Source organism: Miniopterus schreibersii, assembly GCF_964146895.1.
Source record: "Miniopterus schreibersii genome assembly, chromosome: 2".
In the NCBI taxonomy this organism is placed as follows: domain Eukaryota; kingdom Metazoa; phylum Chordata; class Mammalia; order Chiroptera; family Miniopteridae; genus Miniopterus; species Miniopterus schreibersii.
This window is the reverse complement of record NC_138102.1, coordinates 154,698,373-154,759,320: the sequence shown is the minus strand read 5'-3', so window position 1 is coordinate 154,759,320 and position 60,948 is coordinate 154,698,373. Positions and strand designations below refer to the sequence as shown.

General features: G+C 43.6%; 1 protein-coding gene across 2 annotated transcripts; it reads left to right on the top strand.

Annotated features, from left to right (window-relative positions):
• Window positions 1-789: 789 nt before the first annotated feature.
• KLHL42 (kelch like family member 42) lies at window positions 790-21,778 on the top strand. Of its 2 annotated transcripts, XM_081127644.1 has the most exons (3): window positions 790-1,772; window positions 11,688-11,881; window positions 16,610-21,778. In XM_081127644.1, the coding sequence occupies exons 1-3, from the start codon at window positions 901-903 to the stop codon at window positions 17,059-17,061; spliced, it is 1,518 nt and encodes a 505-aa protein (XP_080983770.1). In that variant the 5' UTR covers window positions 790-900; the 3' UTR covers window positions 17,062-21,778. The 2 variants fall into 2 exon arrangements, with proteins under 2 accessions (XP_080983770.1, XP_080983771.1); XM_081127645.1 differs by lacking the exon at window positions 11,688-11,881 and having other exon boundaries at window positions 1,697-1,772.
• The last annotated feature ends 39,170 nt before the right edge of the window (window positions 21,779-60,948 follow it).

Below are 60,948 nucleotides of genomic sequence, written 5' to 3'. Positions count from 1 at the left end.
AAGAAGGCACTGGATCCAGCTCGGGTTGTACGTCTGCGTTTTAACAGCATAAACGGGGGAGCGGGCCGCCTCCGCCTCCCTCCCGGCCCGTCCGCGGGCGCCCCGCGCTCCGCGCCCGCAGCGCCTGCCGCCAGCGGGCTGCGCTTTCTGCAAGATGGCTCCCGCGTGACGATCCCCAGGACTCCGCTGGCGGTGTCCCCTACGTGCCCACGGTGGGCGAGCCTCGGCCCCGCGGGACGCGACGCGGGACTGGGCCGGACGGGCGACCCCAGAGGCGATGGTCCGGGACGCCCCGCACCGCTGACTTGCCGCAGCCCCCCCCCCCCCCCCGCGCCGGCTGCAGCCTTTCCCCGGCCCGGGTGGAGCAGCGAGGCGGCGGCGGGCGGGCTCCGTCTCGCCTCCGCCCCGCGAGCAGCGCCGCAGACCCGCGGGCGGCAGAGCGGCGGCGGCCCGGGCCCGCGCCCCCAGCCTCCGGGAAAGGCCGGGCGGGCGCGGCCGCGGCGGGCGGCGGGGTCCCGCGGGCGGAAGTGCGGGCGCGGCGTGGGAGGGGGCTGCGGGGGCTGCGTCCCTCCCGCCCGACGCGGCCCGCGCAGCCCGCGCGAGGACGGCCGCCTCCCGACGCGCGCCCGCGGCCCTTTTTTGGCGTTGAGCGCGGCCCGGAGGGCAGGGTCGCCGCTCGGGGCGGGGGGGCGCGGCCGAGCCGGCGCCCGGGCGCGGGGGCGGGGCTGCCTCGGGGCCCCGCCGCGCCCCAGACAGGCCGGGCGAGCGCGGGCGGCCCCTCGCCGCCTCCTCCCGCGGCGCCGTCCCCGGCGCGCCCGACCCGGAACCCGCGCGCGGGGCGGGCGGGGCGGCGAGCGCGCAGAGCTGGCGGGCTCCCCCGCCGCCCCCGGCCGCCCAGCCATGTCGGCCGAGGAGATGGTGCAGATCCGCCTGGAGGACCGCTGCTACCCGGTGAGCAAGAGGAAGCTCATCGAGCAGAGCGACTACTTCCGCGCGCTCTACCGCTCCGGCATGCGCGAGGCCCTGGGCCCGGAGGCCGGCGGCCCCGAGGTGCAGCAGCTGCGCGGCCTCAGCGCCCCGGGCCTGCGCCTGGTGCTGGACTTCATCAACGCCGGCGGCGCCCGCGAGGGCTGGCTGCTGGGCCCGCGCGGCGACAAGGGCGGGGGCGCGGCCGAGGAGGAGGAGACGGACGAGGCGAGCCTGCTGTCCGAGCTGGTGGAGGCGGCCTCCTTCCTGCAGGTCACGTCGCTGCTGCGGCTGCTGCTGTCCCAGGTGCGGCTCACCAACTGCCTGGAGCTGTACCGCCTGGCGCAGGTGTACGGGCTGCCCGACCTGCAGGACGCCTGCCTGCGCTTCATGGTCGTCCACTTCCACGAGGTGCTGTGCCAGCCCCAGTTCCACCTCCTGGGGTCTCCTGCTCCAGCCCCGGGGGATGTCAGCCTGAAGCAGAGGCTGAGGGAGGCCCGGATGACTGGGACCCCCGTCCTCGTGGCCCTGGGGGATTTCCTGGGGGGGCCCTTGGCCCCTCACCCCTACCAGGGGGAGCCTCCGTCCATGCTCAGGTATGAGGAGATGACTGAGCGTTGGTTCCCGCTGGCCAACAACCTTCCTCCCGACCTGGTGAACGTCAGGGGCTACGGGTCGGCCATCCTGGACAACTACCTCTTCATCGTGGGCGGGTACAGGATCACGAGCCAGGAGATCTCCGCTGCGCATTCCTACAACCCCAGCACCAACGAGTGGCTCCAGGTGGCCTCCATGAACCAGAAGAGGTAAGCGCCCCGCAGAGCTCTCCTGCCTTCTCGTTCGTTCACTCGTTCACTGGTTCATCCCCAGTATCCACTGAGCAGTCGCCCAGGCTGTGCTGAGGTGGGACTGGCATCTTCCTGACTGTCGTTGGCCTTGGCGCTGGCAGAGTTCCACCTTAACTAAGAACTTTCAAGGAAGGCGAGGCCCCAGTGCAGCCCACTAGCTGAGTCGTTTCCTTGCAGATACTGTGTCTTTAGGCGAACTGCTTTCTTTGCCTTTATCCCAGTGGGGGAAAAAACAAAACAAAAACATATTGTGGTTTCATGAGATGCTTAAAACTGTTCTTTAATTTCGCTTTTATTTTTACCTTTTTTTTTATTTTTTAGGCTCTGATCCTGATAATGACACGTTGGGCTGTAACCTGTAACACTGACGTTGGGGAATTTGTTGTTGTTGTTGTTAATGACTTTGAAGCCTTCCACACTGGAGCACCCATCTCTGATCAGGAGATAATCTTTAGGGCTGTATTAATATTGAGTGTGTAGGGTTGTCTTTCTTATTTTTTGCCCTCTTGCATCTCACTTCCTCCCAGATAGTCATCATTATTGACCCAGAGCTTGAGCCGGGAAGTGGTCACCTACACTATTGGAATATTTCTACCCACCCCGACCTTCTCCCTTCCCATCCTGCAAAACCCTCCCAATATGAACTTGAGTGACTTGCAGAAAGGAAGAGAAAAGGAGGAGATTGGGGGGCGGGGAGAGAAAGGAGTCAGGAAAGGAACAGGAAAACAAGAGCAAAGCAGATACAGGAACACGGGGTAGGAAATAAAGATGGTAGGGCCCAAGGTGGCCCAGAGCCACTCAGAAGTGGGACAAGAATCAATGTAAGCCAAGAAAGGACAAGAATGCCCTTTCTCCTGGGTCACCTGTATCCATCTTCAGCCCCATCATGCTCCCTGCCCTGAAGTAGGAAGCAAGGAGTCAGGGGACTTGCCACCTGTCAAAGAGTCTTAGCAAGAATGGGGAACAATTACACGTGTTTACTTCACTTGAGGGGCACCCCAGGCCATAGCCATCTACATGTTAGCATATTTTCTTCCATCCCTTTTTTAGTGCATTTATACCATTGAGATGATATCATTTAAAATTTGATGTCAGGAGTGTTATTTTAAAAGAAATTCTAGGAGCCTTACTTGAAGCAACAAAGAAACATTCAGTGGTTATGAGTGGTGCTCAGATTAGGGATGGAAAGCCCAGGAGGATATCTGTTACCTCTACACACATGTCTCCAGCTGTATCAACTGGTGCTTAGCACACCTCCCCTAGCTTCACAACTCGCTTACAATACCTCATAAATTCTTTTCCTTCTTGACAAATCCTTGGTAGTCTTTTTTCCTCCCCTCTCTCTCAAAATACCCTTTCTGTCCTCTTTGGATAAAAAAAAGTATTCGAGTGATGCCTGAATACATGCTTAGAAAAGTTGCAGATGACACAAGAAAACTATTATAGAGTAAAAATGTCTATCTATAGACATATATTTAAATACATATTCATATTTATAAAATATAAATGTATATTCATATAAATATAAATATGTTGATAGTGGTTAATGGAAAACCGAATATATGTATAATGTACATATGGGGGTATATATATAATTTATACATGTATATTTTTTACTCAAGTTATGCTGATTATTATAGTACTTGGTGTTTCCACTTAACATTACTGTGTTTGACAGTTTTTTCAATATCAACAAACATAGATACACCTCACTCTTGTTAATGGCTATGTAGTATTCTAGCCCATGGATGTGCCATAATGTAATTAACTCTTCCCTTATTCATGAGCATTTAGATCGCTTCCTTTTGCCATTATAAACAATGCTATATTGAACATCTAGGCATATGTGAGTTAGTACTATATGGCAAATTCCTGGAAACTCTGGATAGGTGACTGGTGTGAATATCTCCGATTGAGAGATTATTCTTTTCATATGATTTCAGCCACTTGTATACTTTTGTAACTGGCCTTTGCCAATTAAAAAAAAAAAAATTGTTTATCTTTTTCATATTGATTTTATAAGTTATATTCATGTATATAGATACTACTCTCTTGTCTTTTAGGTAATGTTGCATGTTTTCCCCGCCTTTATTTTATCATAAGCTTCAAAAATTCCTTAAGTGACTAGGGACATAAAGTCAGTGCGTAGAGGGTGGGAGTTGCGATGAACCAGAGAGCTACTGCCCCACCACAAGAGGGCTCTGCCCCTCAGCCACAGCTGGTTACTGTATTGCCAAGTAGAAGTGAGAAATGGTGTTGCCAGACATCTAGATATCCTGTTTTTTTAAGTGTTGGCAGCTTACTCCATTTAAAAAACAAATCAACAAAAATGAGAAAAACTTTGCAGACCCAACAAAGTGCAGGCTCCAGTTTTGGACCTCAGGTTTATAGTCTATTATTATTTTGTTTTTGAAAGATTTTTAAAAATTGATTTTTAGAGAGAGAGGAAGGGAGAAGGAGACAGAAACACCAGTGTGAGAGCATAACATCGATCAGCTACCTCCTGCATGCCCCCTACCGGGGATCGAGCCTGCAACCTGGGCATGTGCCCCGACCTGGAATTGAATTGGCAACCCTGTGGTGCACAGACGATGCCCAACCAACTGAGCCATACCAGCCCGGGCTAGTGTGTTCTTATATAAAGATATTTAAAAATTTTTTTGTAGTCAAATTTGTTATGTGTTCTTTGAGCTTTCTGTCTCCCATAGGAAAGGATTCTACAAGCTAAGAATATATAAATACTCATCTACCTCATGACTATTTTATAATTTTACCTTTAGATCTGAATCTGTTTGCGATTTATTTTCATTTTAGGTATAGTGTGGGGTTATAGTGTTTCTAAATGTCCCAGGAGCCTCAGTCCTTCTCGCTGTGATTTGCAAAACCAGTTTTCATGTTCTAATGTCCTTGTTTTCAAATGGGCAGATTGGCTGTTCTTGCACTAATGACACATTTTTAAATTATGGTAGCTTGGTAATCTATGATGTGGGCAAAAGTAGGTTTACAGTTGTGAGTGGCATTCTTTTGAGTTAATAAAGCTGTTGTAATAATCATAACCTGCGTATCTTTTTCCATACGAACAACTGTAAACCTACTTTTGTCCACCCTGTATTTTATTTATTGTCTGGTGGAACAAAGACCCTTTTGTTCTGTTTTGTTTATTTTAATTCTGTTGGCTATTTTTTGCACATCTCCTTCAAGTGGGCTTTAGAATCAGCTTGTCAAGTCTGGTTGGAATTTTGGTTAGGATTACATAGTATTGATAGATTAATTTGGAAGAGGAGTCACAGTTTTATAATACTTTACAGCTTGAAAAGTGGTTTGTTTTTCCAGGTATTTATTTAGGTCTTTTGGTCCTTCAGGAAAGGTTTCTTTCCCTATCTTTGTAGCATCTGTGTATTTTTTGTTAGGATCTGTCTTAGGTATTTTGTAGTTATTTTTCCTACAAAGATACTTTTTAAATTATATTTTCTAATTGGTTATTGATGCCATATTGGAGTTTGTACCATTCTTTTTATAAATATATATGTGTGTGTGTGTGTGTGTGTGTGTATATATATATATATATATATATATATATATATATATATATATTGATTTCAGAGAGAGGAGGGGAAAGGGAGAGAGAGATAGAACCATCAATGATGAGAGAGTCATTGATCAGCTGCCTCCCGCACGCCCCTGACTGGGGATCGAGCCTGCAACCTGGGCATGTGCCCTGACCCGGAGTTGAACCAAGATCTCGTGGATCATAGGTCGATGCTCAACTGCTGAGCCACGCCTGCTGGACTGTACCATTCTTTATCTCCCTTGTCCTTTGATTCAGATCTGACATACTCTCAACCAGGAGTCCCTTCCTAAACCCTTGGTTGGGTTCAAACTCTGTGTTCTAGCACGCTCCCACTGTGAATTGAAATTTTTTGTTTGTTTGTCTCTCTCCCTTCCAATTGAGTCCAATTACTTATTCAGTGCTTATGTATTCCTACTGCTAAGATGGTGTCCAGAAACATCATAAATGCGTGCAATGCATGGTTTGTTGAATTGTGGCATAGGTTTATGTTACTGTAATAGAAGCCAATGTCTAATTTTATATTCTTTTAAAATGTAGCATTATAGTGAACAGTTTAATCTTATAACAATCACTGTAGTTACTTAAAATAGCTGAAAATGTCCTAGTTGTTTTGACTCAGTGGTTAGAGTGTTGGCCCTCAGACTGAAGGGTCCTTGGTTTGATTCTGGCCAAAGGGAGGGACCTTGGTTGCAACCTTGATCTCCATCCCTGGTCAGGGTACGTCCGAGAGGCAACCAATCGATGCCTCTCTCTCCCTTGCATCTTTGTCTCTCTCTCCCTTCTACCCTCTCTGAAAAGCAATGGAAAAAATATCCTCCCGTGAGCAATAAAAAAAAAGAAAGAAAAGTTTGCCTGGCTGGTGTGGCTCAGTGGTTGAGCATCTACCTAGGATCCAGGAGATTGCAGTTTGATTCCCAGCCAGGGCACATGCCCAGGTTGTGGGCTCATCCCCCGTGGGGGGGTGTGCAGGAGGCAACCGATCAATGATGACTCTCTCATCATTGATGTTTCTCTCTCTCTCTCACCCTCTTCCTCTTCTCTCTGAAATCAATAAAGATTACACACACACACACACACACACACACACACACACACACACATATATATATATATAAAGAATAGCTGAAAATAATTGAACATTTAGTCTGTGCTAGTTACTATTCCTATGACTTTACATATATTATCTCACTTATTCTTCACAAGGGCTATCTTAGGCAGGTTCCCATTTTAAAGAGGCAGAAACTGAGGCGCAGAAAGTTAAGTAGATTGCTCAAAGTGTGTACTAAGTATAGTAACAAAAATGTAAATATCTATTGAATATGTATAACTATTTAGATTACTTACAAGTTATGGCTGACAGTGACCAACTTCATGCAGATTTTTTAATTTTCCTTTTGAAAATTACTTTCTTCTATGAAATGGAGCACAGGTATTTTATGGTACTGTGCTGCTTCTCAGAATTTTATCACGTGTGCCTCCGCTTCACAGCCTCATCTCCAGCATTTTTCTTGTCGTCATTGGATGAACAACCAGGAGGACATGGTTCCTGCTGGCAGGAATTTATAATTGAGTTTCCATGATGAGACAAGTACAGATGAAACCTAGGTGTTTTTGGCTAATGTGTCTAACACAGGTTCCCGAAACACTGCCGGGAACTTAGAACCTTGAGTAAAAATAGTGGGTTTTACACAGCATTTCACATCCACTTTGATTCACTTTTTTAGGGATGTATCTGTATTATTTTACTTTGACAAAGGGGTCAAATGCAGAGCAGCCCGCTTTGCCCAGGCACTGAACAGTGCCATGATCCCAGAATCTTAATTAACCAGAGACAGGCAAGGACCCTAGGATTAGGAGATTTTATAAAGCGCTTTGCACCATGGAGAACATGGTGCTATATGACCGGGAGCAGATAAAAAAATAAATGATTAGTGCTGTGCCCATACACTTGAAAATGACAGTGACTACCTGTCACTCTCTGAGAGGATGCTTTGAGTCCAGGTGTGCAGCACTGCCCGGTGGTCTGAATGTGGATTTGATCTCAGGAGTTGTTGGGACATAGCTTTTCACATGTCAAAGCTTGTGTGCCCACAAAATTGCTTGCATTCCCTCCTCACTTTAATTAGCAATAACTTGCAGAAACTGGCCGTTGTGGCCACAATCAGTTCATTAATTTCTCTATTTCTAAAGTTGCCTCTAGTCCCTTCCATTGCCAGGCACTTTTACTCTGACATTGGAGTTGGGCGTGCCTTCCTGTTCTTTGCGTGAAAACAACAAGGTTGGGAGAGAAACTGAACAGTCTCCTGGCAGAGATGGCATGAGAACCGTCAGACTTGGCTGTCCCCTGCCCTCAGAACCAATTTAGTATTTTGAACATTTCTAGAGTCATGGAACCATCAAGAGATTAATTTTGGCCAACAGTTTAAATTGCTTTGTGTATTGGATTTTCTCAGAAGGTAGTAGGTAGAAACCATGACTACTTGTGTTTCCTAACCTCTCTCCTCTCCCCTTCCTGGTCCCTGGGGAGGTTAATACATAGGGAAGTGGCAGAACATAGTCAGCAGAAGGGGAGAGAGGAGACAGAAGGACCGGGATGGTCCACAGACTGTACAGTCCTCTTCTGAGTGGTTGAGAAAGGATCGTGCCATTTCACTCTAATTTTCACTGTGATGATAACAAACTTGTATGGAGCAATTCATAGCAATGGTTTACTTTCCTTGAGCTCTTATTCTGGGCAGTATATTGTGGCCACTACTTTAGATGTCAATTCCTATTTCATGCTCACAGCATCTCTGTGAGGTAGGTATTATTACTGGTCCCATTTCCCCAAAGGGGAAACTGAGGCTCAGTGAGTTTAATTAACTGGCGTGTAGTCACAGTGCCAGTACTCTATGCCACTCAGACCTCTATGCCTCCCTACAGTAGTATACAGCTGTTGTTAATCATTGATTTTTGTGCACTGGTGTTTATCATGATTTATGTTACTTAGCTTTTAAGGATTTAAAGAACTTTTTATTTCTTCTAAGTGAAGTAGAAATTAAATCATCTAATTTTTCCCACTTTCTGTTTACTTTAAGTAAGTCAAGTATAAGTATGTAGCCTCAGCAAACTGTCTGGTTTTAAAAATTATTCTTTTTGCCTCCTGAATGTATTATGTCAGGGATCAATATTAAGAAAAACACTGCAGCCCGGCTGGGCGTGGCTCAGCGGTTGAGCATCGACCTAGGATCCAGGAGATCGCGGTTCGATTCCCAGTCAGGGCACATGCCTGGGTTGCGGGCTTGATTCCCAGTCGGAGGTGTGCAGAGGACAGCCAATTAGTGAACGACTCTCTCATCATTGATGTTTCAACTCTCTCCCTCTCCCTTCCTCTCTCTGAAATCAATAAAGATATATTTAAAAAAAAAAAAAAAACACTATAGAGATCATAATTTTTAAAATAATTGATAGCTTGAATTCGTACCTTTACCATTCAGGAAATGAAGAGTGGAAGAATTATTTTCAGAAAATTGGAAATGAGGCGGTAAATGGAAAGAATTTATGGATGAGAGAGCACTTTGTACAGAACCCCAGAGTGCATCATAGGACCAGTAACGGTTGTAGTTGACAAATGAGAAACTGACCTCCTGAAGTGGAGAAACTCAGGCTTAGAACATGCAGAAAAGCATTCCCTCTAAGTGACCTGTTTCTGCCAGTGTTACCCTTTTCAACTCTTACCACGTGTGATATTGGGTTCTTTTTATCCCTACTTCATAGGTGGGGAAACTGAGGCTCGTTGACTTGTCCAAGGTTACGAAGCTGTGGAGCTGAGATTTCCCTGTACATGCCTGGGCTCACAGTCCTCAGCAGTGTGACTTTTTATTAAGTGGTTTGTGTTTGGGTGGCAATTTCATCTTAACACAAATTCAGTGTTGAAAAATGTTTCGCTTCTCTTCAGGTGAATTCGAGCATGTTGGGGTCTGGAGAGATGGAATTTACTTTTAACTGCCTATTCATTCAGCCTCAAAAAGAAGCCCCTTACATGTTTGCTCAGGACAAATGATGCTGGATGAATACTAAGAACTGTTTTGATCTGACAAAATTTACTATCTGTGTACCTGTGGGGAACAAAAACAAACTGTGGGCTGGTAAAATTTAGTGCTTATTTACAAGCTTTATTTCCTTTGGTTCCCCAAATTTGCACACATAGGGAGGGCATCATGGTCAGATTTTTAAGGACCATTGGCAGCAGGAAAGGTAAGCGACAGAAGCCAGGGACCCCCCAGTAACTGCCACCTCTGTGAGGTCTGTTGGCATGAAAAATTGAATGGCTGGCTGGATTTAATGGACAATATGGGCTTCTTGATGAAGAGTACTCTGTTCACTCTGATTTGAAAAACAAAACCGAATTAAAGCTTACTGAAGTGTAAACATTTCAAGCACTTGTAAAAATCATAGTTTTTTAGTAGGTGGCTATCACTCACACATGTCCTGAATCCTAACGCACCGGTGTTCGTTAAACACCTCTTACATCGGGCATGGCCGGCTGGTGCACTGCTGCTGCTGAGTCTGCCCTCTTACATACCTTGTTCATAGGTAGCTTCTGTCCCCACTCTTTCTTCGGGTATTGTCACTTCTGAAGAAATCATTGTGCTGACGTCAGACTTGGCCTCTAAAATTCACCTGGTCTAGCCTCTTTATTTCATAACTAGAAAGTGGAGAAATTATAGTGCTAGTATCTTATCTCTGCATAGCACTTTCTGATCAACTGTTTGCTCTAATGGTCTCAACCACTCTGTGCTGGGTATTATCCCCATGCTAGAGATGAAGAAGTGAAGGGTTGGGCCCGGATTAGGTAGCTGGTTATCAGCAGAGCTGGGACTCAAACCTGGTGTCCTGATTTGTGCCCCAGGTCTTTCTGTTGCATCACGCTGCTGCTCATACACCTCACAGTAGACTGGCGCAGCACTTCTCAATGTTTCTCCCTCCTGGCCTTCAAGGAGTTCATTAATCCCTGTGTGCTACAGTGAAACTAATTCTGTCTTACCAATGCAAAAGTCGTGAGACTCTTGTCTAGTGTCTGAAGCCTGTGAGCAGCATTTAATTCTGTTACTGAATTTGGGGCTCAAAACCAGTGTATTTCTCTTTTTAAAAGTAATTTAATGCCTGGCAGGCATGGCTCAATGGTTGAGCTTCAGCCTATGAACCAGAAGGTCATGGTTTGATTCCTGTCAGGGCACATGCCCGGGTTGTGGGCTCGATCCCCAGTAGGGGGCCTGCAGGAGGCAGCCGATCAATGGTTCTCTCTCATCATTGATATTTCTCTCTCTCCCTCTCTCTTCCTCTCTCTGAAATCAATAAAAACATACTTAAAAAATAATTTAATGTTATGATAGGTGAGTACAGTGGTACCTCGGTTTTCAAATGTAATCTGTTCCGGAAGACCGTTCGAGTTCTGAAATGTTCGAAAACCGAGGGACCAACAGCCGATGGCTGGGCCTCAGGACCTTGCGCTTAGTGGAAGCCACGTGGCATGTTCGACTTCTGAGGCAGGATCGAAAACCGAAGCATTTCCTTCTGGGTTTACAGCGTGTGTAAATGGAAATGTTCGTCAGTGGAGATGTTTGAAAACCGAGGTACCCCTGTACTTGTTGATACAAGTGTTTGTTGAGTTAACGTGTATAAGTACCCTAAGTGCTGGATCAAAATACACTTGTAATCAGTTCAGTGCTTACCTGCCCACCTTACATGTTTTGAGGCACCATATAAGGTGCCCTCCTATGGGGAGGGAGAACAGTGGTCCCCTTGGGTGCTCTCGTGGCGATAGGGGCTCCGAAGCACACTTTGCAGGTGCCTGTCTGTGTAAGCAGTGCTGGTGTGTACCTAGGATGGAGTCTCCCCATGTGGTAGGGAGAAAGATAAAATATCCTGAGTAGAGAGACAAGGGAGTGGGGTGGGTGCTTTTCTCCCTTAGCGCTTGGTCTTGCTCCTGAAAAGAAGGTATTGCATTTAGTGTAAACAAATTATCTTTGGTTCTGGTGTAAGGCTAAGTGAGATCATTCCTTGTTATATTGACTTGCTTAATCTTCAGTTGCTAAAGTTTGGAGAATGCACCATCCTTGTGGACTTTTGGGGACAAGACTGAAATTTGAGATGCCATTTGTTCGTTCCTCTGTCCCCAGGCAGAATGGTACCCAGCGTAGAGAGCGAATTTTCTTCAGCTGCCCAACAGATTCCACACTCTCTTGGGCAGTTCATGCCATCCTTTCATTTCCTAACGATCGAAAGAACTGACTCTGTGGGCCCTTTGTTCTGTCTTTCAGGTCTAACTTCAAACTCGTGGCTGTTAATTCAAAACTCTATGCCATTGGCGGGCAGGTGGTTTCTAATGTCGAGTGTTACAATCCTGAGCAGGATGCATGGAATTTTGTGGCACCCTTACCAAATCCTCTGGCTGAGTTCTCTGCATGTGAGTGTAAGGGGAAGATTTATGTCATTGGAGGATACACGACCAAAGGTAAGTGAAGGGGCCGAGTAAGTGGTCCTCTTATACGTCGGCTTCGGCAGCGTGGGGGAGGGCAGAGGGTGCCAGAGGGAACACTGCAGTGAACATCAGTGTGATTTTGTGCATTACGTACTGTACATTTACACATCTGGGAGGAAGCAAGTCTTGTATGACGGGTGGTTTGGACAGGAGGGGCCTCTGATGCCTTTGTGGGGGCATGCAGATTGAACGGGGTAGGGGAGACTGAAGAAAATATGTATTTCTGCTCTGGAACGCCAGCCTTATGGTCTTGTCATCTTACGACTTGGCTGGGTAGTTCCCATCCTTTCCCCCAACGCACACAGAATCCTCCGCATCCAGCACTGTGGAATTCAGTGCCAGACATCCTTGCACATTTTTGTTTTCCTTTTCTCCCTTCTTGGGCACAAACATACAAGCTGTGGATTCTGAAACTCAGCTCTAGGCTGATGCTCACATACCACAGGAAGAGCAAGAGCATGATGTGAGAAGATTCTTTTCCCACCGGTCGTGGGAGGTGGCTGTGCTCTTCATGAAACTATACATATGTGGTTTTCACATTTTTGGTGGGCATTTTATAGTTAATAATTTGGAGATGGAAAGTTTCTCCAGCAGGTTTTGTACTGCTCTTCTTAGTAGGAAGCCTGTCACTCGTTACTGGCAGAAAGCGGCTTGGCTGTGGTAGGAAAGGCGACGGTGGACCCCCGGGAAGAGGCGCCCTTCCTTTGATGTCCCCCCTGCTCCCCCCTCCCTGCAACGTAAGGCAGTTGTTTCCAAGTCATCTCCTGGCCAAGGAAATTTATTTCTTCATTTGATCTATCTGATTGTATAATGTCCAGAACTTACAGAAAAGGAATAACTGGACTCTTAGGACTTTTAGCCACATTGAAGTAGCAGATATACCACTATGTGTGACAGCCTGTCACACATAGTGGTATATCTATATGAGATGTAGATAACCTGTCACTCCTCTGTGGTAGGGCAGAGCTCTCCATCCCTGGCTGATAACAGGCTTGGAGAAGTGATGCTGATGTCCCATTAAGCTGTATGCAACCACAGGTAACTGTAAAGGGCAGAAACCCACGTGCTAATATAAGCCTAGGCGACCATGATTTCCTTCACTGTAACCAAATGTGTCTTGCTTTGGGGATTTATGTTAGAGGAAGAAGTTGAGTGTAAGGTGTTTTATGAACATCTAATTTACTTTCTTTTTTTCATGACAGCAAAATATTTTGATTAATTCTTCTTAGAGTGAACCTCTAAACAGTTGCTTTGGTGGGGAGGGTGGTGGGTGCTGTTTTAGTTTCCTGTGGCTGATTTAACCAATGACCACAAACTTGGTAGCCTAAAACAACAGAAATGTGTGTTCTCTCATAGTTCTGGAGACCAGAAGTCCTAAATCAAGGTGTCAGCAGGGTCTTACTCCCTCGGAAGGCTCTAGGGGAAAATCCTTTCTTGCCTCTTCCAGCTCTGGTGTTCCTTGGCTAGTAGTGGCTGCATAATGCTGATCTCTGCCTCTGTCTTCACATGTCTGTCCCTGTCTTTTCTTCTGTCTCTTAAAAGGACATGCTTCTCATTGGATTCAGAGCCCTCCTGGGTAATCCAGGGTGATCTGCAAGGACCCTTTCTCCAAATAAGGCTCCATTCCAAGGTTCTGGGGGCTAGGAGGTGGACATAATCTTTTTTTTTAAATATGTTTTTGTTGATTTCAGAGAGAGAAAGGGAGAGGGAGAGAGCTATAAAAGCATCAATGATGAGAGAGTCATTGATCGGCTGCCTCCTGCACACCTGGTACTGGGAATCGAGCCCATACCCCGAGCATGTGCCCTGACCGGGCATTGAACCATGACCTTCTGGTTCATAGGTCAATGCTCTATCACTGAGCCACACTCGACATATCTTTTTGAGGGCCACCATTCAACTCACTATCAGTGGTATGTTTGTCTACACCTTTAAGGAGAGGCAGTAACAAGGATCAGTGCATGGGAAACTGAGCTTTTTTTCCCCCACCCAGGTTTTCATCACTTGTGGAGCTATTCCCAGTGTCCCTCCCTAGTGGCTTGCCAGTGAATATAAGATAGTTACCAGCTTTTCCCTTACAAATAATTGAAAAAAAAAAAAAAGAGACCTAGCACTCAATTCATTTATCTTCAACACTGGTGTTTAGGTTGCAGTGGTCAACTTTATGTGCTTAAGTAAACTATAGCCTCCAGAGAATTCCCGTATGTGCATATGTACCCCTGTGTGTGTGTGTGTGTCTATGTCTGTCTTTTCTCCTAGGAAAGTAACTATAGCTATTCACTTGTGAGCATTTCTAAGAATTCTGATTCCTCCATGGATTTTGTAACACAGAATGCACCCGGGGGGCTGACATATGCACACAGATCTTTTGGCTTCTCTTCTGAGTAGGAGCTGTGAAGCCCTGGCAGGCAGCACTGTGACCCAGAGTGCTCTGCTAGTAGATGTCCTAGTTTTTCCATGACCCTGGCTGAGTCAATGCTTTTTAGATTTGACCTGGAAAACCCTTGCTTGTGTGTTTTCTAGTTTCGAAAGCCACTACTAACGTACCTTTTTCACTTGGGCCACCCACTGTGATTCCTGTCCCAGGTTCCTCAAGCCAAATACCCGTGAAGAGATGGTTAGGTGATGTGGATGGATGGATGTTTGTGTAAGCGTTGAAAACGAGTTTTCTAAGACGAGAGGGCAGGAGAGTTGCTTGTACTCTGAAGCTGCCCCCCCCTGCTGGTTAGTCTCTTCCCAGTATTTCCTAATAGTTCTTTGTACTTAAAACAAATCATGATTGTTATGAAAAAAAAAATTCAGAACTTAAAATTGGGTTCTTAACCTGCTGACTTCTTAAGTTAGGTGAGACTTTTAAAATCCAGTAAGTTATAGTTCATGACTTTTATGATAGCTGTTTGACTATTATAATTTGGCAGGCACTTTAGAATTTTTAAAAAATTCATTAGAAAGTAATAGTGACCACTAAAGGGAAGAAGGGTAATTTGTTAAACTTCAGAATCAACTCTAAATGCAAAAGCGAAAAGATCATTCCTCCAACTCAAACCACCTCGTCATGGTCTGAGCCCTTGTTGGGTGAGGAGAAGAAACATTGACAGAAGACCTGGAAAGACCTTCAGACCTGGGACTGAGAAGTACACGGAAGCCTCGCTAGAATAAACCCATTATGCATGCGGTGGGAAGCCAGGTCACTGAGGAGCACTTTTTGACAGAGTAGCAACCAAACTCCCTTGAGCTGTCTCCTAGAATGAGCTTTCTCACAATAGCTACAGTAAGAAGAAATACAGGGAGGTATGAGTGTGAGTGGGAAGCAGGAGGACAGTTCCCTAAAGCTGTGACAGTTCCGAAATTCCTGCAGGCCGGCGCATATGCACACTCAGGGCTGGTCTCCTTTCCATTCCCTCTGGGCCCCCTTAGGAGGCACTGGCCTTGGTCCCAGACACAGCGGGTGGAGCTCTAATTGTCGCTGTCTGTGGCGGGTGGTTCTGGCGCAGGAGGAAGTGCGCTCCCACTTCTGCAGCCGTCAGAACGCCGCGCACTTCGGTTGTGCGGACAGTCAGTTCCCGACCTGGGCTGTCTACACTGAAGGACTGTTCTTTAAAAAACAACCAACAGAAAGTTCATTTTTTCTAATAATTCACCGTTCCTGCCCGTGAGGCTAAAATAGTGTACTTATTCTTTCCTAGACAAGGAAAGGAAAGGAAAAGAAATAAAAGAAAAATGAAACTAGATATATATTATTATTTTAATCCTCAGCTGAGAACATGCTTAGAGAGAAGGAGAGAGAGAGAGGGAGGGGGGAGAAAAGAAGGGAGAAAGAGAGAGAAACATCGATGTGAGAAAAAAACATTGGTTGATTGCCTTCCGTAGGCTCCCCAACTGGGGATCAGACCTGCAACCCAGGTATGTGCCCTGACTGGGAATCCAACCAGCAAGTTTTCCATGCAAGGATGGTGCTCAGCCATCTTAGCCACTCCTGCAGGGTGAAGCTAGATATTTAAAATTTCACAAGCAGTTTTTCAAAAAGAGATGAGGCAGTGTTTTCCCTTAAAATAACGTCAGAGCAAGTAGTCTTTACTCTCTGATTTTATCTACACAATGACAGTCCCCTGTGAAACGGGCCAGGGAGAGGGAAGGGCCTTAGTTAGTGTGTGTCTGGTGTTATAATTGGGAAATAGAATTGCAATGATTCTGTGGCTTGAAGGCAGAGGTGAGACTTGCATTTCTCTTACATTTCTTGCATTTCTCCTGACTTTTTGTGTCCTTTCCTTTTGACAGCCCCGGACAATCCTGCTGGGCTCGCTTGTCTGATTTTGTAGAATCTGATGTTAAGAATAGATCCCCTTGGGGCTCAGCCTGGCATCTGTACTAAGTAGTCAGTAGTCTGTAGGTATTGATGAGATTTCTGAGGCTCTGGTTCTTTTATATTGATTGGCCTGGTGGTTGTAAAAGGTGTAAGGGTGCTGATTCTGAGGGCCTCCCAGGGAGGGGATGTTCGTGAATGCGACGTGAGGGAGGACGATTCTAGAAGGATCTCCTCCCAGCCATTTACAAAACTGTGTTCCCATTCTCGGCTTTTCTGAAATGTTTTGCCTCCGTGTACAAGGTTATTCAGGTGGAGGCAGACGGTTGCACACAGCCTAGGTAGTCGGTGGTGTTACTTGTGGCCGTGTCATCACTTGGCTCCTGTTCTCGTTTCAGACCGGAACATGAACATTTTGCAGTACTGCCCCTCGTCCGACATCTGGACCCTCTTTGAAACATGTGACGTTCACATTCGCAAGCAGCAGATGGTGTCGGTCGAGGAGACCATCTATATCGTGGGGGGGTGTCTCCACGAACTGGGGCCCAACCGGAGGAGCAGCCAGAGTGAGGACATGCTCACAGTGCAGTCCTACAACACTGTCACCCGGCAGTGGCTCTACCTCAAGGAGAACACGTCCAAATCGGGCCTTAACTTGACTTGCGCGCTTCATAACGATGGCATCTACATCATGAGCAGAGACGTGACCCTGTCCACCAGCTTGGAGCACCGCGTTTTCCTCAAGTACAACATCTTTGCAGATAGTTGGGAAGCATTTAGGCGTTTTCCAGCCTTTGGACATAACTTGCTCGTTTCCTCTCTTTATCTGCCCAATAAAATAGAAAAATGACTGAATTGACTTCGTATTTCAAAGAAACCTGGTTCAAGACAGAAAAAGTGTAGTGTCCCATTTCCAGGGAGACTGACTTCTACAGGGGAAATGTGGGTTCGAAGTAGGTCACATATACACAGCTGTAAATAAGCTTACTTGAACTAATTACTTGAAAACTTGTGGAGAAAAGAGACCAACTTTATTGTTTTTTCAATTATTGGTTTTTAAATGATGGGAGCAAATCCATGATACTGTTTTCCTCCAGATAGGATACATACCCTTGGGCCAGTGACTAAAACTGATCATTGAAAAGGAGCTTCATCATGTCTGCTTAGTAAAGGGCCAAAGTCAATAATTGGTGTGAATGGTAAAGATGATTTTAAGATCTGTTTTATTCAGGTCACTTGAAATATTGTTAATACCTTAAGTGAAAGGGTTTTTTTTGTCATTAATTTACTTCACAAACATTTATATTAACACGTATTCTCCCCACCTCTCCCCTAATTATACCCACATATACTTCCAGTGTGTGTAAAATAGGGTTCTGTGTTCAGATATTTTGTTTGTACGTTACCTTGCAGGACGTGGACAGTGATGGAACCCTACAGTGAAGCCTCGCAAGCATCCAGTCCTCCCCAAAACCTGCATATGAACATTCTCAGCTGTTTTTCCAGGCTTTTTTTGCAATTATGAATGCTGAGTAAATAGGCAAATATAGACACTTATTTCATTTCTGTGGCAGATTGCAGATACATGTGGACAGATAAGTTGCATTGCTTTTTGTTTACTAGAGGATATATTGTTTAAAAGAATAGATATATATATTTTAAACTGAGTCTTAAATTTAAATTCAGTTGGGATGGAAGGGAAATACCAAATAAGAAAAACAATTGCCTTTAAGAGTTACTTTTATGGAATGCGTTTGACTTAGTTATTATTTTCTTAAGATTGAAAAAATAACCTTATTATATTTAGATCACTCATCTTTCTAATTTAATGTTAGCCTTTTAATTCATTCTTTGCTTGTGTGGGGTAAGGTAAGGGTAGCTGTGAACTGTTTGCCCTGGAGAGAGGGGAGGAAGCTCTGATAGAAGTGGAATGGCCTCTGGTGCTAGTTCTGAAGTTAGGCAAGGAGCTCTTCTTGCCTTGGTGGTTAAATCCAGTTGGAACCCAGCTCAAGCAGGTGTTTGTTTTCAGTAAGTCAGTTAACAGGATAAAAGCTTCTGCCCATCATAGATCAGCATTTCTTTAAAAACATACACACATACTTATGGAAATTTTGTTTTGATTGGAAAACACTCTCTGAAATTCTCTGATCTTTTGTAATGGATTTTGTTCACCTGTGCACTAGATTCCATCCTTTTAACATTCCAGTTACAGTCAGTGTGCCTCACTTTAAGAAAGTCCCCTAGAAAAACACTGTCACAAGTTCATGCGTCAGCAGACGCTTACCGAGTGCCTCCAGTGTGCGTTCACCGTGCAGATGTGGTTTAGAGGAGCTGATGGCTTCAACAGAGTTCCTCGGTCTATCGGGAGTCACTACAGGGTCTCTACAATCATGGCCTCCTAGATATTTAAAATGAGGGTCTGGTTTTAAAAATGTTATTTGCACACTTTTCAGGAACATTACTTGGTAAAATGAGGTAAACCTTTATTGTGGACGTGGAGACAGATCTTTGTATCTTGTCACCAATTAATCCTATCAGTATTCTACTTAGAACACTAGTTTAAGGGTTTCTAAGCCATATCCATTTATTTTCAAATACTTAGCCTTTAAAAACAAACAAACAAAAACAACTCTGAGCTGAAATTTTCCTGGGAATGATACTTTAATAATAGGTTTATATTAATTTATATTCACTATAGAATTGAATTTCTAGTGATAAATAATTTCATTACATGTATTTAAAAATCTTATTTATTTTAGATAGTGTTAACTTTGGTTGCTACAGAGCTAACTTTTAAAGGCTCAACATTATATATTCAGAAGATTCTAGCCATTTGAATTAGTTCTGGACAAGCAGTTGGAGATTGGCTTGTAAATAACCACACCACATAAAATGCAATAGTAGTCCTGCCAACTGGTTCTCTTCCTGATTGCGTTCTTTGGGTCCGTTTTCCTAATGCCAACAGTTAGATTCGTGGCCCAAGTGAAGGCATACTCTGATCCACAAAGCTCTTTTGAGAAACCAGGTTTGATGTGTGTGTATATGTGCATATATCTCTGCGTGCGTGTGTGTGTAGGCTGGCGTGTTATACCTCTCTCTAAGACACACAGACGTCTGATAAGGCTCTGTTACTCTGGCTGCCAGCAGTGCTGGGCAAGGTGGAAGGTGCAGTAGGAATAGATCAGTGGACTTGGGACATCTGCCTTCCTGCTGTGCCCATGAGCTGTGCTGACATTTTGAGGGTCATTTGAGTTTAGCTCTGTTCCCTTGTTGGTGCCAGTGTTATAGGGAAGACTCTACCTATGTTAAAAGCAAAGTTGCTTTGAAAATCTTCCCTCATCCCCCAGGATTTTGCTCTTTGACACTATTCCTCTGTTTTCTTCCTTTCTCTAAATGCATTATCTTTTCTGAGATGCTTCTTTGGGGTGCAAACCTCCCATTGTGGAGAGGAGAGTGACTGGGAGAACCCCCAGTGGTGGCCACCCTGCCAGAAGCACCCCGTTTACTGAGAATGGCCTGAAGGGCAGAGAGTGAGTCCTGAGTGTGGGTTGCTAGAGGGGGTTATTGGTCCTTTCTGTCATTCTGCCTGGCTCTCTTTTCAACACCTTTAGTTTCAGAGGCCTCTCCCTTTAGTGTTCTTTGAAAGTTTCTGATGAATGTGTAAGAGTTGATTATTTCAGCAGTGTTGGTTAAGTCATAACATTGAAGTACTGAGAAGGTTATGGATACTAGTAAGAAACACATAGTTTAAGATTAAGCCTGAATACCAAAGAGAGTTTAACTTTGCCATTTTTTGGGAACCAAAATCTGAAGTAATTCCAAATGCCTTAGATACCAATTAAAGTCATACTGAGACAGATAAAGCTCTTTCTCTACAAAGGGAGTAATTGAGTAAGTGCTCACCCTCTTCCAGTAAACAATTATACTTATTGAGCATTACAGATGCCATGTTTTCAGATTTCCAGGAAAAGTCATAACTCTACCTGTTCGGCAGCATAGGTAGATGGAGTGGAAAGGCCTTGGCCTTCCCGATCAACCAGTATTTTAGTGAGCAGTGGCTTAAAGCAGAGCACTTGAGAAACAGCATAGTGACAGAAAGGTAATATGGATGAGTGCTGCATGCCTTCCTCCTAGCCAGGGGCAGGGCGTATAGAACATCTATGCCGTCATTCTTTCAGGGTGGCATTACGAGTGAGCGACACTCCTTTCCTCTGTGCCAGGAATTGGCCGCAGAATCCATGTCCTCAACACATCCACTGCCAGTCCATCAGAGAGAGATGAAGCCTGTCATCCCTGCTTTAGACGAGTGAATGAGTTAGGTGAGTAGATACTACCCAAATTGGCTTTGAAAGCAGTGAGGCAATTTAGCCCAGGGCCCCAGTTCCCAGAAATGTTTACCGCATGTCCATCATGTGCGAGACAATGCTAATAACAGGATACTGATAGAAATAAGCCACCATCCCTGACCTTGAAGAGCTTACCACCTTGTGCAGATGTTCACTCTAATCATAACTAGAGTGTCCTTCAAATATGCCCACTTCTGTCAGGAACATGGGGCCCTCTGGCTTGGCCCCCTCTTCAGTCCTGGTCCAATCTGTCCATTAACGATTTACTAATAGTCATGAACCAGCTTTTCTGTAAAGTCGAACATCACGTTTTTGTTTTTTATGGTATGCTTTGTTTTCTCACTACTATCCATAGCCTTCTCTGTACTTCATTAAAAAAAAAAAAATTACGTGATTCTTCTTTATTTAAAAGTACCTACTAGGCACCACAGCCTATGGAGCCGAGGGCTCAGCAGCTTGAGCCCTCTAGGAGGAGCAAAGCCAGGGAAGTAAGTACTGAGAGAGAGACGAGCTGTGTGCATGTGTATTTATACCTATGCCTTTAAAACACTTCTGTAAAAAGTATTAGAGGAGTTATCATTAAGACACTAGTTCTGACGAAAAGTCAGTTGATTTTGTCTTTGTGCTAACTGTAAGGGTATTTTCCATCCTTATGTTTCAGTCACATAAGAGTGTTTTTCTTTTCTTGTGTTAACTTCAGAAACAATATAAAATGCACACCGGTTGACACAGGCTGACTTCTGCACTTGACGTAACCATTTCCATTTATTCCTCCAGGAGACAGATGAAAGGTAGAAGATTGTCAATTCTGAGGAGCAAACGTGTACTGTAATTACTTTGGTAGGGTTGGCTGGTGCTTTCTCAAATGGACGTCATAGTTTGTTACTAGTAAAGAAAAGGAAAATGTAATCTGCATTGTTGTGTCGTTTTTCTAAAAAAACCCCAAAACTAAATAGGGGCTCCTTAGATGTCTCTGCAGTGTTTTCATATCTAGTGGACATTTTGGGGGAAATGATAATCTGTAGAATGAATAGTTCTGTTATGACTGATACTTTGTTATCAAGATTGTATTGAGTCTGAAATGTGTGGCTTCAAATGTAAACATTATCATATGGTTCATTTAAATGCGATGATGCCTATGAAGCACTTGCCCAAACAGCGTTCGTTTTGTGTTTAGAACTCTAGAAGGAAACCTCTTCAAATAAAGTAGTTCTAAAGCGGCTTTTGTTGTCTGGTAGGTAGTGTGTACCAGCTGCGCACCCTGGGCTCTGCCCCAGCTGGGAGGACACGGGTGCAGCAGGAGACGGGCCCTGCCCGGGGCAGGTGGCGCCCGTGGTGGCAGGAAGAGCAGGTGCGGCCGTATACACTGAGAGCTGTTGGCGTTGCCAAAGGGATCTGCGAGGAGGACCTCTGACTCCTTGTAATTCGAATAAAAGAATGAAGTTTACATCCCACAGCTTCCCAATTATGGCCCGCTGTGATCTGTTCCTCCCTCTGTTTTCTAACTTTCCCCACTTTCCTTTTCAGCACCCTTCATTCCAGGAAAACTGAAACCACTGCTTCTTGCATCTCTGTTGCGTCAGTTGTGACTGACTGGCTGGGAGGGCACTGGGGGGCAGTGTCACAAAATGGGGTTCAGATGCTAGACGACACCCCATGGATGTCCATTCCCTTTCATCCTCTGAGTGCCCCACATGTGGGAGCACTCCTGCACACACATGCCCCTCTTACACAGACGTTTTTAAGAACGATCCAAATTGAATTCTACCACCCCATAAAAAAACCAAAGACTTACCTGCCTTTTCCCCAGGGAAGACAAGCAAAAATCATATCCAGCTATGGCATCGAAAGGGGACATCACAGTTCACTGAGTCTCAAGTCCGGGGTTGTCAGGGCACGTCCAGCCCTCCTAACTCTGTTTTTACAACCTATAAGTTAATGAAAAATTTATTTCCTACACACCCAGGACACAACAAAACCACCTCAACGCTAATTGAGCACTTACTCTGTGACAGGAGATCTAAGCATTTTTAAATATATATTTCTTTATTGATTTCAGAGAGAGGAAGGGAGAGAGAGAGAAATGATGATGAGAGAATCATTGATCAGCTGCCTCCTGCATGCCCCAGTGGGGGCACCGGGGATCGAGCATGTGCCCTGACTGGGAATCAAACCACGATCTCTTGGATTCTAGGTCGATGCTCAACTGCCAAGCCACGCCCGGCCGGGCTCTAAGCATTTTTATATAACTTTCTTAATCCTCACAACAATACCATGTGGTAAATATGAATATTGCCCAACATCGCAGCTGAAGAAACAGGTACTGCAGGTCACAAACTGCCATTTGGAAAGAGGGTGAAGGGAAAATTGCACATAGCAGTCACTGATTCAAATTGTATGCTTTTTCCTGCAGGTAGGGGCTAGCTAGCAGGGGCTCCCTGCCCTGGTGGTGGAGTGGGTTTCTGGTCAACCAGCCTGGGAGCCCTTGGCCCTGCTTTGCAGCGGGATGCCCGTGGTCGTGCCTGAAGGGATGGGCAGTCCTCTTCCTGTTGGCATGGTCATGGGAGGTGTGTGGAGGAAGCTGGAGGATTTCTGTGAAGGCTGGGGAATTCTAGGTCCCTTTTGTGGGCTGTGAACATTTCCTTGGCAATAAAAACCTTTTAAAAAGCCAGTTAGATGCTGATAGGTCTGATATCTGGCAACTCTGTGGGCCACAGGCCCAGATCTCATGGAGGCCAGGTCCTTGAACTTGGAGCCCATCTTTGTGATTTCTGTCTCTTGGCCACAGGTTTCTCACTCATATCCTTCACCCTCAGCTTAGAGGCTCCAGGCTCCTCCTCAGCTTTGGAAAAACCTGGAACAGTACACCTGAAACTATTATAAGATAATATTGAATGTCAAATGTAATTGAAAAATAAAATTCAAAAAGAAAAACCTTAGACAATAGGGATCTCCCCTTGCCCAAGACTACGTCCTAGGGAATACTACTTGAGTATAAATGACTGTTTCTGTGTGCAGGATGAGTTTGGGGATGAAATTCAACCCTATTTCTTTGCCTCCTCCAAGGGCCCAGTCCTACTATATTGTCCCAAATCTCTGTTCATGCATCTTGTTTGAAGCAGAGACTGGCTCTTGCAGTTCTGCAAGGCATGTGTTATCCAACCCTTTGCAGTTGCCTGGCTGCCAGTGAAGGATTAAAAGTATGGACTCCACAGTAGGACTGGCTGAGCTTGCTTTTCAGCTCTGCCAGTTTCTAGCCTTGGTCAGTTACTGCATCTTCCTTGGCCTCAGTTACTTTTCCTGCAAAATAGATATAACAACAGTATCCACTCCATGGGATGATTGTAGAGATTGAATGAGAACATCCGTGTAAAGCATTCAGAATGGCACCTGGCACATGGTGTGCAAGAACGTGAGCTGTTATTACCAAAGCCTACAGCTGTTTCTTTTACACCTTCAAATGGGCAAGTTTGCCAGTCTCCTTAAGCCTTTCTTAAAATACCTCACTGAAACCATTAAGAGGTAGTTAACAAATTCTAAGACCCGGATATGTTTCTACCACTTCTCCCAAGGAACTGGCTCAAAGGGTCTGAGTCCCAAGATACAGCAATGTAATCGTTGCCTTGTGCCCTACGTGAGGCCAGGGATGGGGAGTCCTGCGTATCCTACCCCTCACCTTGACTTAGCTGATTCCCTATTTCAGCTTTAGATAATTTGCAACATCCCATCCCAAGTACCAAACTCTTTATTAAGACTTTGATTGGACCAGCTCAAGTCATGAGTCCATAAGTGCTGGGAAAATTTCCCAGGGTTGAGACACGACCGAAGAGAGGGGCTGGCGACTCCAGAACTACATCAAGTTTATTAAGGGAACTTATAGACAAAAGTATCGTCTTGGGGGGCAGCAAGAAAGTAGATCTCTGTACCCAAAAGGGGATGGGGCTTGTTCCATAGAGTCAAGTGGTTTGTAGCCTTGTGGAATGTGCTTGTTAAGAGTTGTATAATCCAGAGCAGTGAGCAAGTTAATGGACCCACTTACCTATGCAAGGATATTCTTCTCAGTGATACCAGGCCACCCCTGCTACAGTGAACTGTCAGCTTTCTTCGTAAGATGACATTGGTCATGCTAAGCACTGGGCATCATTCTACTTAACAATGAGGCCATCACTATGGTGGGGGTTTGGGGGAGCTCCAGCTCAGCCCCATGGAATAAATTTCTCTCAGATAATAGGGCCCTTACCAGGAGAAAGGGGTGTCCACTGTTGCCTCCCCAAAAGACCCCCCTGAACAACCTGCTGATTAAGCAGAGCGAAGTTTATGTTTACTGTAGTGAGGGAGGACACCACTTTGAAAGAGTCTTAGTCATGTCTCAGAAGGGGAGAGTCAGGTTTTGAGGCCTGGGCTGGGTGAGTTTAAAGCAGGTCTCGAGACTGGGCAGAGCGTATGATGCAAAAGCTTAGGGCACAGGGCTTTGTGGGCACAGTGTAGTGAGAACCTTCGAGCTAGTCTTGATGAGCGAGCTGGGAGTCTTGGTAAGTAGGCTGGTGAGTTGGTCCACAGTGTAATGGAAGACGAGCCTTATGAAGATACTTGTACCTGGATACAGCTTCAGCTGCGTCTCTTAGCACATGTGTTTGTCTTACATCATAGTTCTTATGTGCATTCCTTAGTCCTGTTTTGAAGTCTCCTTGTTGATAAGTTGTTTCACTTTTTTATCACCTCCAGTCAGGGCACACAGCAAAGCCTGTACACTGCAGATTCTTAACATATTTGTTGAATTTAGAAGGTTTTGAAACCTCACTGAGTTTTCTAAAAAGAAATGTAGTTTTTGGTTTATCCAGCCATAAAATTTCCTTAGAGGAAATATGATAGTGTTTTCTTGATGAATGACCTTTAGTAGGAAAACCTTGCAGTTAACCTGTCCAGCAGGTGGGAGAAGTTCCAGCTCCTGGCCAGGGCTGGAAAGAAACTCTGCCCACTAATAGGAGTGATGGCAAAGCCTGGGAGCTCAGGAGCATGCAGGTAAGTGGAAACTGAGCTCCCTCGCTTGACGTGAGGGCTCTAGTGATGTTACTGTCACTTACTGAACCAATCTTTTTAGGTTGAATGCCGCAAACATGCAGGAAACAGAATTTGAGTACTGGATGAAAAGAGAAGTCGAAAAATGAGAAGGATGTTGTTGCTAGAAAGTATGTTGGGTCAGTGGCAGAGGGCCAGTCTCTGGCCTGTGGTTTGATCTTCCACGAACCAGGGTAGGACCTCCTGAAGGGAAAGGAAGTCCAAAGAGCAGAGATCGCACCCCTCGGGTCACGTCCAGCCCTGGTAGATATGGGATGGTGCTGATGGAAGGACAAGAAAGCAGAGGCAAGAGATCTAGAAAGAGACACTGTTATGCAAGTGGTTTGAGGCTGGAGGTGTGACTTTTCTCATAAAACATGGTGTATATGTACATGTTTGCCTGCTGGACTTATTTTACCAAAGTTTCTACAATTGAAACAATGTCCTTTTGAAAGTATGGGGGTGGGGGTACTATATTAGTTTCTTAGGGTGGCATAGCAAAGTATCACAAATGAACTCTAACCTTAAAACCACAGAAACACATCCTCTGATAGTTCTGGAGGCTGCAAGTCCAAAATCAAGGTAGCAGGGCCATGCTCCCTCGGAAACCTGTAGGGGAAGCCTTCCTTGACACTTCTGAGCTTGTGGTGGTTTGCTGGCAATCTGGCGTTTCTTGTAGCTACATCACTCCAGTCTCTGCCTTGATCATCACATGGTGTTCTCCTTGTGTGTGTCTGTTTCCACCTCCTGTCTTCTTAAAAGGACACCTGTCATATTGGATTAAGAGCCCACCCTACCCAAGTATGATATTATCTTAACTAGTTACATCTGCAACAACTCTACGTTCAAATACGGTTAAATTCCTTGGTCAAGGGGTTAGGACTTAAACATACCACCTTTTTCTGGGGGAACACAATTCAACCCATAACAAGTACTAAATCTTAATTCAAAACTTTCTAAAATTTGCTACTTTCTACATAATGCCATTCATTGAGAAGGGGCACATTGCATGGCATGAGGACTGCGGAGTCGAATACTTCTCTCAGCTCCCCACCTCAGCATGATGCAGTCAGTATTTTTAAATGATTATGAGTCTAAAGGAGCAGGTTAGATTAGTCCTACACTGTTCATCATGCTTTGACTTCTATTTTTAATCAACAACAAGGTGTCTTTCTCAGTTGAGTGCATGAGTTAACAGGCTTACATGTCAGTAAACGATGTTTATGAATTCACTGCTCTCACTGCATAGCGTCCCACAGGTTGATCTGTGCCACCTTCAGATATCTGGAAGGTACCGATAAGCCAGAATCCTTTATAAGCACCAGGCACTGACGCTAGCTAATTAAAAAAAAGAAAAAATTAGTTAAAACATACGAGTTAGCTCAATATTGAAAAGAAAATGAAAAGCAGAAGCCACAGCTCTGGCAAGTGGGAATTCAGGGACAGTCTCTTCAGGGCTCCACTGATGAGATAAATGAACTCAGCTGACTTTAGGCCTCATGTCATTGGCTCAAAATGAGAATTCAAGGAGGGAGCACCCTAATTGTCCAGCTGGAGTCCTGTGCCCACCCTTGGAACAGAGCAGGGCACTTGATGGAGGGTCCACCCCACGTGGGAAGTTGATTCTCGGGAGCAAAGCCAAGAGTTAAGCAGTGGAGTCGAGGCAGTGCTGTTCCCATTCTCAGAACCATCTGCCACATCTGAGTCCAGAGTCAGCATAAACCCCTGTACTGTGGGGGCACTTGTGGGAAAAGGGACATCACCAGATGCCTATCCCATAGGTATTTTAGGAAAATAACAAAAACAGATCCAATGTCAGGGCTTTACCGTGTTAGATATCGTGCAAAGGTGACTGATTTACTCATTTCTTGTATCTGAGTAGGCTGTAAGGGGAGACAGAATAGATGGGGGATTATTCATTAACATGTTTAGCATTCATCCCCAAATATCCCTGAATATTCTATAGCTCAAACCCTTGACAACACATAACCCTTCAGACATGAACTGGGAACTCACTTTCTCTAACTACAGGTGCCTAATTGTGAGAGGACGTTCTGACCTTCTCCCCGTCTGGTTGGTGCCACAGCAATGCCATCTACTTCTATTACCTTCATCTGGGCCACATGATAATTTTCATGGATCCTTTGTATTTTTGCCTTCATGGGTCCCCTTTTTAATTAAAAAAAATTAAAAATCACATTTTCTGATTATCTTGGTCTAAAGACAAATGTAACTCAGGATGGATTCATTATTATGTATTCATGTTTTTGTTCTGATTTTAAGAAATTTAAACTATTTTTCTGGGCCTCTAAAAGCACTGTGGCACAGTGCCTCCTGGGCTTGCCCAGTCCAGGACATGCCCACCTGCCTCTCTGCCCCCGCATTGCTCCACGAGGGAGCAGGGTGCCATCCAGAGGTCCCTTTCCAAGAAGCCTGGCATCAGCCTGGATGCAAATACCAATTTCACTCCCACCAGCTGGTGACCTGGCTGGGACCCCACAACTCTCAGTTTCCTCATTTGTGAAGTGCTAGTAATAATACTGGCCACCTCATTGGTTTCTTAGGAAGATTACCTGAGGAAATGTCTGTAAACACTTCCTGCAGGATCTCAGATGTGGTGGATACTCTACACTCAACAGCTGCGCTTATTTCTTGTGCCCACGATTCCTACGTTACGAATGTAACAACCTTGCAGAAGGTGCCCCTGGAGGAAATCCAGCTGATTATTTAATGACTTGATCCCTTCCAGGACCTGACGCACCTGCAGGAGGGGATTCGATGAGGGGGTCCAGGTGGGTCCCATGTAATCAAGGCTATGGCTCAAAAACAGCTCATCCCCAGGGCAGTAGAGGGCGTCTCTTGTGTGTTTTGTTGCAAGAGAGGCTGGAATGAGGGAGTGGAAGCAGCGGATGAGACTGCCCTGTGTGCCCCGGGATCGTTGGTGCTCTTGGTGGGTTCCGGGCTCAGGTAGGCACATCAGCTGTTTTGTAACAGAGGAGCCAGTGCTCCTGGGACAAATTCCTGTTGTGGAGAAGGGTGCTGTTTCCCGGGCCACCCGGACGGTGCTGGCCAGCCCCTGTGCAGACCCAGGCAGAGCGAATCTGTGCCGCTCAAACCTAAGGAAAGGCGCCGGCCTGGTGTGCTCCCCGCTCCGTCTTCAGAGCTGGATGCCGTGTTCCAGTGGCGCTGCTGTTTGTCTGTTCTGAAGTCTCTTCTGGTCTGTTGTGGGTCTTGAATGTCACCAACCTTCAGAGGCAGCTTTGTAGAGGGGGGTTTAATGTCGCACACTCCAGAGTTTGTTGCATCGCTTCCAAATATCTCCCATGAAGGTGCCTGGCCAGGAGTCTGTGTGAAGGGTGGTGATTGTTGTTTCTTTGGCACAGTCACCCTTCTCTTTCCTCCTGAGCTTTGTAGGGTTACTTAATTCTGCTGTAAAAGGAGGGAGGTAATCTTCCCAAGAGGAGGCTGGAGTGAAATGGGAAGTAAAACCTGGTACCATATATCCACCATCCTGCTTAGATCTGGACACATCCAACACATAGAAAAGTCCAAGTAAAGAACATTGAATGTTGAGAGAGAAATCTGGAAAAAATTACCATGGGATTAGGTTTGTCGGCATGCAACAGAAACCCTAAAATAATAGCGCCTTACATAAAATACAAGTTAATTTTTCTCTGATGAAACAGAAGCCTGGGGGCAGGCAGCCCAGGGTTGGTACAGCCAGGGGGTGCTGGGGCTGGTCTGTCCCAGGTTGTGAGAACTGACTGTTAGCATCTCTTCCCAGTGATGCCACATTGCTAACTCAAAATTGACCATGGTTGGGAATTTATATCACAGAAATTGGCAAATACTTCAAATCAGGGGGTTGCCCCCACAGAGAGCCTTTTGTTTAGCATTTATCAGCACATCGCTGGGTACAGCTCTCAACAGACCCAGGCTCTTTCTGTTGCACTGCTCTGCCTTATATGTGGCTTCTGTTCTTATGGTCATTCATGTCCATAATGGCTGCAGGAGGCTAGAAGTCCAAATCCAAGGTGCCAGCAGGGCCATGCTCTCTCTGACACTCTGGATGGAATCCTGCTTTGCCCCTTCTTAGATTACAGGTGTGGCCTACACTCCTTAGCTCGCAGCTGCATGACTCCAATCTCTGCATTCATTTCCATAGGGTGCTCTTATCTCAACAGTCATATTAGATTACTGGCCCATAGGACTCTAGTATGACCTTATTTAAGGTCATATTCTGAGGTACTGGTGTTAGGTCTTCAGCATATGTTTCTTGAGGACATGACTCAACCCATAGCAATTGGTGAGGAAATAGTATATTTTACCATTTATTTCACTGTATATTTCATTCAGTGAAGAAATTGTTTTTTCCCCTTTAGACACTTAATTGTTCTAAAGCTGTCAGTGTCCTAAATTCTAGCATATTTGGTGCTAACTTGTATGTGGTAAATTCTTAGTCAACAAATATTTGTTAAGCAATTCTATCTATTATCTATCTATCTATCATCTATCTATCTATCTATCTATCTATCTATCTATCTATCTATCTATCTATCTATCATCTATCTATCTATCTATTATCTATCTATCTATCTATCTATCTATCTATCTATCTATCTATCTATCTATCATCTATCATCATCTATCTATTTATTTATTGGACTGGCTTAGATGACACTGAATTGACATGGTGTTTGGGGGAGTAGAGGAGTGTGCAATGGGCTAATTGCTTTAGCCAAGATCACAGCTTTACCCCTGGTGCCAGGGCTGAAAACAGTCTTCCTGGATCCCCACAAGAGGGAAAGGAAGTATCTCTCTCTCTCTCTCTCTCTCTCTCTCTCTCTCTCTCTCTCTCAGTCTCTCTCTCTGTCTCTCTGTCTCTCTCTCTGTCTCTCTGTCTGTCTGTCTCTCTCTCTCTCTCTGTGTGTGTGTGTGTGTGTGTGTAAGGAGCTGTTGGGAAGAGGAGAGGGAATTAGATAGTGGATGGTAACTACAAATGTCCACTACCGTATGCTGGCAATAAGTGTAAAGTAGTTAAGGAAGGGAAATGGTATTTGGAGATGATATGGTTGGTTTTGAGTTTCCAAAGTTGAAAGGACTTGGGCCAGGACAGTGATATGAATAAGTCTGTGTGGGGTGGGACCAGGGAGACTTACTAAAGCTTCCAGTCCCAGAGAATTGCAGGACCATAAAGGTAATATGGGTGGAGGTAGGATTTTAGAAAAATTTGAAACAAAGCAGTGTTACTTAGATTTAATACTGTAGGCAGCTGAGGATATCTGTAAGCTCTGAGGATGTGACAGTATGTGTTATTGGTTGAAGCGCAGAGAAGTAGAGGCAGGAAGATCAATTAACAAGCAATTGAGATAAAATACACAAGAGGTTCTGAAGTCCTCAAACAGGGTGGTAGCAGTGGAAATGGGTGCGTTTTGGAGACTTTATGAGGAAAGAGCTTCAAGATTTGTATAGGGGTTAAAAGTAAGTGGAATCAATGATGATTTCAAGATTTTGATTCTGAAAGATAAGTACTATACTGCTACTAACAGGGAAGGAGCTTGAGAGGGGAGCTGGAAGAGGAGTTATGGTTTCAGTCAATTTGCGTTTAGAGTAACAAGGAGATATCAAAAGGGAACTAAACACGTGTAGCTAAAGAGAAGAGCATCCGGTCAAGGAGTGAACCTCCGGGACACCCACAGTTGGAGGAGAAGTTGACAGAAACAAGAACAGTGCGATGTCAAGAAAGTCAGGAAAAAAATTTCTGATGAAATTGTAGAAGAATATGGAATTCATGAAGCTTAAAGCTCCATGGATTTACATTTCAGGCCTAGAGATTAGACCTAAGGAGTAATAAAACATGGAAGAAGGTAAAAAATGGTTTATATACAAAAAATATAAAATCAAATATAACTTGATTAATATGGCAGAAACTGTTGGCTACCTCACCATATATATTTCCCAGTTTTTTCTTCATATATTGGTTATCTATTGCTGTGTAACTAATTGCCACAAACTGTAAATTAAAACAACACACATTTATTATCCTGCAGTTCCTATAGATCAGGAGTCTGGGTTTCACTTATCTAAGTCCTTTGTTTAGGGCCTCACAGAGCTGGAGTCAAAGTGTTACGTGGGCTGCGTACTTACCTGGATACTTGATAGGGGAAGAATATGTTTTTACATTCAGTCAAGCAGTTAGCAGAATTAATTTCCTTATGGTTGCAGAACTGAGAATCCTGACTTCTTGCTGCCTCAGCTGCCAGAGGCTGTCTCCTCAGCTCCTTCCCATGGGGGTCTCCCAACATGCCTCATTTCTTCAAAGCCAGCTAAGGAAAGAGAATTTCTAGAATGAGTCTTAGCAAGATAGAATCGTACATAATGTAACATAATCAAAGAAGTGACATTCCATCACCTTTGCCACATTCCATTGGCTAGAAGCAAGTCACAGGTCCCACCTACACTCAAGGAGAAGGGATTACAGAGGAGTGAAAAACAGAAGGCAGGATCAGTGGGGGCCACCTTAGAGTCCGTCTGTGTGGCTAGTTCTAGATCATGGTTGATCTAAGCCAACTGTGATACTGTGTTTCCTGCTTTCCCGATTTCCCTTGCTGTAAGGAAGGGTCATATGAGCCACATTTGACAATGGCAACTAAGCAGAAGTCTCCTGGGAGGTTCTGGGAAATCTTTTGGGCTTTTCCTGATAAATGAGAAGGTACACAGTTGGCATCACTCTTTCTCCTTTTTAAGCCTCAAGTTTGTATGTGATAAATGGAACTACATCACAGGCCCATGAGCGAGAGACTAAGAGAATCATAAAGATATCAGTCTTAGGACTGATGAGCTGCTGAACTAATACCAGTAATACCTATAGCTGGAGTTCTTGGTATTTCAGACTAGTTAATTTTCATTTGTTTAAGCCATTGGAGCATTTTTTTGTTACTTGCAGCCAAAAGCATTACTAACTAATACAATTGACCTTGACTTTTCTACCCTCAATCCTGAGTAATTATGTTTCTAACTAAAGTAGACAATTCTTAGGGTATCTGCCAAGTCTAGGATCTCTGTTCTATGACTGAGCATTTTGGCATTTGAGACAGACCAGCTTGGCCTGGGTCATAGCTGGCTGGACCTGGAATGCACTCTTGACCAAAGCTAGACCAATAAGATTCTCTTTTGCATTTAAACTGAGAGACACAAGAACAGGCTGTTGAGAGCTGAGTCACATTAATTCCAGAGCTTTGAAGAAAAGGTTTGTGAACTTCTGTGGCTGAGGTCCTGGAGCTAAGATCCAGCCCTTCCTGAATCCTGGCTGTTCAATTTTTCATTGGATTCTATGAAAGACATCTGTGTCCTCATACTCAATTCTTCCTTGCTTGAGCAAGGTAGAGTCTAATATAACTAGGAAATGTGGTATATTGAGCCCTCAACAATCTGACTTTTGTTCTTTCTTGAGCCCCATTTCCTGCACTTGTCCACAGTTCTATCATTATCTTCTCAGCAAAGTCTTTCTTGAACTCAACAGGGCAAAATAGTTGGTGTCCCTCCACTATACCTGCACATCACCTACTATTCTCTGAAATAGAAGATAGACACTGTGTCTCTTTCATTTTTTTGTATTTCCAGAATATAGCACAGTTTGGTACTTAGTAGGTACTCAGTAAATGCTTTTTGAAGGAATGTAGACAGAGATGGGAGTTTCTGACTAAAGTAACAGTATTAACAACCACAAGAGAACTGAAGAATTGAAGTACATGGGATTCTATGCTCGTGGAAGGCAGGGGCTATGTCTTATTTGGCCTAGCACAGTATTTAGCACATAGTAGCTATTCAGTAAAAGTTTGATGAACTGTATTGCATTGTTTTTCAGAGAATGCTGAGTATTCCTATAGGGTTGGAGCATTAGAGCTGTGTGTATATGTATGTGAGTGTAGGAGGTGGTTGTGGGTGTTGGCATAGTGGAGAGGAGATGAAAAAAATAGACTAAGGCCATACTGTGGAAGGTTTTTCACACAAGGCAAGGGTTCTTGACATTTATTTTATAAGCAACAAAGAAATATAAAAGTATTTTATGCACAGATGTAACTGGAGCAAGGGGTAGGTCAACTAATTTATAAGCTTCTAAATGGTTCAGAAAATAAATAACAAATGGCTGCATTAGGGTGGTAGTAGTAGAAACAGAAAGGAGTGCCGGCTCTCAAGAGCATATTGTTAAATTTTTAAGGAATTTTATGAGCCAGATGTTAAAACTTTGGTAGCTTTAAATTGGCCATAGTGGGAATATTTACACCACAGAAATTGGCAAACACTACAAATTAGGGCTTTAAAAACATCTCATTTTTGGGGGAAGCCATTTTACTAGCATACTCCTGAGAAAGATTTCAGAGAGACATTTGGGTAGAACCAACAGATCTTGATGATTGTTTGGGGTGGGGTGGGGTTGCAACGTTGTTAAAGGTGATCCTGAAGTTTCTTATCTGAGGTTGTAATTCAGAGTAACTTGGAGGATGAGAATGTTTTCAGCTAATAGTGGGAACACCAGTGGGAGACTAAGTTTTGAGGAAAAGATGATGAATGTGATTTGCGACACGAGTTTGCAGATAACACAACATGGATGTGGCTCATCCAAAAAAGAAATTGAAACCTCTGTTCAGTGCTCAGACCTGATGGACCTAGTATGTAGATTTGGAATCAGCTGTATAGAGATGTGGTTGAAGCTGAATGAATGAATACATTCCCAAAGGTGATGATCGGAGTAAGAGACTGAGGCAATGGAGAGAACATTGGGAACACCTACATTCACAGGGCAAGCAGGGGAAGAGGGCTGCTGAAGGAGACCCTGAGAAGTCAAGAGATGTCTTTATAGAATAGAAGCATGTCCTCATTTTAGTGTTTCTGAGGGGCATTTGCTTGGTCTTTTGCTCTCCTTTTGGATCTTAGATTCCAGGAAAATTGCCTATACCAGCGATCTCAACATTATTAGGTTCAATACTTTCTTTTTGTTGTATTTTTTAATGTTCCCTTTGCTACTTTGAGATGTAGTTTATACATAATATGGCCTCCCTATACACTTTGTTAAAAATCAGTATGGTGCCCTGATGGTAAGATAAATAAAAGGAAAATAGTCCTAGCCAATTTGGCTCAGTGGTTAGAGCATCGGCCCATGGACTGAAGGGTCTCAGGTTTGATTCTGGCCAACGGCACGTACCTCGGTTGCAGGCTCGCTCCTCAGCCCTGGTTGGAATGTGAGTGGGAGGCGACCAATCAATGTGTCCCTCTCACATCAATGTTTCTCTCTCTCTCTCCACCCCCTTTTCCACTTTCTCCGAAAAGCAATGGAAAAAATATCCTCAGGTGAGGATTAAAAATTAAAAAAAAGAAAAGAAAAGGAAAATAATTTATAGTTAAATAATATGTTCATCAAAGAGACCACGAAGTAGTCAGATACTGTACCTACATGGAATTATTGGGCACATGACAGCTACAAATGCAGACTGATAAAGGTGTGTTGTACCAGCAGCTCAGATACCTGCGGTGGACTTGCCATCGGTGATGTGGATTTCCACAGTAGTAAACAACACATTTGGCAAAATTTCAGTGAAAAAAAGGACAAGCTTCTCTTTATTTACACAGTAGTTGTATTCCTGGAAAATTCAGTATACTACTGAATTACTATTTAAAAAATACTTGATGCCTACATGTAAAATGAATCTAGATTCTAGGCAGGAAAATTATAAACAGATTTTTCACCATGAATGTCTTTGGTCTACATAAAAGTTTCATGGGATGCTGGATGATTTATTACATAAGACTGTTCAGTTTATTTCACAATAGAACATCAGAATGACCGGCTTTGGTCGGGTAGCTCTGTTGGTTAGAGCGTTGACCCAATATGCCAAGGTTGTGGGTTCTGTCCTGGTCAGAGCACATACCATAAGCAACGATGAAGGCATAAATAAGTGGGACAGCAAACTGATGTGTTTCTCCCTCTCTCTCTCAGGTCGATAAGTTAAAGAATATTAAAAAAGAAGGGACTTATACTATCTCCCTCTGATTTAAAACAAAACAAAACAAAAAATTACTGAGTGCTAAGTGTAGAAAATAAAACCACCAAAATACCTTGCCTGTTTCCAAAATGCTCCCTGGGGGCAGCACTGTTTCTGTCGAGAATCTCTGGTCCTACTCAGTGCTCAGTGGTTTTGGTGGTAAAAAGGGGGAGAGAGGATGGCACTCACCATGGTGTGTGGATACCTCCCACTTCTGGGAAACTTGGGGCAGGTGGATCTGCGAATCAGCCAGGCCAAGAGGAATAGATAAAGGACCATACTCGGAAGGTCGTCTGCTTCTTCAAAACTTAAGAGTCTTTGGTAGAAACCTTGTGGATTTGAGTTGAAAAGCATTCTTTTAAAAAATTATAATAATAACAACAGAAGCCTATTGTTTAAAATCCACCTCACCCCCACCTCTGCCCATATGCAGAGTCGAGAAGGCAGCAAAGGCATTTATTGACGATGTCCCTCCTAAATTTTCTCCTTCCTTGAACAAGATTTGGGACTATCAGAAAACATGTATTAACTCGAATTCCTGTCATTAACTTTCTTCTATATCATTTTAGTATTTTCAGGCAGAGTATCCAACGGATTCCAGAGAGGTGTTATCTCGATGAGGTGTGTGAGCCCCCAGGCTGCCATCATAGTGCAGAAGAGGGGCTGGGAGTGGCTGCACCACCCCTGGCCTCCTCCCCTCCTCCCCTCCTCCCCGCCTCCCCGCCTCCCCTCCTCTCCCACCCGGTACCAGTGAATTCCTTCCTGTCTCCTGAAGTTCAGGGCCCTCGCGACTTAGGGCGGCAGCAGCTGTAACCTCTTGCGTGTCACTTCCTCGGCCCGGGCTCGGTTTCACAAGCACATACTTCCACGGCGGCCGAACGCTCCCATTGCTTTCTGGCATCTAAAGAATGCGCTTTAGCACTGCTCGGTTTTCCTCCGTTTTAATGAACTATCTCAAGTATTAAAGAATTTTGCTGAGGTCGCCGATGAGCCAGAGCTCAGATGCTCAAGTAACTGCAAGTCCCACGAGCGCCTTGGACGTTTTCAAATGAAAGCGCTGGGGACGTTCACAGACACAACTGGCTTCGTGACACAAGGCCACTTAGGAATAGCTCCCGCTTCGCTTCATTCTGAATTAACCTGAAGAGGGCGAGATAACTGAGTAACTTTGAATAGGTATCTTTGAGAAGAGGTACATTGCTGATGTGTACGGTTTTGTCCCTAACATTGCTATTGGAGGAACTTCTTGTTTTCTGATGTTAGTGTTGTGCTTTCCTTTGTATGGGACAAGAGTTACTTCACCCCCAGGGCCACGAAGCAACGGTCCCGCCTTCTCTACCCACTCCTCACTGTGACGGTGTGTGGCTCCTCTGAGTGCACTCCAGCACTACATGAGCGCCCCCTTTAGATCGCTGAACTGCTCCTCCTGCGTCACTTACCAGCTGCTTTGGGCTTTGCCACCACAGTCACTTCTAACCCTAGCTCCTTAATCGTGGGCCCATCTTCCCCGTCAGATGTGCTGGGAAGGGCGGCACTTCTCAAACGGTAACGTGCACACAGTCCACACGGGCATCTCCATGAGCCGCAGATTCTGATCCAGTAGGTTGAGATGGGGCCCGAGGGTCTGCTTTTTTAACAGACTCCTAGTTAATGCAGATGCTGCTGGTCAGAGAACCATGCTCTTGAGTAGAAAGGCGTAGTGGAGGAGTGTGACAGGTGTGGCTAAAAGGAAGGTGACCTTTCAGAGAGCCACAAGTCACCTGGGAATATAAGATACAAGGAAGAGGTGAGAAGAGGTGTGTATATGTGGTTATGTATCTATGCATATGAATGTATAAGATATGTATGAATATATAAACCCTCTCTGTTTTAAAATGGCACCATTCAGTATTTTGCAAAAACCTTTAAAAGGGAAGTATGACATTATTTAGGGATGTTTTATTGATAATATTTAGTGTCATAGCTTAAAATGAGTTAAAATATATAAAATGCTTAATATAGTGACTGGCATATTTTAAGCACAATGTAAGCACTTATCATTAAGTATTGTTTTCTGCTAGTTTTAAGATACAGAGGTCTAGGAACAGGAATGGGAGGGAGTTTTTTAGAGAAGGAAATTGTTATGATTGGTAAAGGACAGTCATGGGGGTAGGAACAAATCAAAGAGCCACCTACGTCTTCCTTAAAGAAGTCTTTCACTGCCTTTAAGCCATGTAAGACCGAGGAGGGCCTGGGAATTAAGATCTTTCTGAGAGTTTGCAAGATGTGGTTTAGCTATGAGAGACTATAGCTTCTAACCTCAGTCACATTTGCAGAGAGAAGGGGCAGTTTCCCTCTTAGAGAAAAAGTAAAACCAAGATTAGATCAGCAATAATCAGCAGTCATTGAATTTTAGTGAGAAAGGCATCAAATTATAGCAATTTAAAAGAGGTTTCTCTTTGTTCCAAATCAGATTAGCTAGTTCCTATGCTTATTTAAGAGTTTTTTTTTCTTTTTTACAAAACAGCATAATTAAGTGGGATTTGGTACTATAAATGAGATTTTTATACCACATGTTTTATTATCCTCTCACCCAGTTTAAAACACAAAGTCTTGTGTTCCAGGGGAGCTCAGAGTCTTTAATTAAAGTTGGTATAACTGACTTTATAACCTTAAATGTTTATCGGGTCCTGGGGAAAGCTTACCAGTTACTCAGCAAAACCATTAATATACAAAGCGTTACCGTCCACCTAGTGGTAAAAATCTAAATTGCAAGCATTGTGCTGCTGTTGAGAGGCTTCCAGCTGCTTCTGAGGGGTTAGCCCGACAAATCCCAGCCAGTGTAACCGCAGGGGGCATGTGTGGACAACTGTGGCTCTATTATCATGATGGGGGCCCAGAGGACCCAAAGAAACACGAGCTACTGACACACCACCTTTAAGGCTGGAGTTATTGCCTCCTGGAAAAGTTCGCCGCTTATTTCTTTCTTAAGAATTCACTAACATGTGCTAGACCTCTCTGTGTATGGGAGAAAAGTAGACGATATTCCAATTATTATAACTCTACTCAAAATGGTGTCGTAATTCCACATGTTTGTCAATAGAATGGAAGAAATGAAATATTTAAAAGCTATGTTACTAGGCCTGGCCGGGTGGCTCAGTTGGTTGGAGTGTCGTCCTGTACACTGAAAGGTTATGGGTTTAATTCCCAGTCAGGGCACATACCTGGGTTGCAGTTTTAGTTCTTGATTGGGGTGCATCTGGGACGCAGCCAGTTGATGCTTTTCTCTCTCTCTCCCCCCTCTAAATCAATGAATGTCCTCTTGTGAGAATTAAAAAAAAATTAAAATAAACAGGCATATTAAAATTTTTTCATAAGCTATATTATTAATGATATAGCTTATCTAAATTGAAGTGACAAAAATCATAATAGAAGTTATAAGTAGGAGGATGTTTTCCACCATTTTAATTCTTGCTTATTGCTCCTTATTGTGAGGCAGTGAAGTATAAGAGAAACAGTACTGGTAATAAATAAACTTGGTTGGGGGCTTTGGCAAGCTCTCTAAGCGTCAGTTTCTTCATCTTTAAAGTGGGACAATAATTTGGAACATACTATTATGAGATAAAATAATTCGTGTAAAGCAATTAGTACAGTGTGATCACATTTCCTGATTTAGGGAGCAGTCGTGAAGGTCATAACTTTTTCCGTAGCTTTTGTATGTTTGCGAGGAGAGGAGCACCCCAGGAACACGGTATCCCCCCCACCACCTGGGCTCATGAGCTCAGCATTGAGTCAGAGGAAAGGAGGCTGCTTTCTGATTCATGGTTCCACTTCCTGAGGTTCCTTAGTCATCTGAACTGGCCCAGACGAGGCTGCCCCCTCTGAGAAATGCTCATGCTCTGTTTGAGTCAAATTACATTATTTACTGATAGTCTTGCCTCGATGTAAATGGTGTTTGTGTATTGGTGCATCATGTGGCCAAGGCAACACATATGTTCTCCCAAAGCTGGCTTCTGTTTTCCGGGAGAGGGTTATGAAGAGCCGCAGAGCCCTGGACGGTGCTTCAGCCGAGGAGCAGAAGCCGACTGGCTCGCTTGGGGGCCCCCGGGAGGTGCTCCGTGACCCCTGGGTCTCCACCTGTGCAGTGCAAGTCAGGGTTCCAGGGCTGCGGCCCTGCCGCTGGCTGGTGACGGGCGACTGACAGAGTGGTTTCCAAGCACCTTTACTGAACACTAGCATTTCAGTAGTAATGACTGCCACATTTATGGCTGTCAGCATGATAGGATTGTGGTGGTGATTATACGAATTTTGACTTATGATTTGAAGAAAAAGAATGTATATCCACAAGAGTTATAACTAAAAGTGTCTTTGTTTTAAAAAATGATGCACTATGCTGACCCTCTACTTATTAAAATGATACATGTTCAAGGCAGAACACTTGATATACGTCTAGCATAATGAAAACAGTCCCCCACTATTAGGCCATACTTCTCAGTGCACCCAGGATAGCCCCAGTCAGTGAGCACCTCCTTTCACTCTCAAGTGCTCATTTTGGACCAAAGCTTACGTGGTCACTCAATCCGAGGCCTCCCTTCCAGAGGTCACTGCTATGCACATGTTGGTCAATGTCTATAGATTCCTTTTTCCAACAAGAGGGTCCTAGCAGAGGGATGCAGAGCCTGCGTGCTCGGGAGTCTAATAAACCAGCTCTGGAGTTTGCCTGGGTCAATTACTAGCTCTGTGAGTTTAAGCCAATGCTTTTTTTTTTTTTTGTAATGCAATTATTTTCTTGTCACTTAAAATGCACCAAATAATAAAATGTGGGAAATAACCTCTAATAGTATAAAAGAATACAAAATGCTTTCCACTGTACCTCTACCCCCTCCTCAGGCAGCTGTCGTCAGTGGACCAGTATTCTTTTTGCACTGGTCTCTCATCTGTAAAATGGGCATGGTGAGCTTGCTCATCTCACATATACTATACTCGACACTGACCTCGTGTGCCCAGCACAGGGCCCAGGGTGTAGGAAACACTAACAGATGGTTAGTCCTGTGATGATCCCTAGCATGCTCTTTTGCAGCCTGCTTATTTTCACTTAGCAAGTATACAGAATGGTTTCTTAACCTCGTTTGTAATAAACAAAAATCCCCGGTAAATATGGAAATGTGAGGTTTCTGAGGAGCCTCTATTCAAATGTTGTTCTTAAACAAACATTCCCAGGCTCAGTAAGCACAGAGACGGGACCATCAGGCCCCTGCTAGAGGCTGGTCCTCCCAGGTGGGGCTTGGGGCAGTCTGGGTGTGTGGGAGGCAGAGGGTGGAACATTTACCCTGCCGTCTGTGGTGTACCTGTGCACTCACAAACAGAGAGCTTCAGTTTCCATTTGGCTCCTCTTACTGGCACTAGACTCCCAGGAAAAAGAGAGAGAAAAGAGAGTAATGAAGAAGAAAGACATCTAAGTGCTCCCTGGGTAGGATCAGAAGCAGCTTCGGTCCCACGGTCCCAGGTTCTCTCATGTGGTCAGAACGAGGCCGGAGACGGAGTTTTCCGAAATAAAAGAACCCAAGGAGGTGTGTTTTGACTGTGAAGATTAGTTCTTGTCAGCTCTCGGTGATGAGTGCTACTCACCCTGTAGTCAAAACATCCCGCGGACACGGGGGATTGCTGACAAGAATGCCCTGCCTTTCCTGTTGCTAAATAAGTTACAGCCAGTTGCAGCCTGTTTGGTGGCAGCCAGGCGCTGGGGAGATGCCTCAGTTATCCTCAATAGAATGGAAACTTTGCTTCACAGAATCCACTCTTTTAAGGCTCTTCCAGCCCCTGTCTCTCCTCTCCCAGGCTCCACCCTGCCTGGCTGTCTCACTGGTTTGGAAAACCCTTTGCTGAGGTTGGGGATCCGGAGTCATTAGAATGCCCACCCCCTGCTCTCACTCACTCTTGTGTCTTCTTGGGCTCTTTCAAGTGGATTCAAATCCAGTCTCCTTCTTACCCCCAGGTGGGGAGTGTGCAAAATACTAAACACTAGCATTTCTCCCCCATTTATAGAGCTGTTCTGGCACCAAATGTATATCAATAGGAATTTATTCAGAAGCCATTCTTGGCACACTGTTAAAGCAAAACACTTTTACCTACCTGAAGACTAATAGCTATAGGCCTCTGTTCTTTTCTCTAGAGATGACACCTTGCCTCTAAAAAGCATTTCTGTATGTGTATGTCTTTTACGTGCATAGACTGACATGTAGCAAATGGGTCTTAGTTTTTATAGTTTGTCTTTTAGTAAAATTCATCTTTAGATAATAAATCCTTTTAACAACACAGATATTTGTTGTTTCAAGCTACATTAATGCAGGACTTTAAAGAAGTTTTTCTGTATTTGTTATCTATTGATTCATAACAAATTATTCAAAACTTAGAAGCTTACAACAATAATTGTTATTCACACATTTTCTGAGATTCGGGGGTCCAGGGGCAACTTAATGGGTAATTTTGGCTCAGAATCTCTCGTGAAGTTTCAGTTATGATGTCAGCTTGGGCTGAAGTTGTCTGAAAACTTGACTGGGCTGAAGAATTTACTTCCGAGCTCATTCACAAGGCTGTTGGTTAGAGGCTCCGATTTTTCACCCCATGGGCCTCTCCATAGGGTTGCTCATGACTTGGCAGTTGGCTTTCCCCAGAGTGAGTGATCTGAGAGAGAGAACAACGCAGAGACCACAGTGCCCTTTATAACCTAATCTCAGAAGGGATATAAAGCCGCCTGGCCGGGTGTGGCTCAGTGGTTGAGCGTGGACCTAGGATCCAGGCGATTGGAGTTCAATTCCCGGCCAGGGCACATGCCCGGGTTGTGGGCTGCAGCCTATCAATGACTCTCTCATCACTGATGTTTCTATCTCTCTCCCTCTCCTTTCCTCTCTCTGAAATCAATAAAGATATGTTTAAAAAAAAAAAAGTGATATAAAGCCACTTCTACCATATTCTATTGGCCACACAGACCAATTCTGGTACAGTGTAGAAGGAGACTACACATGGGTGTGAATCATGGGGTGCCATCTTGGAGGCTGACTACCATAGACTATCCTCTGGTCCTAATGATTCACATCCTTTCCACATGCAAAATACATTCACACCTTCTCAAGGTCCCCGCAAGTCTCATCCCATTATAGTATTGGCTCAAAGTCTAGAATATTGTCACCTCAATCAGGTCTGGGTTCAGATGAGGCTTGCCAGGTGTAGTTTCCTATGTATAGTTCCTTGAGTAGCATTCTCTCTGCAGACCTGCCACATGCACTCAACATGCAATGTTTAGATAGACATAGGATAGTCCCATAGATATTTCTGCTCAAAAATGGGGAAAATGGAAGGCATACAGGAGTCCCTAGCAGTCTTGAAATCCAATTGGGCAAACCAGAAGTTCCTTGATTAGGACTCGGTCATACTCCTGACGAGGAGTTATTCTGCATCACTCTTGGCTCTGCCTTTTGGAATCTTGCTTCTGTCCTCTGATTCACCTTCCTCTTTCATGAAAATTAGCATATGTTTGCAGCTGAGTATTTTTCTGAATCTGCTTCTTGTCAGTAGAGTTTTTTGGGGTCTAATGGCCTCTTTCCATTTTGTCTTCTTCTGACTTTCAGTCAAAGCTGAAATCATTCTTTTTTTTCTTCTTATGCTGTTATACTTTTATTTTTAAATTTTATTTTTTAATTACAGTTTACATTCCATATTATTTTGTACTAGTTTCAAGTGTATAGCATAGTGGTTAGATGATCATATACTTTACAAAGTGTTCCCCTTGATATTTTCAGTACCCACCTGTCACCTTACATAGTTATTACAATGTTACTGACTAGCTAAAATCATTTTCTAAAAAGTTTTACACATCTCCTGTGAATTCTTTTGGGGTTTGCTCCATTAGATAAAAGCCCATAAATCTCTTTGAGAGAAGCTCTTCTTTAAGCTTCTACTAAGGGACAATGTCTCTAAGTATTTTTTTTTTTTTTAAATATATCTTTATTGATAGAGAGGAAGGGAGGGGGGAGAGAAAGTTGAAGGGAGGGGGGAGAGAAAGTTGAATGATGAGAGAGTCGTCATTGATCGGCTGCCTCCTGCACGCCCCCAACTAGGGATGAGCCCACAACCCAGGCATGTGCTCTGACCGGGAATCAAACCACTATCTCTTGGATCATAGGTCGATGCTCAACCTCTGAGCCATCCCTGGCCGGGCTCTAAGTATCTTAAAAGTCCTGCTTGAACAAATCTGATTCAAACTCTTAAAATCTTTATGGGGCCTGTATTTGACCTTGGCCTGCAAGCCCTTTCTAGAATTTATCATTGTTTGCCATCCGGAAGAGCCGAGAATGTTCAAAACCATTGTTTTTAATGATTTCCTGGTGTGTTCAATTTCATAGTCTTTCATATAATAGTCTTATCTCCTATAAGCAGCAGGAAGAAACCAGGTACCTCTTGGACACTCTGGCTGGTAATATCACCAGCTAAACTGCCCAGTTCATTGGGAACATTTTCTACTTCCCCTATAGTTGCAGGTGACAGTGTTGCTGAACTTTTACCACTACATAACAAGGACCTCCTTTCATCTAGTTTCCAATAAGATTTTCTTGAGTTTCCTTTAAGACCTCACTGAGAATTTCCGGGAAGTCTAAAATTGTATGAACAGTGTATTCAAGACACTAATTTTTCATTAACGCTCTTCAGAATCCTTCCAGTGTTTCTAGTTTCCACGCACTGCTCAGTTCCATAGCTGTTCCCACACTTTCGGTTTTTGTTATGGTACGCCACTTCCAAGTAACAAAATCTTTGCAATAGTTATTCCAAGTGAATATGTTTCTTCTCAATTCCAGATTGGGAAATGAAGACTCAGGGAGTCATGTCTTCCTCAAGGTCATACAGCCAGTAGTTGGAAGAACCATGACTCGAACCTAAGACTAACCACCTCCAAAGTGCATGTTTTCCCCCTCATAGTTATGCTCTCTCTAAAGGAAAAAAGGCAAAAAGAATTTATAAACAAGTTATAATTTTAAAGTCTGGACAGAAATATCAACTTACAGAATTCTAGGTGGGACCATTTAATTTTTATTCTATTAATTTGTATTTTCCAATGCAGAGGCCCTGAGTCTAAAGATGACCTCATTTCTTAAATAAAGAAACGGGGCTTTCTCAGTATCACACGGTTGAGAAGCATTTGAGTCAGGATTTAAACAAGGTTCAACTGACTTCAAAATACCTTGTCTTCCAAGTGTCCAACCATCCACATCACAGATTATTCATTCACATTTGAACAGAGGCCAAGGCATTATGTTTATTGAGGAGGGACAGAATGGGACTATGTGACCTTAATTTCTTTAAACTTGCGTTTTCTTATCTTCAAAAAAGGGAAAATGTAGGTTTCCTGTAGGGGAATTGCCATGATAAATGCATGTAAAGCTTAGCAGTGCTTGGCTTGTTGTAAGCTTTCTGTAATTGTCCTCACATTTGCTTAGTCCCCAGGAGATTTGCATTTGAGCCCCAGTCCTAGCTGGTTACTTCACTTATTCAAGGCTCCACTTCAGATCTTCACAACGAAGATAGAAATGACCCATTCTGGATGTCACTAAGATTTGACAAGGAAAAATGAAGTGAATTACATGACAAGTATTGAGTTCCTCAGCAGAAAATTATTCCAGAAGGCTGGCCTTCTATATCACCATCGCAGACGGTATGAAAGAACCTCATTCTGAGTCTGTAATGCCCCTTTGGCTCCAGCCAGGAGCCCGCGCTTCATTAAAAACTGTGGGCTGTGCCAATTTGTCTGGGGCTTTACGAGGTAGATGAAAGGGGGCCACGGAAGAGACTATCGGTTCCACCTGGCTGGGGTTGGGTGTTTGCCCCCAGACCCGTGTGGTGAGATGAGGGCACCAGCTCACCCACTTCGCTTCAGACCAGGCTGCCCTCAAGGGCCAGGGCATTGATCTTGCCCCCAAGGCTTGGAATGTGCCTCCGGCCATATCCCCAGGCCTCTTGAGGTTCTGTAGTCGGCCTCACACTTTCACAGGTTTATTCCTGGTGGCAACTGGTCTCACAAGGTAGGAAAGTATGAATTTGGAGCTTTGCGGTCATTTTTATGTAACAGTGTTTTAATACATAAGATGTTAGAGTCGAGCTTTCTATGCTTTCCAAACGGTGTCTGTATTTTGATTTTTAATGTGCTCCTGAGCAAGGCTGTCTGCCAGCACAGGCCCAATCTGGTTAAGAAGGGCTCCTGTACCTGGAAAGGGTCCCTTGAGAAAGCACTTCAAGTCATTTATCCAGTGCTGGCTGGGTTTGCTTTTGGCTTGGAGACTGTCAACTTTCCACCAGACCTGCCGCATAGTAGAGCACATCCTCTCTGAGAGGGCGAGAGAGCCAAGGAGAGAGCAGGTTGTAGGAACGACGGCTATAAAGCAGATGTTATTAGTGGGCATTCGGTGAGGTTGGGAGGCTGAGTACAGTAGCTTTACTTCAGCCTCCAAGGTGGGCCGCAAGACTGTGGTCTAGAAGGAAAGCTGCTCCCATTTGGCCGAGCCTGGCATCCTGAGAATCCCCAGGCGAAGAAACACTTCTGCCTGGTGTGTAAATTCAGAGCTCAGGTCTGGAAGGAGTGATACTGATGAAATGCAACATTTGGGGCACAGCCTTGAAAGCTGTCAAAAAGAAAGCCATTGAGAACTAGGAGAAAGGAGTTTAAATGTCTCCTGACCACCTAGTTTTCATTTTGCTTTGACGATTCTTAAAGTGATAAGCCTGATTAACAACAACAACAAAAAGACAGGAGAAAATCAGAATTGGTGGACACTGGTTTTTCATTATTAGCTGGAGCTCAGTTGTGTGAGTTATACATGTTGCTGGGTCCCACCGGAATGACAAGAAGCTCATTTGTAATTTAAGGTTAGGATTTATGCCCCACCTCTGACATGTCATTCTAGGTCTCCTGGCACTCTTTATCCTGAAAGGGAATCTGTCTCCTGCCCCGCCACCCCCTCGGGTCTAGAGAGACTCTCTTGGCATAGTGACAGAATGGCACTATCTCTGGATACATGAGCACATGCCTAGCAGTTGTGCTTGAACTTCTTTTTCTTTTCTCCCAGAGAATTGAAATAAGGATAATTCTTTGACTCTGAATTTGGCCAGCTGTAGATAAGGTCACGCCACATTGCCAGGAAGTCTGCACTTCTGAGTACTTTCTGGCCAACCCCTTGGGTTAAAGGCCTTTCTGACACTTCACCTTGCCATGACCCCCCTCCCATCCCTCTTATGCACGTATCCCATAGGAAGATTCTAGCACAATGCTCTGGTGATTGTTTTCAGGATTGAAAACAATGAAATGTAATGAAATACGCAGAGACCAAACTTACCTCACTGAGTTGTGTTTGAGAATGTCCAACGCAAATTATCTGAGGGTGTGTGCTCAATGAACAACAAATTGTGCTGCCCAGACTAAACCACAGATGAAGATGCTGTTCTCGTTGATTTGTCTATTGTGCAAAATTACCTTTTCAAAAATTAACTTCAAAAATTAACTATATTTGTAATTTTTTGCCGCTCTTTTGAACTTACAAAAATCAGTACCAGTTCCCGAGGCTCCTTTTTTGTCTTTAAGGCCAGTCTACAGAAGTGAATTCTGTGCAATGGCGTAACTAATTAGGCTGAACCGGGTGTTTAATCTGGACAGGGTTAAAAGGAAACACTTCCCACTTTCCATACCTTCCCTGGGAGTAGTCCAGCTGCTGTGTGCCAAAGCCTAAATGTGTAAAATGGGGAGCACTGGGAGACCGGGCACATCCGTGAGAAGTAGTGTTGCCCGGCCACGCTTCAGTGTGCAGTGTCAGACCACGCACGCGTTGCTCAGTGCGCCATGGATTCTGTAGTCCTTCCTTGTCACTTGGCATTGTCACTATTCAGAGTGGCTTCTCTTTCCTGTTGTGATTTGTGAAGCAACCTCCTTAGCGCCAGGGTTTCCGCAGGTTCAGGGTTGGGAGTGGGCAGCTGACCCTTCCAAGGATAAACCGAGTGGAGATTAGCCGAGTACAAATAGGGCTGGGAATTAATGAAGAGAGCAGCGCTGAGCTAAGGAAGTTAAAGCCGGGCGCAGGAAAAACCCAAGAGCCGGGAGAGATGGTCTTCGGTTCCTTTAGCCTTTCTGAGTGCAGTCCTGTGCTCTGTCCCTGTCCTGCCAGCATCTGGAACATGTGATTAATAGTGACTGAATATGCCTTCCTTCCCAGGGGCTTCAGAGGTAGAAAGAGTTTTTAGTCCAGAGGACAGTGCTTAACGCCAGAAGTGAATGTCTAATGCTGGACCTTGATTCTTGTGGTATTTGATCAACATAGATCATTTGAAGGGCAGATGTCTACAGTGACCCTTAAAATCCACTAGGGAATTTTCCACTCAGATCATTCGTACACCAGCCTACTCAAAGAGCTTCATCTGTTTATTTCTCAGTGTGACAGAAAGGTGGAGAATGGATTGACAAGTTCCCCTACTATTTAGCACGTAGACATTGAAGAACAGAGAGTTTAAAGAGATTTCAAGAGGAGAGACTAGGAACCATCAGTAGTTTTTAAGCTAATCGCGTTCTGTCTTGACATATTCTTGATAATTTCCAGGTATACTTACTCAGACATTCTCTTAGTGATATGTTGACAAATTAATATTTAATGATTACTGGCAAAACTAAATCTCTATACTCCCACTCTGGTTATAAGAATTTTGAATTACTGCTTCCCCTAAGTAATTATGATCAGATAATAACCATATATTTCTTCCTCCAGAATACATATTTATTCTGAGGATTTCCTATTATATTAGATATTTGTATCTGATGCAAACTGATATTTATAAATTAGTTATAGAAAAATTATTGTATTATGAATAGAACACTTTTTCTATCTGCTAGAAATAGCATTATCAGCTTTCAGCTCAGCATTTCAGTAGTCTGGTATACTGTACTATTTTAACATACCAAATCATCACATTTTACGTGGTAGTACTAAAATATCTGAAATCTGAATCAATTATATTTAAAGATCAAGAGCAATGACTCAGTTTTTCAATTAAAATGAAAAGACAATCTGATGCAGAGCCTACAAGTCTAGACAGATCTGTTCTTTGTAAGATGCTATAAGCAACTGCATTGTGGCATTGCAAACTTCTGTTGCAAGAATATTTCTTCGTTTTGTTCAAAGTTTTTTCAAACCAGCAAAATATGAACACAATAGTATTGAACTCTAAACATAGATGAAACAAGCCATAAATGCATTCTTTGAAACAAAAACTATGGGTTGCTATTAGTAAAATAGAGCTTTTGCAAAAATAAAGTTCAAGAAGGTCTTGAAATTATTGAACAAGAGATGGTTTTATTTGAAGAGGTAAGAACCAAAGGAAAATATTTGAAATTGGCTCATAATTATCTCCTCACTAGTCTTCAGATTATTAGAGGCTGAGAAAGCTTTTATCAGCAGCTGGAAATTTTTGCATAAAAATTTGTGTTATTTAAAGGTGGTACACTTTCTTTACTTTTTTTAAAAGATAGTATTAAAAATATTAAATATTATTCCTTATTAACTTTTTACTATTCCTGACATATTTCACTTTCATGTTAGTGACTTTGTTTTTGAGCATCAATTATTTGTATTAATATTATTTATGAGTGCTTTATTTTAAAATGGCCATATATGTTTAATGTTTGCATTTATAGAAATAAATCTTTACTGAAGATTTTAGTTTGTAAATGTTGTATTTGAATGTATTATATATTTAGTGTCACTGTCATCTGATATGAAATCATTTAAATTAAAAAATGCCGAGTGTTAAGTGAAATGAGTACAGTTATGCCACTGTCATTTTGTTCCATATCGCACCTAATATCAGTTTCTACTCAGAAATATGCCCATTTTAATTTTTAAAAGGATTTTGAATTCTAAAATTATTTCATGGCTAATTTACTATGCAAATAATTTGTATTTAAAGTTTAAAAAGAGACCTCTCAGTACAATATATTCAAAGCATTTTTATCACCATCATACTACAGGTGTGAAAACCGAGAGCTGTGAGGTAAGTCTATGATACCAGCAGTGACATTTCTGTAGTTACTGGTATAACTTAACAATTTGTGGCTGCTGTTTAATATAAAGTCATTAGTGCTCATGACACTATTAATCTTCCAACTAATTTTAGTGGATTAAAAAAGTTAATTTAAATTTTTTTAAAGTATTATTTACAAGTAGTTAAAAAAAATAATGATGAATGGCTTATTACAGAAATCAGTAGTGGCTTGTTTTCATCTCTACCCCATCCTAATCCCCAGAAGCAGTAATTTTGAACTCTTTTATATGTATTTTTTGGCATTGACCTTGTATTTCAGTCTTTTGATTTATCAATTTTATATATTTACTGACTTCCTCCAGTACAGTTCTCAATTTCTGCTCAAATACAATATTCAGTCTTTCCATTGTTATGACTATGTTAACATTTGTCCCCTAAGCCAAGTAGTATGCTATGATTATATTTCCTTTTGTACAACTTTTTCATCTACCTGGAGGTAATATTATTATAGTGACTTAATTGCTTCATCTATTTAGTTTTCTAAGAACATATGATGAATTCTTCCCACACCATCCAAGTTTCATAAAAAGCTAATCAATACATTTTTCTGCACAGTTAAAGCTGCCAGATACTTTCTTCCTTCTGTTCATCTCATACCCACTCTCAGAGGAGGGAAGTATCTGAAGACATCGTCTGTTGACTATGCAGAACATCACTCCTACCTTTCTCCATGCTTCATGTCTGGCTGGCTGATTCACTTTCCCCAGGGGAGATATTGCCAGAGAGAAAACCTCTTATCTCTATGGTAGCAGTTGGAGAGGCAGTTACCTGACTGGTTAGGGTGGGAGTGGGATCCAGGCCTGAGTGTTCCATATACATAGACTTTCACACAGGACTCCCCTCCCCTCCCCTCCTCTCCCCCCTCTCTCTCTCTCTCTCTTTCTTTCTTCTTTCTGTAAAAAGCTTTGTTGTTTCCACTTGGTGCACTGCGTGGGAGAGGGCCCCGGGGTGGTGAAAGGGTGGCTAGGGGCCTGGGGGAGAGGCTCAGGCAGGAGCCAGACACCAGGGGAATGCAGACGGGCCCTCAGAGGCCTCTGGGCTCCAAAGGCTCCTAGTCTGCTTGAGGGCGAGCCTTCCGAAGAGACACTTGCCCAGCCTGGCGGCAGCTGCGGAGGCGACTCAGGTGTCGCCCATCTTCCTGATGACTTTCACCTGCTCCCCCAGGAAGCGGTTCTCCCCGTCTCAGAGCTGAGGGTCTGCGCGGGCAGGACCCGGGGCCTGCGTCAGGCTCCTCTCCAGGGCCCTGGCGGCTTCCATGGCGCTCTGAGTTTCACTCCGCTCATCTTGGGAAGGCTCCAGCGTGTCCTGGGAGAGGGTTGTGGCCATGAGCTGGTTTTACACCTTGAAGAGATGCTGGGCGCCCTTGCAGTTCTCCTCCGCCGGCTCCTGGGAGAGTGGCCCGCGCCCTGCAGAGCCACGTCGCCTCGGTGGAGAGAGAAGCCCAGAGAGAGGCAGGTGTGGGAGGCCGCGGGTGCGGGTCGACAGGCGGTTGATGTGGCCTCCACCTCGGTAGAATAATTCTGACGAATTTGGGAGCTCATGGGTGCTCAGCAATAAGGGGTTAAGCTCAAAAAACAGTGTTGGCTGGTCTCAGAGGCTGAGGATGGCTGAGATGGCTCTGAAGGTGGTGACTGGAAAAGAGGTTGGAAAAAGGGGCATCCCTAGGTCTGTTTTCTCCAAACACTGTTGAAGCAAGAGGCACACCTGGGGACCGCAGAGGGCATTGCCAGGTCTTTTTTTCCCCAATGCCTTGGCCTCTCTCTACCAGCTGCCTTGAATTCTAGAGTTTTCCAGGGTGCTTCTCAAAGCCATATATCTCCTCCACTCCCCCCACCTCACCATTTCAATATGAGTCTTCCTCCTCCAATAAGTGATTTACAGCTCTTCTCTTCGTTACTGTTTTGATTCAGGACTATGGGTGATTCTAATTTCATCACACATACTTAGTATTGTCTGTTTCCTATTTTCCTTGTTTTGAGATGATTTTTGAGAGGGGATTGGAGCTATCTTTGCTCTTCCAACTTGGAATTGGATGACTTTTATATATTTTTATAGACGGCTTTGTTTTTATTTTCTGGTCCAAGTGGTCTTTCACCCACAGGAATTCATAAAATTCCTTTATATTCAGGAGATGTTTTGGTTAAGGCTCTTTGGTAGCAAACAACAGAGAACAAGTTTGGTTAACTTAAGCTCACAAAATCGAGGACAAGCTTAGTGGCCAGATCTCAGAAAGGTTAGAGACCAGGGAAGCTCTAAGCATCTAAGTAGCAGGGACTAATGGGCTGTCTCTCCACTGGGCTGTTTGGAGAGGGTTGCACCCCACCATTCCTCTTCTCTTGGTTCTTCACTCGAGAGCCAAAATTCCAAGGAGAGAGAATCTGATTGTCCAAACCGAAATCACATGCCCATTTCTTGAGCATTCTTAGCCAAAAGAAAGGGGAAAGGATGTTGGCAGGCAAAACAAAGCAAATAAATAAATAGATGTTTACCCAGGCGATAATTTTATAGGATTGGAAAGGTTAATGGAATCTGCCTTTGCTTTTTTGAGATCTTTTAGGCAAAATTCTCCTTGGGATATGCCAATACTACTGGCAAGTCACTTTTTATTACAATGCGCCTGGCTGGTGCAGGCTGTACACTTTGGAGACACAGTGCACTTGCCACCCAAAACTCATCTGAATTTTCTTAAGTAGGACTCTTGAAATGGTTTCCATAGGATGTTTTGAGTTAGAATTCCTTGGAGTGAAATTAAGAAATCTTTCTAGGAAGAAAGTGAATTATTTATTTATTTTCACTCAAGTTTGAACAGCTTCTTTCTAAGAAGAGTCCCCGATATAATCATGTAGTTTTCAGTGGGGAGAAAATTTGGTTTTCTACTCCAGGTTCCCCTGAGGACTCAGGGTCATACGTCTCAAATTTGCAGGGCGGTCAACAGAGCAATTTATGACCCATAACTTCAGGAGTCAGTGTGACTCAAGCATTTGAGAGAGGGAAGAGCGATCCGGGGTGTTTTCCCAAGTCCTCTCTGCAGATCAGATGGTAATCTTCATAGCCAAGCACCCATCTAAAATAACATCAATATTTCAGCCTTGAGGGGCAAACCAGTCTCAAAAGTTTGTGAATTGTCAGCATAATTAAACCAAGACTCTGGCATAGCACAAAGACATTTCCCAGAAACTTTAGGCCCCAGAGAAGAGTTATGTCAAACAGATAGAATAGTTTCAGATTTCCTGAGAAAAGGAAAATTACAGTAATATTTATAAGGGGAATCTTTACAAATCCAATGTTTTCCTAAAGTCATCAGTTCTCAGACTTCAGCATAAGAGTTCTTTTGAATAAATAATCTGGAGTTAGTGTGAATTTTGGTGTTTGGAAAATTTATTAGCAAAGTTAACCTTAGGAACGTTGTCCACTTCTGGGTGTACTATTACATATATTTCCCTGCAGGGTGTAATAGTACAATATGGATTTAACAAGGGACCTATAGGCACCAGGTCTTTTTTCTAGATCTCACCAATCAAATGAACATGTGTCAGCCAACTAGAAGTTGCCATACAAATAGAAATATCACATTGAAAATGCTGCCAGTTAGGGCCGGAGAATTGCAACACATGCTAACTAGTTTAGCTGTTTTCAAAAGACGTGGCTATTAGCAAATTGCTGTAAAACATCATTTATCTTAGCTGAAGCAACCCATAGCACCATCCGCATTTTCCAGAAGAGGAAGCTGAACCAGTGAGGGAATTTGAGAGTCAAGCATTGGATCTGAGGAGGGAATGAGCAAAGCACTAAAATGACTTCAGTTTCTGAGTCCTGCTGGATGTGAAAGCGGCCCTGAGCCCTGCTTCGAAGAAGACAGAAATTACTTAAGGTAATGTGGCCTCAGGGCAGTAGACAGAATTCAGCAAAGAACAAAAGTAGATTGATGGTTGAGGAGATTACTCAGTAGGCAAATTTTAAGTCTTACGTAATTATAATGAAGATAGGAAATGATTGGTTTTTTTCATGCTGGAGTTTTAAAACATTTGATTTTGGGTGGTGGGCACACAATGCAATATACAGATGATGTATCATAGAATTGCATACTTGAAACCTACGTAACCTTATTAACCAATGTCACCCCAATAAATTTTATATAAAAAATAAAAGAAAGTAAAAAGAAAATTAAAAGACAATGGCATGGAAAAGGGGTTTGTCAATTTTGTCAGCTAAGTGGCCTAAAAGTGGGGGCATAATTACCTTGGGTTACAACCAGCTGGAATAAAGCACTTTGTCCTGCTAATCTATAGAAAGTCCTGAGCGAGGAGTTTGTCTTTTTTGATGGTAGCCTTCACCATTCCATGATGATAGAATAAGGTCTGCCAACTTCTGGATATAAACAAATTCAAGTGAACTTTCACCCCAACGTTATCATGATTCTAAGCGTAAATCCCCTGGTTCGGTTCAGTGATTATCTTTTGAGTCTCTCCAACGTTTTTACTAGCCTTCGTGTCAATATCAATGTTTCTAGACTATTTATAATAAATGAATTTCTTGTGAAACCTAGCAGGCAGGTCATTAATCCCTTTTAAGTACAATTTAATGCAATGCTTCATGACAGGAAGTGAGCAGGATAATAAAAACCTTTACTGCTTAAAACCACACTTAATATTTTTATGGCCTAGTTGGCCTGACAAAATATTCTCTGAGTCATCACTTCAAAGTGAGGTCCTGGGGACTTATTAAAGACATAACAGTGGGCCTCGTGTCCATTGTATAAGGCCCCCACAAACTTGAACTGCTCAGGCAAGACCTTTTAAGTAAGAAAAGATGCATCAGAGGGACACTGCAGGATGTCCTCGTGTGTCCCAGGGTCTAGGAAACCGTGTGACTGGGTGCCCGTATTTTAAATCTTTCAATCACTTTTCTGATAGCTTAGCTTTGTATGGTTTTACATTGACTTATAACTGACCACATTCTACTGACTGAAGAGGCCATAAAGCCTTACGTGATTCTCTGTCTAGCTTGTTTAGAGTTGAAATAATCTGTCAAGTTCATTAAGATAAAGATTTAACTTGAAGCTATTTGCAAAGTGTGGGTTGAGAGGAGAATCGATTTGCCATGAACTAGCCATCGCTCCAGTCTCTGGGAAGTAGCCAGGACAGCCCTAGCACCACTTCTAAACCAAAATAAAATCAAGAAGAGAAATAGAGAAGTCTCTTTGGCTGGTGTATAAGACTTTTTAATCTTATTGCCATTATCATTAACAATAATATTTTAGACAGTATCTTTCCTTAGAAAGCTCCAGGGGTTAGAAATCCCATAGTTTACATTGATACCCATGATAACATTTTAAAGTGTTCATAGTCAGAAATATTTTTTCTCTACCTTATCTAAATCTTACAACTTGAAAGTCATTTCCCCCTCTTTAGGAAGCAGAAATGCATTCGCTTGTAATTTAGATATTATTTATTGAGCATGCTCCATGCACCAGACACTATTAGGCTCGGGGGATTCAGCAGGGGACAAATAGCGTCCTCATGGAGCTTACGTTCCGGTGAGTGTTGTCTTAAGTGGTATATTCCTTCTTACCTGTGCATATGACCAGCCAGCAGTCTCTGTTGCCCATCTACAACCTTCCAAGTTCCTCAAAGGAAGCCACTTATCAAAACTATAATTACCATCAGACTTTCCTCTCCTCTCTATGGCTTTTCAACCTCCTTTCCCCACGCTCTGCCATTTCAAATGTGTACATGCCTCTTTTTATTCTCCATTCTTTAAATACCCTAAAAAAGAAAAGAAAGTAGAAGGCAAACAAACACAAAAAACCCATAGCAGCAGATGCTTGGGGATATTGTTCTTTATCCTATCTCTTTAGGGAGGAAGCATTTTGAAAACTGGAGCTAGACCTATTTTTAAGTAGATCTACCTGGGTTTGTTTGTTCATTCATTCATTCATTCATTCATACATACAGTAAGAATTAAAATTATTTATTTGTAGAAATAACTAAATTGTAGAAGAGCACAAAAATAAAAATAACACTCACTTATAGTCCCCCCCCCCCCGAATTAACCACAGTTAATATCTTGGCATAATTGCTTCCGGTCTTATAAGCATTTAAGGTGGAGTGAGTATAAGAACAACCCTAAATCTAATCATAAATGTTAACCCTGTTTAACAGCACTTAACTCAATAACAGTGCCCATTAGGTGCTTAATTATATTAATTTACTAAGAAGCAGAATAAATGGTTTTCGTGGAAGTTTCTGAAAACGTTGTGTCTCTGAGATGCAGCTGAATGACTTGCTGTGGCTCTTACTGCAAAGTCCTCACATCCCAAGTCCCACTTCAGGGTCCTCACCACACTACCACAAAGCTTGTCTGTGTACATATGAGCATAACCCGGCAATGGCTCTTCTGTTATCTACAAAATATTTGGGTGTGGGTTTGGCGGTCGGACTCAACTGAACTCAAAGGCCCTTGTGAATGCAGACTTAACCACAAATGATTAAACACACACACACACACACACACACACACACACACACACACACACTCCTCTCTCTGTAACACACACACACATACGCACACACCATTGGCTAAAATAATTACAAAATGTTTAAAATAAATCATTTTTGACAGTGATTGCCCTTGGGGGAGGGGTAGCAAGTTACATTGGGAACTGCCCCAATTTCTTCTTAAGTCATGTATCCACTGGCTGGGAGGAATTCCCAGCAAGCCTCTCCCATCCATTTGATCCCCTGGCAGCCTTATTTTAGGGATTGAGTGTGTCTGAGTTCAGTCCTGATAAGTGACACGGAGAGAGAGGATTTCAGGGCTGCTTACGCCCCTTGCAGGGAAAGGGCTATTTTTCTGTCTGGGTTGGGGTTGCGGTGGGGTGTTAAGAAGGGCAGATTACCTCCAGGTGCAGCTGGTTTCACTCCTCGCCTCGCCTCCTCTCCTCAGCTCCGAACCAAGTATAGGACCAGACATGTTTGCTTTGCCCTTCCCCCTACCAAGCGGGAGACCGAGGTGGGGGAGCCGATGGGCTGAAGGCAGTGAGGATCCTGATCTGAAGGCCTTGCTTGACTCCAGGCCAAGTGTTTCAAACAGCAGGCCTTTCATAGCTGGGAAAACCCTTGCTAGACCTGCTGGACATGCCACACAACCACATACGGCTCAGCTCATGTCAACAGAACTGATAACCAAATTGGGCTTCTTGGCTTCCTGTCTCCCGTAGCCTTGCCAACCCGCTACCCTCCAAGTCCCAATTAACACGCGGCTCTGCTAGAGCCATGAGGTGGGAGCTGAGGGTTTGTTTACCACACAGTTAACAGGCAAATACAACTTAATCACAAGGAAAACAGCTTTTATGAGTATCATCTTGAGGTCCTCCTACGGCCCTAGTAAACCATTCAGGGAGCCAAAACCTAGTGTTCCCTCTGATTTCACTGCTGTTGGAGGGGGGGCTAGTAGGGACAGGTGGAGAGGCCTAGGGTCTTGCGTTTTGACTGTTTACAGCTACCAGGCTAAGCGAATGTCTCTCCACATTCTAAATGCCTCTCCAAGTGATCACCCTACGTGATCCTTCTGTGGGCTGCAGGCCACTTTGGAAAGAAACGAGGTTGGGGGGAAAACCTATTAATCAGAGCTCACTGAGCACCAGGCACTTCTCACTTTCTCTGTTCTTATTCCGTCACTGTGTGGGAGACCCCAGTGTTATTCCCTTTTACACAGGAGAAAACCACGGCTGGGTGAGGTGAGTCACTTCTGAGGGTTACATAGTTTAAATGCAAAAGTGGGATTTGAACCTGGGTCAGGTGGGCCCCAAACTTCTTCAACTCTTCTAGTAGAAGAGCTGGATTCCAGCTTTGGGCCCAGGAGTTATTAGTCATGGGTTGCTAGGCAAATTTCTCAGTCACTCAGCATCAATTTCTTTATCAGTATAATGTGAGAGAATCAGATTTGATAATATAAAGTTGTAAAGCATTATGCCAAGGCCATGGGCATTACTTGCATTAAAAAAAGGAATACTCCAGGGCTGGGCAGTGGCCTCTCAGAGTCACAATTTATTACTGCAAGAGTGGATGTTTTATATGAAATTCTGATTTTTTTAAATTAGTAAACATCTTATTGACCATCAAGAACATGTTTTAAGACATAGAATATTTATGATTAAAAATAATGTCTTTAGGGTTTATTATATAATTCAGGGGAACTCATACTTAAGTGTTCAAAGAATCAATCACTTTGGGGGGTAGGGGGGTGATTTGCAGACATTCTTAGCTACTCACCCAACATCCAGTCTCCTCTTTCTCTTTTTAAATAGGACCTCAATTTTCTTTATTTCTCACCTGCATACTGACCCCTTCCCTAGATCCAGATATAAAGGTAATGTGAGGAGAGGTTTACTGGGGTTTCTGGGAAAGTTCTTCTGGGATAGTTGGAATTTTAGCCCAGGTTGGAAGAAATTATTGTTTCTCAAAGTGTTTGATCTATACCTACTGAAGTTTTACACATAGGTTTACATCATCTTATTATTGATGTAATAAGATTACATCAATAGGTTATTATCGTTTTCTCCTTATGTGTATGAACGGAATTGTATTAATACCATCATTTATTTCAGCCAGTTTTTAGCATTGTCAAAACATGAGAATACAAAGAAAGTCATGGCCTTGCAATTAGGTTTTTGGTCTTCATGCAGCGGTAACATGCATAACCCGAAAGCAGAATGACTTTATAGTGCTGAGGGTCTAGATGATTAAGGGCAAAATGGGGGGAAGAGTTATTACTATAGAAATTCTAAGATGAGCGAGGGTCAGAAGAGTTAGGGAAAGAGAAGGGAAGTCTTAATTGGGGTCTTCAAGGATGATTAGAATCTGTAGACTTGAAGAGGCAACCAAGGTCTTTCTAGGATGGAGAAAGGACAACAGCTTAAGAAAAATCAGACAGATAGGAACAGAAAGACATTTCTGGAGAGTTGACTTTTATTTTGGAAGATTAATTAGATTAGAATGAAGGCAGTGATTACTTGTCTTTGAATGTCCCCCATCACACACACAGCAGGTTGGACACAATGTCTTGTGGGGTTGGGGGATATTTCACAGGTTGTAGTATATATCCTGAGCCAACGGGGCCAACCTTGGGGTTCAAAGTTTGACAGCAGTGACAACTGGGACTTGGTCTGAGGATACGTTCACTTTGCCTCACCTGCACTAGTCAACAAACAATGGATTAAAAGGGTATGAAAAAACCCAAGTGCACCCTGGCCAGGTGTGGCTCAGCAGTTGAGCATCGGCGTAGGACCCAGGAGATCAAGGTTCGATTCCCAGTCAGGGCACATGCCCGGGTTGCGGGCTCGATTCCCAGTCGGGGGCGTGCAGGAGGCAGCTGACCAATGACACTCTCATCATTGATGTTTCTGTCTCTCTCCCCCTCTCCCTTCCTCTCTCTGAAATCAATAAAGACATATAAAAAAAATTGTTTCTTTAAAAAAACAACACCCCCCCCCAAAAAAAAAACCCCCAAGTGCATGTGCGAGGAAGGGGCCACACCGGCACTCAAGGGTCAGCCATGCTGCCATGTAAGGATTTCTTGCTGCTCCCTAGTTACCACTGTCCATATTCTATTTCTTATAACCTCAGCACGTCTTCTGCAGGCCCAGCCGTGGCACACCGCACAATACCTATGTATTAAGCTGTTTGTTCTGCAGCTTGAAGACGCAGCTTCAGTACTAAAGTGACTTTAGCTTGTCTCCCTTTGCAGAGAGCTTGAATGTATCTGTATGTATATGTAGAAACAGTTGAATCATGGTAAGTTGAAACAATTTTTGTTTTTTATAGTTTGAAAATGTAGAGAAAGTTTTATTTTTCAGTTGTCATTTTTTAACAGATGCCCAGCATAAAAACCCATTTTTTGTTTTCTCATGAAGCTGGATGGGAAGCTTCATGAGAAAGATAGCACCTAACAGGTATGTGGTGATATCTCATTGTGGTTTTGACTAGCATTTCCCTGATGATTAGTGATGTTGAGCATCTTTTCACGTATCTGTTTAGCCATGTGTATGTTCTCTGAAAAATGTCTACTCAGGTCCTTTGAGCATTTTTTAATTGGATTTGAAACCTGCCTCCCATTACAAAGTTTAGAAAGCCACCTACCTGTTGTTCTGGCCCCTTGAGGTCAGGGCCCAGTACTGTGACATCACGTGGCAGTCAGTCATACTCACTCACAGGGTATTTAATCTGGACAAAGTGATGCAAATAAAGAAGATGGTAGAGAATTTATTCAGGAGGTAGTGGCTATGACAGCGACATCTGTCTTATGGGAGTAACAGAAGAAGTACCTAGTGCCCGAGGTTGTCTTGGGTGCCACCTACAGGGTCTAATATTTGCTGGAAGGGGCAGCTGTTCTCCATGGACTGGCTTAGTAGATGGTTTTGGTTGTGGTTCTGGCTGCCTGACCTTCTTTTGTTTCCCTCCTGTTTCCTGAGTCTGGTTTTCTAGCCTTCCTAGAGATTCAGTGAGGCACCCAATATCCTCTCAATACATTATTTTGCTTCTCAAATCATCTAGAGTTCGCCTTATTATTTATAATTAAGAACCTTGACTTGGAGCAGTGCAGAGAAAAAGATGAAGCTGGAGAGGTGGATTACAATCAGGTTGTCAGGAGATTTGAATAATTATTATGAGGTCTGGGCTTTGAAGGCAAAGAAAACTCACTGAAAGGTTTTAAGGAGAGATAAATATAATCAGATGAGGGTTTTTAGATGATCTTTTTGGTAACAGTGTACAGGATAAACTGGAGAGGGAGAAAGTGAAGGCATGGGGAACAGTTAGGAGGATATTACAATAATTCAGGTGACAAATGATGATGACATAGGAAAATCACAGTGGTAGAGGAACCGGTGAAAGTAGGATGGGCTAAAGATAATTGGGAGATAGGCTATCCAGGAGCTGATGACTGGATTTGTTGGGAACAAGAGAAGATTCAGTCAAGATGACATCAAAGTTTCTAACTCCGCTGAATACATGGACAGTGGTACCTTTGACTGAGTCGGGAAGGACAGGAAAAGAAATGGGTTTTTGGGAGAAGAGAATTTAAGGTGAGTGGAGTTTGAGGTACTCTTCTCCAGGTGGAAATGCTATTAGATGCTGGAAACATGGAACCAGGATTCAGCAGAGAATTATAGACCACAGAGGC

What these genes read in the sequence shown, in the direction of transcription:
- KLHL42 (XM_081127644.1), top strand. Translation starts at nt 901, where the DNA reads ATGTCGGCCGAGGAGATGGTGCAGATCCGCCTGGAGGACCGCTGCTAC. An exon ending in GCCTCCATGAACCAGAAGAG is followed by an intron (nt 1,773 to 11,687) that starts GTAAGCGCCCCG and finishes TCTGTCTTTCAG; the next exon opens with GTCTAACTTCAAACTCGTGG. An exon ending in TGGAGGATACACGACCAAAG is followed by an intron (nt 11,882 to 16,609) that starts GTAAGTGAAGGG and finishes TTCTCGTTTCAG; the next exon opens with ACCGGAACATGAACATTTTG.